The 72,089-nt window shown below is 43.0% G+C and overlaps 3 protein-coding genes, 1 long non-coding RNA gene and 1 pseudogene across 4 annotated transcripts; all 5 read left to right on the forward strand.

Moving 5' to 3' along the window:
* The first annotated feature begins 9,449 nt into the window (after positions 1-9,449).
* On the forward strand, positions 9,450-11,298 carry LOC136536577 (uncharacterized). Its single transcript, XM_066528823.1, has 5 exons — positions 9,450-9,667; positions 10,143-10,555; positions 10,656-10,736; positions 10,814-10,939; positions 11,033-11,298. Exons 1-5 carry the CDS (start codon positions 9,450-9,452, stop codon positions 11,296-11,298), a joined length of 1,104 nt encoding a protein of 367 aa, XP_066384920.1.
* Positions 11,299-13,147: 1,849 nt separating this feature from the next.
* On the forward strand, positions 13,148-15,647 carry LOC136538870 (uncharacterized). Its single transcript, XR_010779475.1, has 3 exons — positions 13,148-13,324; positions 13,401-13,586; positions 15,439-15,647. It is a non-coding gene; the product is annotated as an uncharacterized lncRNA (long non-coding RNA).
* A 5,160-nt stretch (positions 15,648-20,807) lies between these two features.
* On the forward strand, positions 20,808-24,733 carry LOC136538871 (uncharacterized). Its single transcript, XM_066530810.1, has 3 exons — positions 20,808-21,034; positions 23,950-23,987; positions 24,439-24,733. The coding sequence occupies exons 1-3, from the start codon at positions 20,959-20,961 to the stop codon at positions 24,550-24,552; spliced, it is 228 nt and encodes a 75-aa protein (XP_066386907.1). The 5' UTR covers positions 20,808-20,958; the 3' UTR covers positions 24,553-24,733.
* A 1,632-nt stretch (positions 24,734-26,365) lies between these two features.
* LOC136538872 (CDT1-like protein b) lies at positions 26,366-40,836 on the forward strand (annotated as a pseudogene).
* Positions 40,837-69,263: 28,427 nt separating this feature from the next.
* Positions 69,264-69,779, forward strand: LOC136536578 (agglutinin-2-like). Its single transcript, XM_066528824.1, has one exon. The coding sequence runs from the start codon at positions 69,264-69,266 to the stop codon at positions 69,777-69,779; it is 516 nt and encodes a 171-aa protein (XP_066384921.1).
* The last annotated feature ends 2,310 nt before the right edge of the window (positions 69,780-72,089 follow it).

A 72,089-nucleotide genomic window follows, 5' to 3' on the forward strand; every position in this document is an offset into this window, starting at 1 on the left:
GTTGCAGTAGTATTATTGTTTATTTGTTTGTTTTCTTTGTTCCGGTGACTCGAAATGTCGACAGGCTGCGCAACAACTTCCGACATAATTGTTGTTTTCTTAACGAGAAATGTAACGGATACCGCCCTTCGCTGCAGTGCATGCAAGCACGTTTTCCTCGTCACACGCTGCGACGCGTGGGGGCACTGGGGCTCGATCCACAGATGTGCCGGTGCATGACATTAGCAAAGACATCGATGGAAGAAAAAAGAAAGCGGGAGGAAGGAAAAGGAGAAAGATACATCGCACATCTATCGAACGGTGGTTGAGCGATGCTGATACAAACTGGTGCAATACACACACGCTGCTAAGTAAACAAAGCGCGAAGGAGCAGAAAACGACGTGACAGGTGTTTGGTCAAACGAGTGACGCCGAAGCTTCGCTTTGTCGAGATCGAACCAAGATTCGACAGATGATGATTGGTTAGTAGGAGTAGTTTGTTGTTTTTCATTTTTTTTTCCATAAACTTCTTTTGCTTAAACTTTTCAGGAACTTGAATAAAAAAGGTTTACTTGAATATCACGGTAAACATAGGGGCTATTCGGTTGCCGGACAAGATTCGGCTTATCTTACTAGCAAGAATCAGCCTTACCTTACCAGCTGGAGTGAGCTGAATTGGCTCTCTTGTGGCAACAAAGAATTTTCTTAGGGCACTGCAATAGTATAAGCTAGTTACTAGCACTAAGCCAATCTCTTCAATAGTGCTAACTTTTAGCATATAACTCATAACATGGATAGCTCCACACCCGCATGACACTCTCACATGATCATGGAATGTGTATAAGCCTTGCTCTTGATTAAGAGCTAGCTTTTCTCCCTCTTTTATTAAAATATGAAAAAATGTTTAGAGCTATCTCATGAGTCCATTGGTGGAGTTGCCCTTACTAGCATACATCTAAGATACTGTTTGGTTCGCTTCAATGTAACGTAATCCCTTTGCGATGGTAAGTGTTTGTGTTAAATCGTGTTTGTTTCCGCCTCCACCGCAATCAAATCCCGTGTAATCAGATACCGTGGTGTACAAAATTGATACCCCTCCCATCCCTACGTAATCGGATAGCATGGGACCACACAGCATGGCACCCATCGTCTTCGACTCCCGATCATGACTCGTTTCTTCTTAGCTCGGCGTTTCATGGCGGCTCTCCTCCATAGCGCCGCAGCCCCGCCTCCACCCCCACCCCGCCCCGCCTTCGTCGCCACCCGCGAGCGCACAGAGGAAGCGCACGCACCCGGCAAGGACAGCGACGGCGAGGCTCTACTGCCCCGTTCATCCCCAAGGATGGATCTGCGGCGGCCGGTGGGCCTAGGACGGTGGCGGCGCGAACACAGGTGCATCTCGACCCAAGGCTGGCAGCACGGTGATAGTTCTGCTGACGTTCTTACAGCGCGGTGGCAGCGTGAACACAGCTGCATGGATCTAGGAGCTCTCGCACCGGACAGCTTGCCGGCCGCCGGGCAGCTTCTTATTTTTCATTTACGTTACAGTGCAGAAACCAAACAAAGCCAGGGATTTGTTATATTGTTACCGTTAGCACTACTTTCTGATTCCATTGACATTTGCATTACAATTCCTAAATCAAATTGCCCGAAAAGGGACGCACCCTTTTAGCAGCCTGGACCGTTAAGGGAACATTGTTCCGATTGGCAGAACGGGAACATGGTGGGACGCTGTCTAAAAGGATCAAGGATTTCACCTAGAGAGGGGTGAATAGGCGTTTCTAAAAATCTACGACTTAAAATGTGGAAGCCGCTAGTATACTTGGAAATTCCAAATCAGAGATTAAAACCTAAACACAGAGTATCACAACTATCACAAAGGTAAAGAGGCCACCACCCTGCAACACAAATTAACTAATCATAGAATTGCAAAGTTGCAGCAGGACCCTGCAATACCGGAGGCTCCGGTATGCAACGGAGGGTCTGGTATTCACGTGTCAGCGAAGTTCCTCAGGGAACTTCCTTCTCCTTGGCTCCAACTTTGATCCAAAGGTGTAGGAGGTTCCCAGTAGGTGAAATGTAAGTATTCCCTGCACACCAAAGATCACAACCTGAGTAGATCGAGAGGAAAACAAGTATATCAATTCAAAATGCAAGGAGACAAAATATTTGTTTTACCTAAGTTTGGACTTCCTCGAGTCCTACTCTCCGTTGAGGAGGCAATGAGTGACCACTTTAGGATCCACTCTAGCCGTAGTCTCTTTCAACCGCTTCCCTCAATCCACTAGCTTGATCCCTTTCCTTGCGGAGGCAAGATCGAGCCTTCACAAACTTGCCGAGACACACCACAACCTTGGTTGCTCTCCGACAACTCCTAGCCGTCTAGGAGCCAAGATCCAAGAGTAAAAAATGTGAATCACAAGATCGATGAATGCCACAAGTGCTCAAGAGATGAATCTTACTCCCGAGGTTGAAATCCACGAAGAACTCACTCCAATCTCACTTACAAAGATGGGGATTTGAGCAAGAGTGAGAGAGTGTGTGGGAGTTTTTTTTTTAGAGAGAGCAAGAGCTTGTTCACAATGTTCTTTGGAGAAAAGAATGAGCGAGAGAGAGAGGGGAAGGAAGGGGGCGTGCGGCTCCCTTAACCACTCAGCTGCGGCGTGTGACCATTGGGCTAGATCTGTGCCGAACAAGAATTTCTTGGTCAGAAAAGAAAATTGCTGGTTGAGGTCAAATGAGCCAGGGAGGCACCCCCACATCAGAATTTCTCGTTGAGAGAGACAAATTGCTAGTTGAGTGTTAAATGACCGTTGGCTCAGGGAGGCGCCCCCACACCAGAATTTCTCGGTTGAGCGAGATAAATTGTTGGTTGAGGGTTCTCTGTAGAATTGATCAAAGGAAATATTCGTGGGGGTGTCTAGGAAATATATAATTGATCAATTGAGCACTTAGAGACAATCAACTATCATCATGTCGTATCCCTCTTAATAGTACGACATACCTACAAACTCAAGTTTAAATAAAGTCAGATTTAAACCGCTTGGTAACACCTTTGTCAAATCCATGCCATAGCTTTCACTACTAACTTCTGACCCTTATACCACGCTTTTTTGTCGCAACGGCATGGTTTCGTTGCAACAAGCGTTGTTATCACAACGATTTTCACTTTTGGTTGCGATAGATTGGTTTTTTGCCATGAAGATTGTTTTGTGGCCATAAGTGTGGAGATCGTTGCAAAAAGTAAGTGTTATCGCAACAAATTATTGAACGGTTGCAATGAGTGATTAATGTTGCCACGATTTGATTTGCGTTGCGGGCAAGTTTATTTTCGTTGCAATACTAAGGTGATATTGCAACTCTTTATTTTATGGTTGCAATAGCCCATCTATATCGCCACGAATATGTTCCGTTGTATATAATAGTCGCTTGCGTTGCAAAAAATTGGTACATATATCAACGAAAAAAATAGTTCGTTGCAATCACTAAGGTTGCAACGATTATGGTTTCGTTGTATGTAGCAGTTTCGTTCATTGCAAAAAGGTTATAATATAGCAACGAAAAATTACATTGTTGCAATACCTAAGCCTTTCCACTTTAATGCTTGCATTATTGCTCAGTTTTTTCTCTACATATTACTGTTAAGTTTGGTACTTGACTAAATCAAATTACTCACTGTTGTTGATAATCCAGACAAATTTTTGCAAGATTCTTATTCAGATGCATTGGCTAATCCACACATTTTTTTAATTTGTCTGGTTCAGTGCAAAAACATTCCATTCTTAGCCAATGGTACTCTATTTATGCTGAGGTCTAGCTGTTTCGTTTTTGGCTTGGTCTAGCAGTGTTGATTAGTTATTGTGACTTAATGTGTAATACTCCAATATGAGTTTCGGTTCATCACATTTATTTTAAGGAGATAATCATTTGTTTCCATTAACTACTGTTCTGAGCATGGATGGAGAAAACAGCAAAACACGCTGGGTAGCTGTTGTCACAATGGACAGTGCTAAGCTTCTGAATATTGCTCTAGTATATACTAGTATATAAAACAGCAAAACAACTCTTTACTTGATGGTTGCGAAAGCACGTCTATGTTGCACCAAATATGATTCGTTGTATGTAATAGTCTCTTGTGTTGCAAAAAGATTGTACATATAGCAACTAAAGACTAAATCGTTGCAATACCTAAGGTTCTTGAGCACAATGGTTAAGTAAAAAAATTAAATAAAAAATCACCACCAGGATTCAAACCTGGGACTTTAGAGTCCTAAAGACTTGTGCTTACCACTACACCATATATGTGTTTGTGTCATTGGTAGTCACAGGAACATATACAAAATACAAAATAACGTAGAACCCATTATGTATTGAAATAGGATCAGATCTGGTATAGTGGTATACGTATATGTGCACGATCGACTTTCCTATAGGCATCGTGGCTTTCTCTTTCCAAGGCGTCGTCGCAACTGGCTCTGTCCCCAGGCGTCGTCGTGCATGGCCTCTCCCTGCAGCCGCTTGTGTCCCTGTCGCCGGTGCCGCTGGATCGCCGTGTCCTCACCGCTCTACGCGACCTTGTCGACAGCTAGACACTTAGCCGAAAGCCACGTCTACACGAGTACGTCGACGCGAGTGATGAGTCATCGAGTTCACACATCAATCAGGTGCTCTAGTTCAATCTATGTTTGACAAATTGCTCCCAAGTTCCTTTGTTAATCTTGATCTATCATCTATGGCAATTATATATTTAATCAATATTCAATTATCTTTACCTCCAATTTTTATTCTTCAGAGTGCATACATGTAGTTGGGCATTGTGTTATGAGAGTTGAGACTATTTATTAGGGGATAATCATTATATCAAGTTCTCAACTAGGTAATTTATTGAATTTTGATTTTAATGTTGAATCTAGTACAACATATTTTTTCATGTTCCTTTTTTAAGATAATATTTGTAATTTGTTTGATAAAAATTCCCTTTCGATGCATTAAAGTTTATTTTTTATATTATATAGTAATATAGTAAAGGGCTCATTTTTTTAAGCTTCGCTCCAGGTCATCAGATTGACAGGACCGGGCCTGTATGCATTCATTATTGCAAGATCTTTCATCATTGCCTTTTCCCTATCTCTGATATAGTTTATAATGTCGTGATCCCTTCAATTAACGTGCTGCAGGAAAGCCTTGTGGCATTTGGAAGATATAATTAATGGCACATGATGATGATTGGAGTTGGATGTTGTTGTCTCGGTCAACCGATGAGTGGCAAGCAGGACTCGAGAAATTTATTGATACTATTTTTGAAGGCACCTATGCATCAAAAACTGCACCGTGTCCATGTTCAAGGTGTCGTGGAGTTGTGTACAAAACAAAATCTGAGGTTCAAATGGACTTGCTAACTAAAGGGTTTGATGAGAACTTTGTCAAAGAGAAAGGTAACGCTGGCATATTTTTGAATGATGATAGGGATCTGAATGTAGGCCCACCAGATGATGCATCATCCGCCAACAATCTGTTGTCTGCATTAATTAGGGGTGCGACCAGTGGCAATACCAATGAAGAGCCTTGTGAGAGTGCAAAGAAATTCTTTGATTTGTTGAAAGATGCGCAACAAGAGTTGTGGCCAGGCTCACAGCTTACCAAGGTATCATTCTTGGTCAAGCTCTTTTAGCTTAAGTGCATGGGTGAATGGAGTAAGGAGAACGCAGAGCAAACACTTAGCCTATGGAGAGATACGCTCCCCCTAGGACATTGTATCCCAGACACTATCAAGAAAGCACAGAAGATTATCTGCGACCTTGGCCTCACATACATTAAGATCGATGCTTGTGTGAATGACTGTGTGTTATTTCATGGGCCGTTGGCTGATATGGACACGTGTCCAACATGTGGTGAGAGTAGGTGGAAGAAAGACGACACAAATTCTGATGAGATTGGCGAGTCTAGCGAAAGTGGTGGAGCAAAGAAGCGCACTCCTTGCAAAGTTCTAAGGTATTTTCCACTTACTCCTCGATTGCAAAGATTATATATGTCAAAGGAAACATCATCATTGATGCGGTGGCACAAGGAAGAATTGGTTAGTGATGGGAAAATGCGGCATCCAGCGGACTCATTGGCGTGGAAGCACGTGAATGACAGGTATAAGTGGTTTGATTCTGATCCACGTAATGTTAGACTGGGACTTGCATCTGATGGCTTCAATCCATTTGGGATGTTGAATGTTAATTACACTTGTTGGCTCGTGATACTGATTCCTTATAACCTGCCTCCTTGGCTATGTTTGAAACAACCTTATTGGATGATGTCGATGTTGATACCTGGGCCTAAATCTCCTGGAGTGAACATTGATGTATATTTGCAACCTCTGATCGATGAGCTACATGATCTATGGGTTAATGGAGTTTTAACATGGGATGAGAAGGAGAAGAAGAATTTTACTCTACATGCAATTCTGCTGTGGATAATTAATGATTTCCCCGCATATGCGATGTTATCTGGTTGGAGCACAAAAGGTAAGTTTGCTTGTCCTTATTGTCACAAGCATACTGATTACTTGTGGTTAAAACATGGCTCAAAGCATTGCTACTTGGGACATTGCCGATTTCTGCCCATGAACCATAAGTGGCGAAGGAACAAGACGAGCTTCAATAACAAGGCTGAAACTAGGGAAGCTCCAGTGCTGCTCAGTGGTGACCAGGTGCTGCAGGACTATGAAAGTTTCCAGCAAGTAACTTTTGGAAAGGATACAAGGAAAAGGAAGCAACGTGACGAAGAAAATAGGTGGCACAACTGGAGGAAGAAGAGTATTTTCTTTTAGCTTCCTTACTAGAAATCATTGCTAGTACGACATAATTTGGATGTCATGCATATAGAGAAGAACATATGTGAGAGCTTACTGGGGACTTTGTTGGAGTTACAAGGTAAATGCAAGGACAGTGAGAAGGCTCGACTTGATATGCAACATTTGGGTATAAGGCCAGATCAACATCCAGTGCTCGAAAAGGGTAAGTACACCTTGCCACCAGCGCTGTACTCTCTAGGTAAGGATGACAAGGAAATTATGTGCAAATTTTTACATGGCATCAAGTTCCCTGATGGTTATGCCGCAAATATTCGGAGATGTGTGGACGTCAATGGTTGCAAGCTTTCTGGACTTAAAACTCATGACCTACACGTAATCTTGCAAAAACTTTTGCCTTTAGTGGTGCGCAACATATTGCCTGAAGATGTGGTGACCCCATTGATGGAGCTAAGTAGGTTCTTTAACTCACTGTGTTCAAAGGAGTTGGAGTTTTCAGAAATTGAAAAACTAAGCACTTCGATTAGGGAGACCCTTTGTCGGCTGGAGATGATTTTTCCACCGGCTTTTTTGATATTATGATGCACTTACCAGTTCATCTTGCTGACGAAGCTAGACTTGGAGGCCCGGTTTGTTATAGATGGATGTATCCAGTTGAGAGGTACCTTCGTACTCTTAAAGGCTATGTGAAGAACAAAGCGCGCCCTGAAGGTTCAATTGCAGAGGGGTATATATCTGAGGAGTGCCTCACATTTTGCTCTCATTTTTTTTGAAAATATTAGTACCAAGCTTAATCATCCAGAGCGTCATGAAAGCGCCGCTGCTAGTGAACCACCATCTAGGCTAATTATATTTGGGAGCCTTGACTACAGTAGGAAAGGAAGTACTCTCGAGAAAGTTTCTGATATTGAAATGCATAGGATGAGGCATTACATATTAACCAACTGTGACGAGGTCACTCCATGGATAAAGTAAGCTATATTTTAAATTGTTTTTTATGGTGGTCATGAATGTTTAAAATATATATGTAACTAATGAACGTATTTTCAATTGTTGTGGATAGTGAGCATATGGATGAGCTGAAGAAAATTAGCTCAAGGCATGTTGATAAAAGACACAAGGAGGAGTTTGTATCATGGTTTGAGCGTAAAGTGAGTCATCCCTAATATATTTATCCATATTTTATTTCTATAGTTTCCACATGCTTCTTGTAAATTTATTAGTCCGTAATAATAGCTAGCCACTTTGTCGGTTTATTAGTCCCTAATATATTTTTAAAATGATTAAATGCAGATCAGCACATTGCGTGCACAAGGGGAAATAGATGACATGATTTATTATCTATCTCACGGTCCAGACCCTCGGGCCCGTGTGTTCAATAGGTGTTTCACAAATGGCTTTCTTTTTCGGGTCTCTTCCATACAGAACTGCTTAACTACTCAAAATAGTGGTGTATTCGTGAAGGGCGATGCAAATACAGGAAACATGGGCTGGTATGGTGTGCTGAAGAAAATCATTTGCCTTGATTTTCATGGTGACAAGGAAGTCATGTTGTTCCACTGTGTATGGTTTGATGTCCCTGCAGCTAGTAGTAGCAGATCGAGAGGGTACAATAAGGATAAATATGGGGTCATCGATATTGATATCACACGGTTTAGGTATTCAGATGAACCTTACATCCTGAGCACACAAGCCGAGCAAGTCTTTTATGCGAGAAACATAAAGAAACTAGATTGGTGCACTGTCCTTAGAGTGCAGCCTAGAAATCTCTTTGCCATGCCTAAAGCAGAAGGCATTGACAATATGGGCGAGCTCGATCTGGACTCAGTTGTTGTAGGAATGGAAGATATGAATGTTCAACAACAAAATGAAGATGTCACAGCTTGGAATAGGTTTGGCCTTGATGGGGCTACTGTTGATGCTTCTGTTATTGAGCATGCTATTGCAATAGCCATGCCTGAACCTGAGCACGATGACCTATTTGATGAAGACGAAGACCCAGATGACACTTACATTAATGACGGAGTCATCCCTCCATTTAGTACTCTGGGAGAAGATTCTGATGATGATTTTTTTGTCTAAATTTTTCTCAAGCAATAGAGGCATTGGGCTCCTGTTTGTTCTTGCTGCTCGCTGTTTGTGTGTTCTTGCTGCTCGCTGTTTGTGTGTTTATCATTTTGCAACACCACTGGATGTGTAACAGTTGCAAATGGTTTCAGGTTTGCTGCTGCAGCGGCTTTACCTGAAGGTGTTACAGAGTTCATTTCATTCATAATGTGCAAGAGTTGCTTTGAAGCATGAGTTGTGCTTTGAAGCAATGTGACCAAGGGAACTACTGCAGAATTGTACTTGTTGAGAGTAACAAGACGAAGATACACTAGAGAAAGGATCTCTGAAATTACATAAGGATGGAGACAATGGAAGACTCGACAGTATCACATTCAACTGCAGAAAATGCAACTTCTCCCGTCTCCCGTCTCCAGACCGCGCGTATCCCTTTTTCACATTTATCGATCTCTTTTTCACATTTATCGATCTCTTTTTCACAGGGCGTGCTGAGCGGCGGCTCTGAGATCGTGATCCATCTCCCGTCTCCAGTCTCTAGACTGCGCGTATCCCTCCCCCTCCCCCAATTAGATCGCGATCCGTCTCCTAGGACTGCGTGAGGGCCATGACGCCGCCGCCTACGCCACCTCGGTCCAGGACGCCCTCGACATCGCCTCCGTTGAGGACGCCACTGGCAACGCCTTTAGGCAGGACGGCGCTTCGTTCGCAGGGCATCAGCGCCAGCACAGACTCCACCGCCTTGGGTACCCATCGCCATCGATATACTGAGGCCACCCTCGAAGTAGAAGATGATCTTGGGTTCTCTTCTCCATATGTCCCCAGGTACAATGATTACTTAATCTAGGTTTTTTTATTCATATTTAATCTCGCATCACAGCAAATTCTACAAATTGTGAGGGGTTTAGGGTTTTCAAGCATTTGCTGCTTGCATATTTTGGTCATGATAAAAAAAAGATGTTTAAGAAAAGGCAATTACTTGCTCGGTATTTGTTTTGCTTGTCTGAAATTACAGAAAGTAAACCCGTCTGTTTTGATTCAGGAATACAAAGTCTGAGATCGTTTTCTATGCTTAAATATCAATGTTTAACTACACAAAAATGTATGGATGTAGTTAACCTTTTTCTGCATCAGCCATTGAATTTCTCATGTTGCATGTGCCTGCTCTATAATGGGATTACAGAAACCATCTAAAATAGAATCCTGAATTCAATGATATTTAGTTCAATTACTTATATATATGTAATACTTTACCTTTTTTATTCTTGTTTATTTATCAACCATTGTCCTATTTATGCAGTGGCACGGGCGAAATGTGGACTCTTTATGTTCATTGCAAGAATGGACTTCCAGATCAGGATTATGTAATGTTCAAATTGGAAAGGCCTCATATAAAATTGTCAACCTTGACATCTCTTAAGGACCAGCTTGGGTATAATGCCCGGGACTTCTTGTACTACAAGAAGCGTTGTGGAAGAGATGTTGCAAGTCTTCAGCCCCTCGATTTTGTCAGACATGCAGAGATTATGCTACAAGACAATGAGAGTGAGAAGGAAATCAGATTAGTACTCTCAAAGGAACAAGAGATAGCACAACAAGTCAGCATAACACCCCTCAAGCGACCAAGGCAGCAGCTGGAAGAAGATGAGCATCCGTTTCCTTTTGATGCATACAAGGACTGGCTAAAGAAGCTACGACCGGAACAATCCAAAAGTATATCATCTATGTTTTTGCATATGTTTTCGTATTAAGCAAAATCTTAGCACCTTTATATAAACTACACCTCATCTTACATTTTTTTGGTGACTAACAGATTTGAAGGATGACACTAGGCAACAAGCAGTCAACACGTACAAGGATTTTTTAAGGATCAAAAGGGACATTCCAGAAATTAGTAATTTATTTTCCTTCTTCAACCAATGTTGTTTAGTACTAATTTTTTTAAAACCGAACCTTTAACCTTGTGTGCAGTGGCATTTGTCGAGCAACGTGACACCGATGCAATCGTAGACGAAGACGACGAAAGCAATGGAAGCAATGCGACACCACCCTCAAATAGGCCAAGCCATGCAAGGAAGGCAAGAGACGAGGGAAACGGTTTGTGATAATGCATGTACTTTTAATATTGGGTTCACATATCTTAATTGAGAACTACTACAGCTCAAGATTGTTATTGTCTTTTTTTGCAAGGACATGGCTCCAATGAACGTAAGAAAAGAGGTCGTGGCACTGTTAAAGGATTAACAGTAGGCAACAAGAGAGTTAAGGAACGCATTCACACACTCCCAATCGAATTTTCAGAAAGCCGTGGAGGACCCATTGGACCGAATACTCGTGCATTTGTCGATGAGGTCGTTTTATTTACAAGGCAATGGGCCCCACTAATTGGAGTAAACAGTTGGAAGGATATAAAGGAAGAAGTCAAACTAGAAATTGCGGAAGAGATACTGGTATGATGTGTACTATTTTTTGTTAAGGAACATTGCTGTTGCTCTTTTACTGTCAAAAAAAGTGAGTACATTACTAAGCAAATTTGCGAATAGAGAACATGTAGCTAAAAATCAGTTAGAAAATGTCATACGCCCTCAGCCCTCAGTTAGAGAAGAGGTTCTGGAAAATCTTTGGATTCACATGCCTCTCCTCTGGTTAATTTAGATGCCAAATCAGCTTAATACTCCAGAAACAGTAACATGCATGTCTTAAAAACATCTATTTTTTAGTATGGACTAGACATTAAAATTGGATTCCAGAAAGATCAATGTTAGAACCCACTCCGTTGTGGAATCAGCTTAATACTCCATTTGACAATATTTGTCCACACCGCCTAATATTTGTCCACACTCTTGATTAGGTCCAGTGAACATAGTTCTCAATATACAAAAATATAGTTGACACAGTTCTCAATACACAAAAATATGCATGTTGGAGACTAAATGCTACAGATTTTGCCTTAAATGCATAACACAGTTCTCAACGCAGTTCTTAATTTTGATTTGAAAGAATCATGACCCAATATTGTGTGCAATGAACTGTAAAGTACGCCTTGCCTTGTGTACTCAATCGTAGCACACATTCTTTCTAGTAAACCAGATGGATCAAGAATTACTCTCAGTGCCAGTGTACTCAATCGTACGATGTAACACTAATGAACAACCTAATACGTACTTGAACTCCCAAATCAACAAGCTACAAAACACAAGTTTTCATTGCTTTTTAATTGTAAACAGCTTAGGTGGAACTTCAGCAACATTAATGATGTGGATAAAAGAAAAGAGAAAATATGGAAAATTGCCAAGGAGCGGTACAGAGGATGGCGATCTTACAAGGCTTATAATAGTTATGGTGAGAGGATACGAAATAAACCTGAAGAAATACACCTTTTTGAGTGGCACTACTTGCAGTTGTATTTTGGATCTAATAAATTTAAGGTCAGTGCTAGTAAAATCTACTTTGTCAAACAAAATTGATGGACCAAAGTTGCATTGTTACATACCACTTGTTCTCATTCTGCAGAAACTTAGCAGCCAGAACTCCTCCAACCGTCAGCAGCAAAGAACCAAGCATGTGATGGGTTCAAAGAACTTCTCACAATGTAGCTTTGAGCTGGTAATCATTAGATACACTAATCTAGTCCATCCCTTCTATGATGCAATACTTGTGTGCTGAATTTTTTGGCATCCTAGAGAGACCAAGAAACTGGTGAAGAGCCAAGTGATCTTCTTCTTTGGAGGACCACTCACACAAAACAAGGCGCATGGTCAAATCATGTATCAGCTTCAGTATATGTAAGTAAATGTTTCGTCAACCTTTTTTATAGCTGCTGGTAGTGTCAAGCAACTCTTTACTGGTTCTGTTATTTAATTTAGGAAAATGCAACCATGAAAATTGGTGAGATTGGATTAGAACCTGATAGACCAGCACTTACAACTGTTGAGGAGAACATGATTTTCCAGTCATGCTACAAAGAAACGACACAAATCAAATCATCCAAATTACATGGGCATGGATATTTGGCTACGTATCGAACTCGCAGAGAACTTATGAAAGAGAACCTTGAAGTACATGCACGTGCTCAAGCTGTAGCTAGGGAGAAGAGCATTGCTTTAGAAGCGGAGGTTGACAAGCTCAAATAACAGATTGCCCAAGAAGCTGCAGAAAGGGAAAGGGAGAAAGAAGAAAATAGGAGGAGGATGCAAGAGGAGCTGGAAAATGCTAAGATAAACTTAAGAGAAGAAATGAAGCAAGAATTTCTTAATATGCTAGCGTAGCACAAAGAAGGAGCTGTGATTATGGTATTAGAATAATTTTTTATCCTTTGTACTCTTGATAATCTTATGATTGTGATGCCTAATCTTTCACCCCCAATATTTGTATGTATAGAGTACCCTGCAAAACAATGCCAGTACACAAGTTGCACCAATCATAGAAGAGGAAGATGAGACCAGTGGACATGAAAATGAAAATGAAGATGGGTTACAGGAGGTAATGACATTATTTCACTATGTTCCATGTACCTTGAACTGTAGCTAAAATAGATCAAACAACTTGATGTTTGTAGACTCAGCCTGGAAGCGTTGTCACCTTACAAAAAGGTGCACCAGCACCTACTCGCTCCACTAGAAGTACTGCACCTCCCAGCAGAGCTCTTTTCAACGAAAACCCTGCAAATGTGACTACATCGAAGACATATATCACTTCACAGCAGCTGATGAATAGGACAAGAAATAATCCCAAAAGGAGGAAGGTAACAACCAGCTAATTGGAATCTAAATTCTTGCATGATTTAATGAAATTTCATCAAATGCATGCTTTTCAATCCCAGCATAAACTCAGAGTCATTGTTCAATCATATTTAATGAAACCTTCATTGCCATTCTTGTGTTCAGTAACTTGAAGTTCTGTATTGTTCAATGCATGCTTTTCAATCCCAACATAAACTCAAAGTCATTGTTCAATCATAAGCATCTTCTTTCTGTTTCTGTTTTCTGATAACTGAATTGCACAGTAATATATTGGAACATACTTTTCATCATCTGATATCACTGATAAGGATAATGTGGCATGGCAATTAAATGGAGAGGATAAAAAGGTATTTTAAATAGTTGAAGAATAGTACGGATGAACTATAATCCTTTCATCTGTAGGAAATGATACAAGAGAAGTTTGATTAAAAGGAAGTTATCAAGGAAGGTTGTGTCCATGGTAAAATTTGACAGTTCCTAGTACCAAGCCTGATGAACTAGTTCTCAACATCTCAACTACTCAACTATAGAAAGCTTCCAATTAATCAAATTATGAAATCGAATCAGTAAGTGAGAAAACCATTTACACATTTCAGTATGATAAGGTAGGCTAATCTATAATATTTTTAACATCTTGCTTCTGTTGAAGAATAAATAAGCATACCGAAAAACAGTGAAGTTTTGTCAAAGTTTTCTTTTGATTACATACATTTTCCCTTCCAGCGGCATGGGAGGGGACAACGAGTCAATGACAATGGTGACATGCCGAGGCGACATGAGATGGAGACAAGGGGATGGAGTGGGTGGAATAGGGAAGCAGAATGGGGACGCAAGGAAGGAGAGGGAGGAGTCAGAAGTAGAGGAAAGGAGGAAGGTAAGCAGGAAACATGCAAGATTAGAACAGAGAGAGGAGGTGATATTCTGAGATCTCCAATGGTGGCTCAGAGAGATGGCAGAGGCATCAGGTAGGAGGAGAAAAGATGACGCACATCGAATGGGAGTGCAAAGTGGATGAAATCTTTCTAAAGCTAGGGCAATCAAATATCTGTCCATCTAAACTTGATCTGGTCCTGGTGGCACTCTCCTTAGCATCCCTTTCCCTCTGCTTTATGTTTAAGATATCCAGGACATATTTCTGTGCTGCTTGCCTAAAGTGGAAGGTTGAGGATTACTCTTCCTAATTGGATAACAGAGGGTTTTATCTGTAATACATCTGTCACACTAAATGCTAAGAATTACTTCATTAGTATGTATACAGAACTTTTGATAACAACCAGCTAATTGGAATACAGAACTTTTGATAATACAAAAGTTGTAGAGGGTTTAGAGATGTTTGTCGTTGTGAAAGGTCATGATTTTAGACCTAGAGAATTAGAGTTATGAATTTTGAAAGTAGCCGGTTAGGTTTTGACCTTGGTCTGGACAACAGTAGGTGTTTGTGTTTTTTGACCATGATAACTGCAGAATCTTATTTAACAAATAACTAGAAAGATGTAGAGAATTTCATGGGCTTTCCGTATTGTTAAAGAATATAATTTTTTCGTTGTCTACAACTCAAGTTATGATTTTTCTAATCAACTAAACTGCTGCTGCCTTAAAAATTCAGAGAAGGCAGCTGCTACTGTAACATGACTTCCATCTTTTTCATGGAAAAAGGAATTGCAGCAACTAGACCGACAACATTTGCTCATTTGCAGAATTGCAGTAGAACTTCAACTATGCAAAAGCTTGGTTGATGGCTTTTGTACATGAAATTAGAAATTAGAACCATTTTATATCTTCATCTCTTTACATTTGTGCAAAAATTAGTAAACTTAATATTGTTCTAATATCCCAATCATATTCTTTTGGCAGTAGGTGGACAAGGTTTCAGTGGGAGGCTCATAATCAAGCGAGGACATAGCCGAGGAGATGACATGTTGGGCTGCTAGGAATTTCTCAAGTGCTGCATAGACGTTAGGAAGTTTGTAAAAAGTTGTCAAATAATGAGTTAATTGTACACTCGTTTATGATTTTAGCTACTATTTCATGGGTTTGGCAACATATTGAATGATTAATTATAATTAATATATGTGGGTGCAATTGCTTTTGATATGGTTTATTGATTTGAAATGATGATTTATTAAACCAAAATTAAATGTTACTAGCGTTGCAATAAAAGCTATACCTACGAGCCGTGATGCGTGGCAATATGCTGTATGGCAACAGACTTATTTACATTGCAAATAATACTATTGCCACGACATGACTATTGTTGCAATAACAATTAATCTTCCGCAACGAATAAAATTGCGTGGCAAATTCTACTGTTGCAACGGCACCGAGGTCATGGCAATAATGAACGGTATATCGCAACGAATAAAATTGCGTGGCAAATGATACTGTTGCAACGGCAACGCGGCCGTGGCAATAATGAACAGTATCTCGCAACGGATAAATTTGCATGGCAAATGATACTATTGCCACGCCAAGACAAGCGTGGCAATAATGTATACTCTCTCGCAACGATTACATTTGCATGGCAAATGATTTACTTGCCACGGCACAACGGTCGTGGCAACAACACCTTAAGCAACAAAATTATAGCGTGGCAACAAAAATCTATTGCCACGCTATCGCTCGTTGTATTTACCACCTCTCGCTACGAAGACAAACGTGGCAAGTGCTCGTATTGCCACGCCAACGAATGTTGCGATAACGTCCTATTGCAATGCTTGGCAACGTTGCAAGAAAAGCTAACTCTTGCAACGTCAAACTAGCAATGGTTGCAAGTTCTTATTGCAACGTGACTTTTTGCAACCATTGCCAACGAACGCGATTTCGTGGTATGAACTACCTTTTGCAACAAAATTGGGCCTATTGCAACGTTTTCTCGTCGTTGCGCAAGGGTTAGAAGTTTGTAGTGTTTTCAATCTTCATCAATAGAGAATGCCAACATGTCCATTTTGATTGTTTGCTTGATCATAACCATCTTGAGCATGTGACTTGATCCAATTCAACCAATATGAATAAATCCAAATGCATCAAGTCACTTTCATCAAATGATCCAACAATAGTTGGTCCTCCTCACAATATAAATTCCTTTAGCTTGATTAGTGACATGATTAAATGCAAGTACTTTCTTCTTTCACCACAGCCATGGTCCTTCGGCGCCCAAGCCGTCGTTTGCCCTTCACCTACGCTTGGTCCTTCGAAGCCTTTTTCTTGCTATCTTCACCCTCACAAGCCAATCCAAGTCATACCATGATTTGAATCAACAATAAGCATACAATGAATTCCATGAAGTGAAAACATCTTCGTCAACATTGATTTCATAGCAAGCTCTTTAAAAGAGACCATTATATATGCAAGACCTCATGTCTTATATACCAATTCAAATATGCCTGCTTTCATATGAACCATAGATGTCCCATAATATATAAGCCATTACTTGAATTTCATTTCAACACAATATGGAACATCATCAACTTAGCCTTTGTGATTGAACCATTGATACACTTCACATGATATAAAAACTCATACCTCAAGTGTATGTAATATAATAACTTACCTGTTCAACACTTAACAAACTTGTTAGTATTTTAATCGTGTTGTCATTCAATCGTTCAAAACCCATTAAAGGGCTAGATGCACTTACACCGTCCCAACAGCCGATGGAACATGACTTGCCGTTGCTAAGAGCCGGACGCAGCCGCTGCTCTCATGACAATGTTATAGGGGCATGGAGGAGGGTATTGAGGGCCAGGAAGAGGATAGAGAGATGGACTCCATGGCCGGGAGGCGCACGACGGCGAGCCTAGAGATGACGAGGTAGTACCGTCGTAGCAGTGGAGGGAGTAGCGAAACGGGGTCGCGGAGGAAGGAGGGTTGAGGAAGAGGCAGAGTGCGGCGGTGGGGTCCCACGTGGCATAAGGCTGTGCGTTTGCGCGTGCAGCCATGTGGGCGGCGGCGGCCGGTAGCTTCCCAGAGCTTCCCATGATGGTCGCATGGGCCTGGAGTGGGCTTTAGGTTTCATTAACTGATGGACGGTTGCTATTCATTTGGATGGAAAATCCAACGGTCCAATAAAACGAAAAAACCAAAAAAAAAAAGATTACACACTGGGGACTCAAACTCGGCCGTTCAAAACAACTCTATCCTACATGGACCAACCACCACGTCCCGGTCACGTTCCATTTAAAGGTGGTACGCGTTCCACTAGTTAAGGAACAAGTTGAAGCTGTGTACTCCCTATGTCCCATAGTTTTTGAAAGTGTCGTACCACATACCACGTTCCATACGTTTCGGGAACTTGGCTACTAAGGACGCACCTATTTGCAAGTAGGTCATCTTCCAAAGCTATTTCAACTCCAACCTTCTAAGTTTGACATAATATATACAAAAAAACACCGAGATTTATGACATCAATTAGTAACATTATAGCACCAAGATTTATGACATCAATTAGTAACATTATATAAAGTTTATAGTGTGCTTGTCTTTTTATTCTAAAAAGGCCAGGTGACGAAATGCAAGGAAACCAAACGGCCCTATAAATGAGATAGCGGATGGTCAGTTGCAGTTTCATACCATAATATGGCCGCCTCTCTGGCTGAAGCTACCAGCCTAGGATTGAATAAGACAAGCAAACTTGGAACTGCTTGATACCTGATGCTGGTGACACCTGCAGACAAGTAGTACGATAGAGACACTGTTGAAAAAACAAGGCAAGTGAGGGAATATAAGTGAAAGCGCGACAAGGATATATTTTTGCCTTCTCTTGTGTTAACAGCTAACGTTTTCCTTTAGAGAAGAGCTGAATTGTCCGTGGACCCCGGTGATTCATCTATCTATTAGGGACCGTCGGTATCCTTTCATTTAGAAGAATTCAAATCTACTTAATAAATTAGGTTATTTGGCTTAAAATTTGACATTCCGTCACTTTTTAAAGTTCACGTATAAGGCCATCTCAAATTCATAGGATGGGAGATGAAAATTAATTCTATACATCATCATTCTATGTTTCTACCTTGCAACTAATAACACGCTCTTCAACTCGCTCCCCTACGGTAAAAATACAACACATAAGTACTCCCTCCAGGTCGGTAAAAGGAGTCGTTTTGGATAAGGTTTGGGTAAAACATTGGGAATATAAGTCATGAATAACTTTTAAGTTGTTGAATTGAGAAATGTGAAATCCATATGAATAGATTTGTCTTGAAATGTACTTTCATAAAAGTATACATATATCACTTTCCAATAAGTATTTTTATAAAAATAAGAAGTCAAAGTTATGCTTTGGAGACCATGTCGCTGTAAAAATGACTTCTTTTACCAACCTGGAGGGAGTATCTCTCTCGTATAGCCAACAATAATATATAAATATAATCCATATACAATCATATTAACTTAATTAATATATGTCTAAATTATATTATTAAAATAAATTCAATTTCAAAGATCCAAATGGAGCCATAGTATTCCATTGTTCAAAATTGTAAGTCACTTTGGTAAGTCAAAATTCTCTAATGTTGACCAAGTCTTACAACACCAAAATACTCCTAGGTTCTTTCCATGCAATATGTTTTAGAGTGCACTTAAATTGTATTGTAGATGCTAATTTTATATATATTTCTATAAATTATATATTTTCACTTACATGGTTAGAACATAGCTAAAATCTACATACAACACCTATATTTATACCTAATAATAATATTAAAGGGAAAATTTTCTCTCCATCCAACTTTTTGTCCGTTGCCTCCCGCATTTTCATCCACAAACCTTGCATAGAAAAACAACACTAACTAAAATAATTTAGGTTTGTGTAGCCTCCGCTTCTGCCTCCCGCACGTCTCCTTTCCTCATGCGAGTCTCTTTGGTAAAAAAAATAATAAAATTTTCATCCTTCCATTTTTTCCGTGTCCAACAAGGCCTCTTTTTATCGGCATATATCTTGTGTGTTCCTGCCCGTCTCTTTTAACCTCACAAATATGCACAATAATTAATTTTCAAACTCATCCTTTATAAATTTTATTAAGGTACCGGTATTAGACCTATCATTTAGAGTCTTAGAATAATTTGATTTAATTAAGTATAAAATGGGTCAATCCTAATTAAATCCAGCCCATTAAATCCCACCGCAACAAGTAATATGAAACATGCGCCTCTGTTGACTTTTTTTTTTGAGAAGAATGCGCCTCTGTTGACTGCAACAGTGCAACGTGTGCGAGGCTGCTCCAGTGTAGCCGAGCCTAATCAGGAGGCAGGAGCCCGAGGAGGCCGGCGTCGGTGCGGTGTGCACGGCACATGGGCTGGAGAGCTCACAAATTTGCACTACACATCCCTCGGCCTCCGCCGATGGGCCGGCCGGGCTGTGCGCTGCATTGGCCACTGGAGCTCTAGCGATTCTCTCACGGCCCGATGTGCAAGTTAAGTTGTTCAGTGTTCACGGTTTAAAAAAAACCTTGTTCAGTGTTCACTGAAGTTACACTTTCTATACGCTGAAGAAGCCATCAAGTCGAAATGCAGGTCCCATTTAAGCTTCCACCGGCTCCAGCTTCACTTATGCACGCACTGTTCAGGCACGGTTCACATGAGCTTTTTTCTCTCTCCTCTCGTTCTCTCAGAGAGCCGGTGAAGAAAAAAAAAACTCTACTGGCTCTGTGAGTGGAGAAGAAAGGAGAGTGAAAAAGAGCTCATGTGAACAATACATGCGTTAGAGAAGAGAAGGTGGAGCTAATCAGCTTGTTCGCTTGTTGGTTTCAGCCAGCTCAAACCAGCCAGCCAACAGTGTTTTTCTCTCACAACAAACCAGCACCAGCCAGCCCAAACCAGCTCCGAAACCAACCAGCGAACAGGCCAAATAAAAGCTCTACCAAACGGGGCCGCAGTCTCCTGGCCTGGCCCAATTCCCAGGTGGTCAACCCAGGACGTCAGTGAAATCAACTGAACAAAAGGATGCCCACCGAAGCTAGCCACAATAATCGATTGCTACGGGTAATCTTTCTGGATTCTGAAAGTTACATAAATGGAAAATGCACTACACAGTGCGTACACACGTAGTAAACTTTGACGCTTTAATAATTGCTTGGGCTACAATTAAACTGTGATGACAACTTCTAGTCCAAGAAAACCCATCCTGGCAGTTTCTCCAGTAATACTACGCTGATACGTGCTGAAGAGTACCAACCGCAACCGGACCAATTTCTTGCGGCTCCAGATTGATCCGACGCCGTCCGTTACGAAAATAGAACAGCTTGTATTAGGCCTCATTGATTCTCCGAGATTGACCATCATAAAATAAAATCATACTCCTCCTATCTGAGCAAACTGCAAACACGACGAACCCAACCCGGAAGAACCCGGCCGTCAGAGGATCAGCGCGAGGAGGTGATGACGAGGAGCAACAACTACATGGCGCAGGTGGGCGCCGGAGTCGCCGTCGGCAGCTCGATCGGCGGAGCCGTCGGTAACCTCCTCCACTTTTTAATTATATTATATATTTAAAAAAACCTTACTCACTAAACCCTACACCTCTATACATCCGTGCTATCTACTCGATCTAGTTCGGTAGTGCCCATGCATCGACGTTTGAAGTATATCAGCGTGCGATGTCAGGGATCTTCTCGAGCTATAACATGTTTAGGAAGTAGTACTAAATCGATGCTCTTGTTGGAGTTTGTTTGCCTAATCGCTTGTGCTTTAAGGGTTGTCACTGGTTTGGTATATATGCCGTGATTTGGTGAATTTGCTTGTTAGGATTTTTTTTTTCTCGAACAACACACGAGAGCTATGTGCCATTTCATTAAGAGAGAAAAGATAGTACAAAAGTCCGGTTAAAGACTAAAACCCCAGCCAAGAACACACTCCCACACTTCTAAAAAAAAGGCCTATATATGCGCCACGGACACAAACACGACCTCGACCAAATACCCCCTAGACCTAGGCTGTTGGGGCCTGCGACCTCACCAAATGCTCCAGCCATCCCCCAAATGTTGATCTCATCAGACACTGTCTGAAGCAGCAAGTAGATGTTGGGTCTAGCATTCTCAAAAAACACAAGAATTTCTGTGCTTCCATACTTCCCAGGAAACCAAAATAATTAGTGAGTTAAGTCCTTTCCTTATCCCCTTCAGGACTGCGCTCAGAGCCCTCTTCCACCATAAAGAAAAACGAGTCTCAGAAGCTGAGGGAGTCAGGTCTGACAGATGAAGAGGTTGGAGGATCAGGGACCAAATCTGTCTTGTAAAAACACAGCCAACCAATATATACTGAATGTTTTCCTCCTCCTGATTACAAAGAGGGCAGACTTCATGATGAGGCAAGCCTCTTTTGGCAAGGCGGTCCGCAGTCCAACATCTATTGTTGATGGCTAGCCAAATGAAGAATTTGCAACGGAGAGGCGCCCAACTCTTCCATATCCTCCTCTAGGGAGCAAATTTAATAGTTCCTACAAAAAATGCAGCATAGGCCGACTTGCTGCTATATACTCCATTCTGTGAGAGTTTCCATCTTATTTGATCTGGAACTTCTTGCTGCAAGATAACTCCCTCAACATGATCCCAAATCCGAAGATATTCCAATAGAACCTGAACTGAGAGAGCACCCTTGATGTCTGCAACCCAACTTCGATTGACAAGAGCTTGCGCAACTGTCCGTCTTCTAGTTATCCTTTTAGGGATGGCCTTGAACAGGTTGGGAGCCACTTCCTCTATAGTTTGTCCATCAATCCACATGTCTTTCCAAAAGAGGGTGGAAGCACCATTTCCCACAATATGGTCGACTGCCATCTTGAACAATGCCTCGGCATTATGAGGAACCTGAATTTGGAATCCAGCCCAAGGCCGAGAAAGATCCGTTTTTTGAGCCCACAACCATCTAACCCGTAGTGCCCAGCCAAGGGTTTCTAGATTAGGAATCCCCAATCCTCCATACTCTAGAGGCCGTTGTACTCTTTCCCAGGACACCAAACAATTGCCCCCATTGGCTTGTTCCTGACCCTTCCAAAGAAATCCCCTTCTCCTCTTGTCAATGGCTTTTAACACCCACTTTGGCAGATCGAGAGCCATCATGGAATAGATGGGAGTGGCCGATAGAACTGTGCTTGTTAGGAATTGGGGAATTTGCTGGTGGTTGTCAGGAATTGGGATGAAAAATGTAGCATCTACTACCTGCCTTTGCATTGAGAGTGTTCGCCTACACGGCCGTGTAGACCGATTACTCGGCGTGTAATCGCTACTCGGTAGCCGAACGTGCAGTTTATGCCATAAACGGTAGGTTACACGGGATCGCCGTGTAAACGGTAAAAAACGGCCGTGTAATCAGTCTACACGGCCGTGTAGGCGAACACTGGGTAATATTTTGAAAATAAAATATTTTCAAAATATTACCAATGTTTATGATGTGTAATAAGTACCATTAGATTAGTTGTGGAATATACTTTCATAATAAAATTATTTGAATATACAAATATTAATATTACTTTCTACATACTTAGTCAAACTTAAAAGAGTTTGACTCCTCGATAAGCGAGATGTGCACTTATTTTGGGATGGAGGGAGTATTTTATTAGGCACTTAGGCTATTAGGTCTAGCACTTAGGTTCTTAATTCTATATTATTGGACTAACCGTTGTTGTGTAATTCTATATTATCTATGTTATAGGAATATATACACAGGTTATTATAGTTATTTTTACAAATAAAGTAAAAACGAGTAATCCGTGTAAAATCGTGTACACGCCGTGTACACGGTCTAAACGCTACACGAGACCTCGCCGACTGTCTACCGTTTACCGTTTAGGAAAACATTGGTTTTAAGTGAATGACTTCTGGTGTCAAAAGTCGCTCAATGCCACTTTGGAATGTACCGCTTAGTTTGGAGTTTGGTTTAGTTTGTTGATTTGGACTAAATGACAACGTTTGAGATTGATTTTGTACTTTGCTCGTTGGGATACCAATCTTAAATCTTAACAAAGGATTGGATATGGTCACACAGTATTAGGCTACTGGTCTCTGTCATTCTTACTTGGACAGTCATTGCTTTTGGTTTTTGTTGTATGGCAGAAAAGACGCTCCTTTGGAAAGTCTTAATACTTTTATTGATATACTTTTTTGTGGTGCGTCTTAGAGGACCAGTATTTCTACGATTGGTAGCTATACATGATTGGCTTCTTTTGCTTCTTCTGTGCAATAACTCGCCTGAAATTCTTGATTGCTTATAGTTCTAGGCTGTAGCTAGTTTTCTCAAAATGCTCTTGTGCCTACCTGCTTCCTAGGATATGAATATCAGGAAAATAAGTGTCATATTTTGTTTTCCTTCTTTCTGCTGCCGTAGGATGCGAGTACCAAGTTAATAATTGGCATAATGTTTATTTCTACGCAGGTGCTTGCTATGGAACTTTTGAGGCATTCAGACACAAGGTATGCATACAGGCTGTTTGCTTTTTCTTATATTCAAAACTGCTTTCGTGGTAGTGCTCTATTTGATATTTGATTCCCCGTTTCAGTATTTGCTTTCGTAGAGTTCTGGATGAACATCATTCATAAATTATTACATATTGATGCATCGAAACAGTAGGAAGCAAATAATTTGATTGTCCTGTTCAGTGTTCAGTCATTCAAGATGCAAAGGATTTATCGGCTACTGAGCATAACACTACTTACCATGATGCTACTGATGTTTTTTTTCCCATTAAGACAGTCTTCATTGTCCATTTAACTAAACTTAGTGGAGACTTGATTTATTATCAAACCCATGGCACAATGTAGCTTTGTTACTTTAACTAACAGGACAAAAACATATCTGAAATAAAATTTAGATTTTTTTTTTTTTTTTGTGATGAGTGCTAATCAGTCTTATTCTGTTCCACAGATCCCTGGGTTGCTAAAGATCAGATACATTGGACGAGCCACTGTCAGCACTGCTGCCCTTTTCGGGCTTTTCATGGGAGCTGGTAGCTTGATTCACTCTGGGAGATCCTACTAGTCTGTGTCGTCCGTTTCTGAACACGACTCGGTCGATAGGCTTCAGAAGAGGATTCTAGTTTTTGTGAGCACTGCCCTGTGTGGCCTCAGAGGACCGTCTGTGAAACCATTTATTCGATGTTTATGTACAGGCTCAGGGTTGGAGAGAAACAGTCTATTATTTGATATGCGTGCTGGTCCTAGTTTTTGCGTGGAAATAAAACAAAATCCATCTCACTGTCTTTCTCGCTGGATGAACCAAAAGCAGCTCAAAACGTCATATACGATAAATGAATACACCATTTTCAATCCAATAAACTCCAGTGGATGGTCAGCAAAGTGTAACAGCCCATACGAACCCCATGTTAGCAGTCAATGTGGGAGCGCGCCAATGGTCACATGCACCCAAAGCACTTCTGTTCTGCAGGCCCCAAAAAGCATTGGCAAGTATTCTGTAAGATACTGATTGTGTGGTTGGGGTGAAAAAATGAATTCAAGGCCATTAGTAAGCAGTAAGCACCAAAAACACCGGGTATGATAAATTGTGATGAACCAAAAATAAAATACTACAGTTCCTAGTCTAGCATGGGCCCACTACCTTTGTGATATAATCCCTATTCTGTATGAACAGGAAAATGTTAGTGAGTTGAATTGGAGAACATTTTTTTTTTGAGAAACGAGCAAAATATTTGTGCAGACAATGAAGAGGGCAGGGGAAACCAGCTAGTTTTTTTTTTTTTGAGAAAACCGGGTTGCATTTTATTGATTCATATAAAATATTACACATACATCCTTACAAAGACACCCCTGAATAAAATAAAAATTACATCCTGGTCCTTGCAAAGATCTCCCGGTCGTCTTCGTCGCCAGAGAACGGAGCCACCACTCGACGTAGAAACGAACGCCGAGCTTGCAGCTTGAAGCCGAATCCCACCTCAACGAAGAAGCTTCCAAAGAAGCAACATACGGTTTTGAAGCTACATCAATCGTCACATAACAAGATGTGCACCTTAAACGCTGAACGCCCGAGCAAATGATGGCCAGTGGCCATATCCTCGCCAAGAGTACGGGATCGGACGCCACAAGCACCGCCGGTGACCCCGAAACACCCAGCGACAAAGCAACCCTAGGGAAAGCAACCAACCTGATTTCTCGAGCAGGGAAAAAACAAATCCCACAGAACCATCTCCGGAGAAGGCTTCGACACCTCCACTGTCGCCGGAAACCTCCTGTAGGGACAAAAGAACCGGACGGCAATAGAAAGCCACCGGGACCAACACCACGTCCCTCATCTTGTCCGTACGAGGAACCATGCCGGAGGTCGTCAGAGACCAAGCCGAAGCCGCCGCTGAAGAAGGGTACGGGGTAAATCTTACCTAGATATAAGCTAATAAGGGAGAGTATGTACACCGGCCATCGATCCCGCGACTCCTCTCCACCTCCGGTGCCGGAGCGGCCACCTGAGGCGAGGAGGAGCCGGGGAAATCGACGCCGGGATCCAAATCACCTCGCTTTCGCCTGTGGCAGAGGGGAAAGAAAGGTCGAGAAGCAGCGACAGGGGAAACCAGCTAGCTAGAGGTTCATGGGTCGGAACGGGAAGCAACCGAACGAACAAGTGGGCTGAAAGCGTGAAGCAAGGAACGGCCCATGTGATTCGTTAGCGCTGACGTATAAAAAGGGCCCAAAATATAGCCGTTGGGCTCGTGTTGGGGAACGTTTGCTTTGCTCCACCTTTTTTTGAAGCGCACCGTTCTTTCTTTATTTCGGCTTCGCATTCCCCCCCCCCCCCCCCCCCCCCCCCCCCCCCTCTCCCTTCCGCAACGGCGCATGCTCGCCGCTGCCGGCCGACTCCCGCCGCGAAATCCTGCGTCTGAAGCGCCCATTCTCGGACCTCCTCCGGATCTGAGACGCCGAGCGCACCACGAGCTCTAGCTGTGGGTAAACTTTGAAGATCTGGTCTTCTGTTTACTTGTGCTTTAGGAATTTTATTACGATGCTTTCCTTTCTTCTGCCACTCTCCCACGTGCCCTCCGGCGGAGTGTTCGTTTTGCCTCTGCATTCGCAAGGCGTTGGTTCGAGTTGCGGTGGTTTGTGTGGTCAGCTGTTGTGTTGTGCTATGTGGTGGCCTGGTGGGTTAATGTCTAGGGTTTGGCGTAATTTGTGTGCAGTTCACTCAATTTTTTTAGTTACTACGCTAGTTGTTTCCACCCGATTTCTGTATTAACTTTTACGGAGTGATAGCTAGAATTTCACATTATTTTAGCGAACTCCATATTAGATTGTAGGTATCTCTGTTCACCGTTTTATTTTTTTGAGGCTCCCACCGAATTTTACATACCTCACATTCTTGCCACCAAATTCTGGTGGATGTAAAACCCCTTGATTTTTCTTGCACGGATTGGTCCTAATTCATGTATATTTCCACGAGTAGAGAATTTGTTATTTTTTTGGTAAATATTTTTTATTGGAGTGATTGTGATTAGATGGTTGTGAAATACCTTGGTGGTGTTACTAGAGGATAGAGGTATGAGACCGTATGACTGTGAAGTTGATGTTTGCTAAGTTCACCCATGTTCTTCTATGAATGTTGGATTTGTGTTTGATTTAGTTCGTAGCATATTACTTATAATCCCATTATTGTAGTGTAGGGACCTGAAAATGAGTGAGGGGGATGCTACTCAGCTTGACCTTGAGAAAGGATTACCGCAAATGTCTAATGATGATGATTCGAGTAGCCCTGCAACTATGCACAAGATGAAAGTTGACACAGAAGATGCTGGAAGCAAAATTGAATCACCCACTCCAGAGAAGCTTGAATCTAGAAGCAAAGGGGTTGTTGTGAGTTCGCTGGCAAGGAATTTACTTGCAGAGAGGTACAAAGACAGATTTGCAAATCAGTTCGTGGAAGATGAGGGTGACACAGATGATGAAGACTATAATGACAGTATTTCGCCTGGTGTGAGCCGGTCTCATATTTCAAGAAGCATTGAACTTCTTGAGAGGTGAGCCGCTTTTAATTTCATCTCAATATCTCATGCATATTTGTGCTTCCTAGCCATGATTATTCACCTTGTCTTTCTTGTTCACAATGGCAGACACAAGGATTTACTGAATCTTTTTAATAGAATGGAGAGTTCTATAAGGTTGCTACGCCTGCGGAAGAGGATGGCTACATTTAATAATATTGCCACCCAGGTGGAAATACTCACAAAAAGGTAATAACTAAAACAAAAGTATATGTGTAGAATATTTTTTATTCGTTTGTTTGTTACAGTTGGGTGATAACCTTTCTGCATTGCAGGAAGTCATCGTACAGTCATTTGGCTCAAATGAAGCATTTGTTTCCAGAAGCAATCCAGATTAAGAGGATACTTCTACATGATGAGAAAAGCCTATGCATGTATGCTGATATGGAAATCATACTTGTAATGGATGTTGTGGAATGCACAAGTCCTGATCAGTCTCCATCCATGGGCAATTTGCATTTTTGGATACTCATCATAAGGTACTAAACTTAATTTAAATCGGCCCTCCTTAGGTAGTTGTTCATTAGTAGATCTTCACTGTTTATTATTTCCCCTAGTTTGCTTGGAGCACTTCAACTGAAGTAGGCCTTCAGCATGTCTTTTTTTAGGAGGTGACTCATGCACTTTCGATTTTATTAGTCTCTAGGCCAGGATAATTCACTCAGCATTCTAGTCGGAATTGTTATTTATGCAGGGCACAGACATTCCGGAGGCAATCTTACCAGAACCCTTTAACTCGAGGTCCAGGGGCCAGTTATATCTTGAGGCATCACAGAATGGGCATGCTGCTGAGCCACATCTGCAGGGCACAACTGAATTCTCAAATGCTTCCCACTTTCCACAATCTTTTCCAAGGCTAATGTCCCAGAAAGTCATTACTGATGGAGCTGAAAAGACTCAATTGCTACCTGATCCAACAAAACTGAGCTCTGTGAGTGCTTATGATACAGAAGGAACAAACAGAAGCCCTAAAAAGCAAGACAAACATGCTTCAGTTACAGTGAACTCTGAAATTTCTGTTACTCCAAGTCGTCATTCGATCTCTTGTTGTCAAAAGGGTACGCCAAAACAAGAGACCTCAGAGTCACCATTGTTGGCTCAAACACCAGCAATGCAGTGTTGGTCCCTCGGCTGCCCTGCACAGGTAAGCAGTAAGCTTACCAGCACACTCACTCACTATGGCTAGAGGTAGAAGAAGATATTGAGAACAGCTCACACACACACAGCACAAGCCCAGTGCTGGTGAAAGCTCTGCTTCTGGATGTGGCAAACTGAACCGCCTTTACTGAGTTGCAGTGGGAAGCTATATATACAACTCTACTCATCTTATCCTAGATTCCTAGTACACAGATATGCCAGACTGTCATGCTGCTACAATGACTAGATGTGACAGCAGGACTGACTTTGACGCCTGCCCCTGCTGTGGCTACAGTGTGGCATGGGAGCCTTTCGGCGCCTGCCCCTGCCGCGACTACAGTGCAGCAGTAGGGGAGCCCTTTCGGCGCCTGCCCCTGCAGCGCGTATAGAGGGAGAGCAGCAGATTACTTTACATGCAGACACCCAAAAGGCCATTGCCAACTTCACTTGAGAAACTCGAGGCCACATGTGGACACATTTCTGAACCACGTTCAGCCAGTTCTGCCCGCAGATCACTAAATACATCTTTAAAATTTGAAGGAGGAAGCCCTTCTTATCATGATAGAATGGAACATGAGGCTACATCTAAAAAGGGAATTTTCTCAGAAGACTCATCTAGTTTCAACAAGTCATTAGAGGTATCTTGATTTCCATCCATCACATAGAATTGTATTTATCTTTTTGTGTATAGATCAGCACATAATTACATGCTACAAGATCAGAGATGCCATTGTGAATATCATAAACTAGAAACAAATGCTTGTGCCTGGATTGCTGTGAAAAACCTAGCACGCAACACGGCAACAGAATAACTGTGGATAGCTATTTCTGCATTTAATTGTGCAATTAAGGGAACATGAATACACAACGGTTCAATAATACCTAGAATGTTAGCAGTGCAGTTGTTCATGCTGTAGAAACAAGCCAGCCATCGGACTACTAATAATCCACGATATCTTATTCTTACATAACTTGAAATTTTATGCGCTAAGGCACAGTGGTACCAGGATGACAGTTTCTCTTTTTGCCTGTAGAAATTCACTATAGAAAAAAGTACTCTTAATTTTCTAGGTATGGCATGGTGTATGACTAATAGATTTCTTGCTTCCTGCCCTTTTTTTCTTTTATTGTAAAAGTTGGAAGACTTGAACAATTCTACAATGTTCATTTGTCTATCGGTTATTTCCTGACCATATGACCTTTTTCCTTGAAGGAGAATGATCATGTCTTCTTTAGTGATAAAGACAAAATCAATCTGGCAGACCCAGTGGGTACCCAGGAAAAGATGGCTTCATTACGTTCCACATTTGACATTGTCTGCGATATTTCTCATTCTACCAAAAATTCGCTAATTACAAAACATGAACTTTTCCACAATATTCTTGCTAACAACTTGGAGGTAGAACAGATGGGTAATGATGATCAGTATAACAACTCCAACTTACACTTGTTATTTTGTGAGCAATGCTGATTATATCATCTTCTTTACTTATAGGAGAGGTAGAAGAGCATCTGCATATTTTAGAGGATCTAGCTCCTGATTGGATATCTAAGAAGGTGATAAATGGAGGAGAAATACTTTACAGGCAAGTTTCATTTGGTAATACTAGCAAGCATCTGTTATAGATGCCTTTGTAGGGCGTCAGTATAGGCGTCGGCCCAGGCCCAACCGTGGCTAAGGGGCTGGCTGATTAAGTTAGGAGAGGAAAGGGAGGATATTTAGGAAATCTATTTTGGTTTGTTAGGAGTGCACCTATTATATAAAGGGCACTTAGAGATTGTAATAGGACTTATCGAAGAAGGAATAAACCTCCCAAGGTGGGTGGGTTACCTTCGACGGTGGCTGCGAGCGCTTCTGCCGCTGCCGCCGGCGAACCTCCCGCTGCACCACTTCCTCGCTATCCCTTGCGCTCCAATTCTCAATCCAGCCTTCTACTCCACTCTCCCCTGCGATCTTCCCATCGTACCCGTCCACGCCGTAACAATTTGGTATCAGAGACCTTCATGGGTGCATCGATCACTATGTCCGCCACCCAAGATCCTGCGGCCATGGATGCCAAATTGGATCGTATCTTGGGTCAGCTCACCACCATCACCAATCGCCTCAACTCCCATGACTAGCGGCTGGCGCGCATCGAGTCCGGCAAGGCCGATGCCGGCAAGGGCGCTGCCACGGATGACGTTGCGGGTAGCGGGGATGACATTCGCGCCGGCAGAGACAACAACCGCGACGGCGGTGATGCTCATGACGACGACGTGGATCCGAACCGCGCCTGGGAGGAGTTCCGTGCGCGGACTCTGTGTGACCGCGAGCGGTTCCTGGACCCGCGCGATCGTTTCGGTCGTCGCGAGACGGGTCGCATCGATCGCGACTCTGTGGCCAGATACGGACGCGATTACAGGGGCGACAGGGACTTCGAGCGCGGCCCCTACGCGCGTGACTGGGGCGGCTACGACCGTGATCACGGTCGTGAATTCGTCCGTGATTTCTATGGCTTCGACCGGGACAGGGCCGGCCGGGAGTTCGATCGCGGCTTCGACTGGGACAGGGGGCGGCCGGGAGTTCGATCGCGGAGGCCGCGACTACCGTCTCTTCGATCGCGGCGACCGTCATCCAGGCGACGTCGAAGGCCGCCGGGAGCCTCATCCACTACACCACAACACTAATATAGCGTCACATGTGTGTCGTTATAAATATACTAATACCATTGAACCGTCGGTCGGTATAGCTAGTCTACAGACTAAGTGTCGGCAAATGTACCTTTTACATCGAACGATCGGTCGGTATAGATATTTGTGTGTACTGTCAAACAATCAATCGGGACATATCAATAAAGAGGACGAACCTTTGGTCGCTATAGCTCTCAAAAAATAAAGGAGGCCCAGAAAACGTCAAAAAGGCCCATTCGTGGAGAAATCCTAAGGTCCAAATACCACGCTCTCCAAACCCTACCTCTTCGTTGCTCAGTCTCCAGCTTCCCAACTCCGCCGCCTCTGTCACCTACTCCTGCGCCCTCCACCAAATCGCCGCCGCCCAAATCCGCCGTCGCTGCCGCCGCCCAACTCTCACCCGTGCTCTTGATGTCCTGCCCTCTGCCCCTCTCAGATCCCGCTCGCGGCTAGCAGCGCAGCGTGGCTCGACCCGGCGGCAGCTCCCGGTGGTTCACACAGCCGGCGGCGCTCCGTGGGTAGCTTCCTCTCCCGGTATCGGTTCCCGTCCTCCTCCCCCTCCCGGATCCTGCACCATACCTAGATCCATCGCAGGCAGCCCTCATCGTTGCCCACCCTCCATTCTGTGGATCTCGTGCTGCGTCCTCGACCTCGCCAAGACCTGGTCCTCCGCTGGTGCTCGGTCCCCTCCAATCTGCCGCCGTTCGCAGGTTTCTGTGCCGACTGCTCCCTCTCCAGGCTGTGACCGTGATGCACGTCTTCCTATCCCTCCCCTCTCAAATCTGTAGGCCTTGTCTACATCCTCTATCTGGTGAATGCATTTTGGTTTGATTGAATAGCTTCTACAAGTAGATAGGCCAATCACTGATGTGTTTAACAGAAAGATTTTGGTCTGTCTAGAGATTGCTTTTCTTCCTTTCATAGTTCATACTACTACGATATCTACTGAAAGCCATGAGAACTATTGAGCAAGTCTGTCCATTTGGGAAAAATGATAATGTCTTTGTTTTACTTTGTTTCTTGCAGCAAGTGTCACGTTACAAGTACTAACTGAGTCATCGATACATACCTTGTATTAGATTTATTTTTGTGAACTTAAGTTATCATCAGTGCATATGAATTGATATCATTGCAACCTTATGATATGAACATATAGTATGATATTCACTATGCCAAAACTGCAAAAAGAGGACACCTAATTCGGTGTATCTAACTGACGCTTGTTGTTCCATGCAGGCATGAGTTACTAGGTTTGTTTCAGAGAACCAATTTGTCAGTTCTTAAATTAGATGGCTGCAGCAGGCTTTGATTTTGTCAGTATTAGCTCTTCAAGCCTTTCAACGCTTTGGATACCAGGTCTTTGTTCTTTTACCAAAGTTGTATGTTAAGATGTTCCTGCAATTTATTTGCTATGCAATTCTCTAATCTGTTATGAGGACCATATCTATTTCGAATTGAGTTATTATCAATAAAAAGTCTTGTTCAGTGATGGTCCAACAACTATTTAAACTGTTGGTGTACAAATTGAACTTCTGATGTATCATTGAAGTGTTTAACAGAATGTTGAATAGGGAACATATCTGCGCATGTGTTGTTCTTATATAATCTACAAATATGAGGATAACACCCGTTTATTGCATTAGAAAATATCAATTCTCATGTACCAACTACAAGCTAACCTCACAGATCGGAATACAGTCCACCTTAAGTGAAAAAACTAAGTTTGAGAGGCTTGCCTTTGGTATTTATTGATTATGATATACTAGCTGTAAATGTGTAGGAATTAGGAATCAAGAAATATTTCAAAAAAAATTACAAAAAACAAAATTATAACGTTGTCTCAGCCTTGGTCAAGTTAAACTTGTATGCCTGACTATTTGGTTCAGGTAATATCTCTTCTCATTACTCTTGAGTCTTGACTGCTGAGCTCAAAGTCCCATGTTTTTCCTAAACAAATTGCTCTCTTGTGTCAGTGTTCTTGGGTCTTGGCTCTAAGTTTCTGTTGAGCTAACCTCACAGATCGGAATACAGTCCACCTTAAGTGAAAAAACTAAGTTTGAGAGGCTTGCCTTTGGTATTTATTGATTATGATATACTAGCTGTAAATGTGTAGGAATTAGGAATCAAGAAATATTTCAAAAAAAATTTTACAAAAAACAAAATTATAGCGCTGTCTCAGCCTTGGTCAAGTTAAACTTGTATGCCTGGCTATTTGGTTCAGGTAATATCTCTTCTCATTACTCTTGACTGCTGAGCTCAAAGTCCCATGTTTTTCCTAAACAAATTGCTCTCTTGTGTCAGTGTTCTTGGGTCTTGGCTCTAAGTTTATGTTGAGCTAACCTCACAGATCGGAATACAGTCCACCTTAAGTGAAAAAACTAAGTTTGAGAGGTTTGCCTTTGGTATTTATTGATTATGATATATTAGCTGTAAATGTGTAGGAATTAGGAATCAAGAAATATTTCAAAAAAAAATTACAAAAAAAAATTATAGCGCTGTCTCAGCCTTGGTCAAGTTAAACTTGTATGCCTGACTATTTGGTTCAGGTAATATCTCTTCTCATTACTCTTGACTGCTAAGCTCAAAGTCCCATGTTTTTCCTAAACAAATTGATCTCTTGTGTCAGTGTTCTTGGGTCTTGGCTCTAAGTTTCTGTTGATATTAACGATGTCATTTGCCTTCCGTTATTCTTTTGTCGGTGTGCTTTCAGAAATTTACTTAGCCAAGAACAACGAAAAACTTTTGATTCTATGATGCAAATACAACATCCAGTGGGAAGTTAACTGCAGCAATTTACTTAGCTTGGGCTCTATAAGATATATTTTAGAAAGCATATTTTAGTAACGACTTGCCTCAAATAACTTTAAACTCCCTGCATGTGTAACTTATTAACCCTTGGTCTTTGGCTATTTGCTTATATTCATTTTTTGTTTGTTTGTTTGTCTATGGGAAGTTAACTGCAAATAATACCTGACATAGCTTTCAAATACACTTTATTATCTGCATCCAATTAACTTATTTTCCTTTAAACTTTACAGCTATTTCATTTGTTCATAACTTTTTGTTTATTTTTCTATGAAAAGTGTGCCTGGTTGGATTTGTTTGACCTCTTGGTGTTTATATACAGGTTAGTAAAGCTAGCCTGTAAAGGCATCAAGTAAAGAGCAGATCACTTCAGGTAATCCAGCATTGGCCAACAACGAGGTGCTGACCAAAGAAACACATTAGGAGATTACTTAGACGAAGATCAGCAATGGCCAGGGTAGACTCCCTCTCACTTGCCATGCCAAAGCCCACATTGCTTATTCTATAAAAATCATTTTAGCTCATGTTTGGTAGTTCTTGCATTATAGTACGAAGGTACACTCAAGAAGGACATGTTGCTAGCACAAAGGTGAATATCCCCTTTTTTCTCTCTGAATCCTACATTACTTTGGTAATGACATGCTCTATTTGTTCTCCTCTTTCCCTCTTTCTGTACAAAACCTTCTTTACCTGATCTGATCCACTGCGGGTGGGGGTGGGATTTGCTGTTGCAGCTGCTGCTTACTTGGGGATAGGAGTTAGATGATGGATGTTGCCTAATTCATAATAGCAGTAGATAGATTATGAAATCTGTGCAAATCTGCTGTTCATAACAGAAAATGGATAGTTATGAAAATATTATCTTGATGATGTACTGAAAGGAAACTATAAATTGAATCTAGAATAGATTTGTGTTCTTAGTTACTGGACTTGTCTTTTTTTATACTGGTTATGGTCATGAACTTATATACTCTTCTGACCTTACTAATATGTGCTATGTTGGTCTTGTAGCAGGGGAGGAGAGGCGTGCACCCAAAACTCATTGAAGCGGCTGGAACTGGGGTTAGTGTACACATCTTTGAGATGTTAAGTTGCTTGTTCAATTGCATATGTGCATATAAGTATATGTGGTGTATGGCCAGCTTTGTGTTGAATTTCAGATAATACATGAGCTGAAAATAAGGCAGCACACACTAGTAGTTGGAGCTGAAAAAAAGTTTTGATTTTTTTTTCAGTTGGAAGGGCGGGCCTGGTGCAAGCGGTAGAGTCTTACTGCCTATGACCGGAAGGTCCTGGGTTCGAGTCGCGGTCTCCTCGCATTGCACAGGCGAGGGTAAGGCTTGCCACTAACACCCTTCCTTAGACCCCGCACAGAGCGGGAGCTCTCTACACTGGGTACGCCCTTTTTTAAAGGCGCTAGATGTAACGTGATTATTTTGTGTCAGCAAGCAGATCAAACATTTTGTGAGATGGAGATGAAACATCGATGGATGCTAGTTGCTTTGGATGATATAGCATTTTGTAAAGAACTGCTTGGGGATGGATGCTAGTTGCTTTGGATGATGTAACATTTTGTAAAGAACTCCTTGGGCATGTTAGCTGTGAGGTGTGCAAGCTAGACTTATGTGTTGTGAAGAATATTGAAATTTGGTGTCTCATGTTACTGTGAGGTGTGCAACCCAGCATAACTATTACATGTACCAATTGGCATGAATGAAATCTAAGCTATGTCATTGTGACTCGATTTTGTGTCTCATGTTGAATGTGACCTTGTATGTTTCATGTCTAAAAGAATACTGTAATTTGGTTAATGTGAGATTAATAATGTATTTTTGCGTCATGTGATCTATGCGTTGGATTGTTGGTTGGTATAAATCCCTTTAGCCTTAAACTGTTGGATGGTAAAACTACTATATGCCATCAGCCTATTGGTCGGTATTGCTTCAGCATTTTGTCAGACTATCGGTCGCTAAAAGTATGTCGGTCGCTATAACCCTATCCCTATGCCACTTTCAGCGGCAGTAGTTAAGTGTCGGCAAAGATCTATACCGATCGATAGTGCGTCGCTGTATCCACCTATAGCGACCAATGGTGCATCGCCATTCTGGGGCTGTGGTGTAGTGATTGCCCACCCAAAATTCCATTTCCTAGCTTCAATGGCGAGGCGGATCCCTTGAATTGGCTCAATAAGTGTGACAACTACTTCCGCGGGCATCGTGTGCCAGAGGATGAGAAGGTGTGGATGGCGTCATTGCATCTGGATGGCATTGTAGCCGAGTGGTACTATCAGATGGAGCGCGACTTTGGGATGGTTTCTTGGCCACGCTTCGTCGAGTTCGTCAACCTTCGCTTCGGGCCACCCATCCGCACCAACTCTGTTGGTGAGATCAAGGCCCTAGTCCGCACGGGCACTGTGGAGGAGTACTCGTGCCGCTTCCTCGCCCTGCTTTCGCGTTGCGACAACCTCGCCACGCGGACGACCATTGATCTTTACACCGGTGGCTTGGGACAGCCGCTCGCTGCTGATGTGGAGATGCAGCACCCTGTCAATCTACAGCAGGCCATGGGCTTAGCACGGGCCTATGAACAACGGCAAGAGCAGGCCTCCACCGTTAACAGCTCGGCACCACCGAAGTCATCCACTCGCCGCGCCTTGGCTTCGACCAGCGCTACAGGCTCTGCTGCTAGTCTGCAGGACGGCAAGTCAGAAGGGATACGTTCTCGCTTTCGTCGTCTAACACCGGCCGAGATGCAAGAGAAGAGGCAGAACGGGCAGTGCTATTTCTGCCCGGAACCATACTCCAAGGATCACAAGTGTGCGGCGAAGGGCGTCTTCCTCATGGAGCTTGAGGAAGGCGAGGACCCGCTCGGCGATGACATCTCTAACTTGGAGATCTCCCTACATGCATTGACTGGCCTCGGCCATGCTATCTCTATGATGTTACAGGTGACGATCGCGGGTGTTCCACTCAAAGCGTTGGTTGATACCGGCAGCACGCACACCTTCATCCATATGGAGGTGGCCGCTCACCTGGGCTTGCCAGTCTCGTCACGTGATGGGCTGTCCGTGTTGGTCGCGAATGGTGATCGTGTCTGTAGCCCCGGCATGTGCCTTGCCATGGAGGTTCTCATCTATGAGGAACCCTTCTCCATCGACTGTGTCGCCCTCGACTTGGGCGGCTTTGACTTGGTTCTCGGCGTTCAGTGGCTGCGCTCTTTGGGGCCTATCGTTTGGGACTTCGACGCCCTCTCGATGGCCTTTTGGTACCGAGGGCGTGCTCATAGGTGGACTGGTCTGGGCAACAAGGCGTTGGCTGCCCATGCTATCGCTGATCCCCGAACTATATTGGAGGAGCTGCTGCTGTCCTATGTAGACATCTTCGAGGAGTCGCGCGGGCTGCCTCCAAGCCGATGCCATGACCACCGTATTCACCTCGTTCCTGGTTCCCCACCGGTGGCTGTGTGGCCCTACCGCTACCCACAGCTCCTCAAGGATGAGATTGAACGGCAGTGCGATGATATGTTGCAGCAAGGGATCATCCGGGAGTCGACTTCGTCGTTCTCCTCCTCGGTGCTCCTCGTTCGCAAGCAAGATGGCAGTTGGCGCTTCTACGTCGACTTTCGTGCTCTTAATGACAGCACCATCAAAGACAAGTTTCCTATTCCGGTGGTTGATGAACTCCTTGACGAGTTGAAGGGGGCTCGTTTCTTCACCAAGATCGATCTTCGTATCGGATATCACCAGGTGCGCATGCACCCGGACAACATTGCCAAGACCGCGTTCCGGACGCATCGCGGTCATTTCGAGTTCCTCGTCATGCCCTTCGGTCTCACCAACGCGCCTGCCACCTTCCAAGTACTTATGAATGACATTTTGAAGTCATATATCCGTTGTTTCGTGCTTGTATTTTTTGATGACATTTTGATCTTCAGTTCGACATGGGCCGAGCACTTGCAGCATGTGCGGACTGTGCTGCAGCAGATGCGCGTGCACCATCTCTTCGCCAAGTGCTCCAAATGTTTCTTTGGCGAACTCTCAGTCGGCTACCTTGGACACATCATTTCGGCCGCTGGAGTTGCTATGGATCTAGCGAAGGTCGAGGCGGTGGAAGCTTGGCCGCGGTCGACGATAGCTCGCGCCCTCCGCGGGTTTCTCGGCCTCACATGATATTATCGGAAGTTCATTCGCAGGCTATGGTGGTGTGGCTGCGCCCCTCACGATGCTTCTCAAGCGTGAGGCGTTTTCCTGGACACCGGCAGCAGAAGAGGCCTTCCTAGCGCTCAAGAGGGCGTTGACGTCCGCCCCTCTACTTCAACTGCCTGACTTCGACAAGCGCTTCATCGTTGACTGTGACGCGTCAGGGGCTAGTTTTGGTGCAGTCCTCCACCAAGGAGATGGTGCGGTGGCCTTCTTCAGCCGCGCTGTGGCGCCCCACCATGGCAAGCTTCCAGCCTATGAGCGGGAGTTGATTGGTCTCGTCAAGGCACTTCGTCATTGGCGGCCTTATCTCTGGGGACGTGCCTTTACTGTGAGGACGGATCATTGGAGCCTGAAGTTTATTCTCGACCAGCGCCTAACGACGATACCGCAGCACACTTGGGTCACCAAGTTATTCGGATATGATCTCTCAGTTGAGTACAGACCAGGGAAGCTAAACACAGTGGCGGACGCATTATCACGCCGTGATATGGACTCCGGTACTGTGGCTGCATGTGCACTCTCCGGGCCTTCGTTCGCCATATATGATGTCCTGCGCGCTGAGATTCAGCGCGACTCTTAGGCCCAGGAACTCCAGGCGCAAATCATTGCTGGCACTGCGCCTGATGGCTGGGCGATGGTGGACGGTCTACTGTTGTACCAAGGACGTCCCTTCGTTCTTGATGAATCGCCACTCTGGCCGTAGCTATTGCGTGAGGCTCACACTGCCGGTCATGAAGGCTCGCAGAAGACACTCCACAGGCTGCGTGCATCCTTCTACAATCGACGCACGCATAGGCTGGTTCGAGACTTTGTCAAAGGCCGCGCTGTTTGTCAGCGTAATAAAACCGAACACCTGCATCCCGCTGGTCTTCTTCAGCCACTTCCTGTTCCTGAACATGTGTGGAGCGACATCGCCATGGACTTTGTTGAGGGCTTTCCGCGTGTGGGCGGCAAGTCCGTGATTCTTACTGTGGTTGATCGCTTCTCCAAGATGGCGCATTTCATCGCCCTGAGTCACCCCTACTCAGCTAGCTCCGTCGCTCGTGCCTTCTTCGACAACATTGTGCGGCTGCATGGATTTCCATGTTCTATTGTGAGTGATCGAGATGCTGTTTTCACTAGCAATTTTTGGGAGGAGCTTTTCAAGCTGGCTGGTGTGACCTTACTACGCAGTTCCGCATTTCATCCACAGACAGATGGGCAATCTAAGGTCACTAATTGTATCATAGTTATGTACCTGCATTGTTTAGGCGGGGATCGGCCTCGTTCTTGGTTGCAGTGGCTTCCTTGGGCGGAATTCTACTATAATACTTCCTACCAGTCTGCCTTGCATGCTACACCGTTTGAGGTGTTGTATGGCCGGTCTCCACCATCGATGGTTTCCTATCTTCCTGGGTCGGCTCAGGTGGCTGCAGTTGATTGCCAGCTTCGTGACCGTGATGAGTTCCTGCTGGACATTCGTGATCGTTTGGTATTGGCTCAGGACACTATGCGGGAGATCCATGACAAGAAGCGCCGGTTTGTGCAGTTTGCTGTAGGTGACTGGGTGCTGCTCCGCCTTCATCACCGCACAGCTGTTGGTATTACTCTGGCGGCCTCCTCCAAGCTAGGGCCGCGGTTCTTTGGACCCTATCAAATTGTTGAGCGCTTGGGCGCCGTGGCTTATCGTCTGCGTCTTCCGCCGAAGGCTCGTATTCATGATGTCTTTCATGTGGCGCTGCTGAAGAAGTATGATGGGGATCCTCCAGACGCCATTGTTCCTCTTCCATCCACGCTTCATGGCCGTGTCATTCCTACTCCAGCTGCAGTGGTGCGTGCTCGCTTGAACCGGGGTTGCTGGCAACTTCTTGTTCATTGGGAAGGGCGGACTGCGGCTGATTCTACTTGGGAAGATATTGATGACTTCAAGGAGCGCTATCCAGCATTCCAGCTCACGGACGAGCTGTTTGTTGGGGAGGAGGGAAGTGTTATAGATGCCTTTGTAGGGCGTCAGAATAGGCGCCGGCCCAGGCCCAGCCGTGGCTAAGGGGCTGGCTGATTAAGTTAGGAGAGGAAAGGGAGGATATTTAGGAAATCTATATTTAGGAAATCTATTTTGGTTTGTTAGGAGTGCACCTATTATATAAAGGGCACTTAGAGATTGTAATAGGACTTATCGAAGAAGGAATAAACCTCCCAAGGTGGGCGGGTTACCTTCGACGGTGGCTGTGAGCGCTTCTGCCGCCGCTGCCGGCGAACCTCCCGCTGCACCACTTCCTCGCTATCCTTTGCGCTCGAATTCTCAATCCAGCCTTCTACTCCACTCTCCGCCGTGATCTTCCCATCGTACCCGTCCACGCCGTAACAGCATCCTTTTTTTGTTTTTAGATTTTCACGAAATACTGAGATATATTTTCTTTTCATTTGCAGCATTGAACCTATAACAGATCAGAATTCAGTTCGGGAAAAGCTTGTAGAAGCGGTGTGAGGTATGGGATAGCTGGGATTGGTTCAAAGCTGAAGAATCAGCCTCATACTACTATGTATGTAACACTAACGGAACCCATCAAGCAGCCACATTAGCTAATTATCATCATGGAACCCTCTGTATTGCTCATGTCTTATTCGATTTCAAATCTATTATTCTGTTGAAACTGCTAATGTGCTAATTACATGCTTAATACTGAAATTGCTACAAGACTTAAATTCGCCTGAGTGTAATTCTGCTTAATATTTCACAGTTCTGAACTGCTCAGTGAGCTTTCTGTGGAATATTTCAGTCCCAAGAACTCAACGTTAGAATGTGTGGAATTGAACTGCGCTTTGGCATATATGCTCACAGTTCTGAACTGCTCAGTGAGCTTTCTGTGGAATATTTCAGTCCCAAGAACTCAACGTTAGAATGTGTGGAATTGAACTGCCCTTTGGCATATATGCGATATTTATACTATATATAAGTTATACTGGCACATGCTTAGTACGTTACGATTCGCACCAGCCGTGATGTTAAGCTCTGTAATACTGGTGTGACGCGCATTGCTAGCTTCATATGCTCTATTTATTCCATATGCTCCGTAATACTGGGTCATTGCTCTTCTCACAGTGCTGGATCGGCCCGGGAGGTACCCGCTGCGGTTGCACATGCCGGGGCGGAGAGCGGACGCCATGTGGGAGACGAGAGCGCGACCAGGAGGAACATCGCATAGTAGGCTGAGTGGCCGCTGGAGCTCCGGTAGTGATCATCTTTGCTTGCCTGAAGCACCCTCTTCACTCTGTTTTTTTTTTCTTATCTGCTAATCTGCTTGATGGTTTGAGCAGTTCGTCGTCGTGCATGGGAATATGGGATTATATAGTGGTCTTTCCGTTCTCTTGTACATGAGAATCCATATCACGTGTAGTATCCGCCCGCTCCCAGCGTTCCAACGCATTGTTTGCATACGGCGCGCCATTCCCTTCCTGACTTCCTGCCGTGTAGCTGTACGCAGTGGTGCGTGTTGACACGCTCCAAAGTGTGGTCTTCATTGTGCCACGCAAACGTCTCGTGCGTGTCCATCTCTATTTTTTCTTTTCTGGTTATCCTTTCTCTTTTCCCTCAGTGGCTCTACTCCATGACCCTTCACTCCTGACATCTTGCCGTCTTCGTTCAGCGCCGCTTCCTCCGCTCCAATGATCGCCGCCTCGCCTTGATTTGGTCCACTTGCCGTATTAATTTCGGTTAACATCGTCTCTATCACGATCCTCTCTTGACGCTTGCTTGCTAATATGTCCAAGTGCTAGCCCTCCACGGTTCCTCAGCCTATGTCTTCGTGTCCATCATTCACCGCTTCTGGTCCATTGCATATGAACTTCGTGCTTAACCTTCTCCATTGACGTCCGCTGCTATGACACGCTCAACACCTGCGCACCCACAAGACAAGAGACATGTTGCACACACTAACTCACGCCTTGGTTAATCCGGCACAAACTGAACCAAAGCTCGACCATCTCTTTGACATCATCACTCAACATATGGACACATATCAACCATTTGTTCTCATATATATATCACAACATTGAAATTATTAGTGCATGGCTCTGTTCGCTTGAACTTATCAGCCATGGTATAATATTTTTCTCTCACAACAAATCAGCTTCAGCTGGCTTATTAGCCGCAGAAACCATCAACCGAATACATACGGGAGTGGTTTAGCTGTCTTAAGTCAAGTGTCATATTGAAAAGTTTCTCGATGCATTAGGGAGTGGTTTAGCTGTCTATTTCCTCGTAATAACTACATGTGTTGATTGGCGGTGACCCATTCAACTCTGAAATTGAAGAAAATGTTTGAAATTTTCTGATTCTTTGAAACATTCAACAAAGATCATCAATGGCCAACGAGTTGTGGTGGGGTCCTGTACTGCTTTACTCCAAAATATAGAAAATGAGAAATCTTTGTGTCGGGGACCAATACTAGGGTACCCGAAGAGGAGCTAATGATCATCAACATTGATTCATCCGAGCATTCAAGAGCGCGACTACAGCTCCAACCGACCCCAGGTGCGCGGGTTCTGCCTCGCCCGACCCCCTAGGTGCGCGGGCTCCGCCCCGCCCGACCTCTGGGGGCAGGCTCCGCCTTGCCTGACCTCTGGGTCGGGGGCCCCGGCTCGCCCAACCTCTGGGCCGTGGGCTCCGCCTCGCCCGGCCTCTGGGTCGGGGGCTCCGTCTCGCCCGACCCCTCAGGCGCGGCTCCTGACGGAAGCCCATACCGCCGTCAATCACTACGGGCGCTGGGTGTCCAGTTTATTTTAAACTAGTGAAAGGCGCGCGCCATTGCGCGCGTTCGTAGGGATAGGTAAGTTCACAGTCGAAAATATAAATTGAAACATTCGATGTACAACCGAGTTAACAGTCAAGTAGACAGGTATGTAGTTGGTAACATTACACAGCCAAATATAGATTAAGAACAGCTGTAGATAGAGTAAATAGTTTGTGAACCTATCTGAAATTTTAACAGCTGATAAAACTCAATGTAAGGAAACTGGAGATACACAACCAATTTTCTGAACCAAACTGTTATTTCGCAATCCAAGCCCTGATGCTAACATGCAAGTATTTGATATGGAGAAAAAAATTGGTTAATCTGCAGTTTCATTTGATCCTCCTGGTATCAGTTGGGAAACAATGAATCATACGGTCCGATCCTTTGATGGTCTCCTTTCGGGAAGTATGCACATGGAACACATCCTCTGTCCTGCCAGATTATCTTTCTCAGAACCTAGTTAAGGCTATTGGAACCCATGTACCTAATGATCTGCTATTAAAATCGTGTGCACTCAAATCAAGACATCTCAAAAATAACCTTCCGATCAATTGTGTGCATGTATGCTTGCAAGAGAAGGTTGAGCGAAATTGGAATTTGGATAGAAATAAACGGAGGGAGGCAAATTGAGGGGTACCTGTTACTCTTTGGTGTTCAGGAACGATGGTTGCCTTGTCCAGGAGGGATTTACATATGATTCATGAACCGCACTTGACCCCAGCCAGATCTGAACACCTAGCAATGGGAGAAGCCTGTAGTGATTCCTTCAGTAAAAACCTGGATTGTCAGTGGCAACACAGAAAGGAAAATGGACGCCAACCTCTTAGAGAATCTACTGGAAAGGGAACTTTCACTCTTCTCACACTTTTCATGATCAGACACCGCTGGTTCAATGGCACGATTCTTGTCCGCAGATAAAGATGTTGAACTTGGTTGGCTTGGGTACATTTTATCCAACGATATAGGATTCTTTCTTTGCAGCATGCCCTTGGCTTTTGCGTTTATTCAAAAATAACTGCATTCATAATTCCCTCATAATAGTTTGAAGAGAAAGATGCGTATAGATTAAGAAGCCACAAAAAAGGGGAGAAAGGAAGAAAAAAAGCGTCATACCTGGCCATAATTATTACTGGACATAGCTGGAACAGTACGTGGGCAATTATTACTGGAAGCAACTTGGAACGCTATCTGTTGTCCACGTATTCTGCCAGCTCATCTTCCAGACCAGTTTGTATCAGTGGAAAACAGTTACAGATTCTACGACTGTTTTATTCTAATTGATATTCCACACGGATAGCACACATTTCCCAATATAAAGCCACTAACCCATGACATTTGCCTAAAGTCTTCCAATGCACCTTTTGGCACTGTCAAACATGCAAGGTTAAGAACGTTAATGATATCAAGAGTGGAAAAAGAAACCTAGAACATGGTATGTCATGATTTTCTTTGGTCTCTAAATGAACATCAATGACATGGAGAACAATGTAGTAATTGACCCACATCTGGTGACAACTAAAATCGATTTTTTAGAGTTGGGCTATGTTACGACATCCGCATTTCATGTAACATATGAGGGGCATGAAGGCACTGTACCTTGTAAACTACCACACTATGCTTAAGCTCAGTGCAAATTTGGTGGGGCATGCGTGTGGGCTGCTGTTTCCAATTCAAAACATGAGCAAAGATGTAACATTAGCTGAACGCATATGAATAAGATAAATATAGACGACATGAATATAGCAGGATCTATCTGGTCCGAAAAAAGCATGGATGGCTATGGCAGTACCTACCTAGTCCGAAAAAGCAAGGGACAAAAGCAAAGAAGGTGACATTAGCTGAAGACATCTGAGGGGAGTAAAAATTTCACAGCACTGATCTCAGCAAGCAGCAGGCGTAAATAGATGGGAAAATAGAAAAGGTCGACATAAATGAGAGGAAGCCTAAATGACCCACAAGGTAGCAACAGGCGACATGCATATGAAGGAATCCAACATAGAGTGGAGACACAAATACTGTTAATAATGCAAGTACGCAACAAAATGAAGAAATACCAACCTGTGCAGGAAGGAACCAAAAAATATTCAGAAAAAAATATAAGCAGTATGAGTACAAATTAACCATAGATTGGAATCAGATATCATAGTGGAGGAAAACAATCTCAGTTCAATGCAACGTAGGTGAACGTATGCCCACCAAAAGATGACTGAAACCGGGGAGCAATCAAATAACCCTTAAATTTAAATTCAGTATGTACTTCTCTGAAACCTAAAGAACAAAGGATTTTTTATTCTACTCCCAGGGCTCGTAAATAATTAGTGTTCCTAGAAACAACCCTCAGCATGCATTTGTATTGGCTGAAGAACTATCTTTTTCTTTTCTCTTAATTAGTACGAACCACAAGATGAATTGAAACTGAATGCAAAGAATAAATATCACAGTCAGTTTGTCAGATCGTTTTGTGAAGTCATATGTTTGTTCTTCCAATTGGAAGCTGGACAGTAGCAATCTAAAACTGCAGCAGAAATGGCATTGTCCTATCTGACAAACGTAGCACCTTACCGTATGTGCTGACCCTTGGTGTCTACCTCTGAACCTACAATATCACCCGACATGGCCTACTCCTATATACGTATATAAGAAGAATACATTGACATTCAGTCTACATATATCGACAAAGGGAAACTACACAAGAAAATCAACGTTGACTATGAAAAGGCATAACAACTGTTATAAGTACCTGAATTTGAATCATGCTGGAAGCCAAAAAAAAAGTCACTATAGAAAAAATGAAGCAACATTTTTGTAACCATAAAGCTACACCTTGTAGGGCTAGTAGTCATGTGGACCAAGATCATCAAAACCGAGAAAAAGATAATTTGCCATGTCAATAGCAAAACCAGTCTTATTTTAAAAACATAATTCAAAGGAAAAAAGGCTGCTGCAGGCAAGTATTACTAGCCATGATAGGCTCTCTCCATGAGATAACTATACATATAATCAAATATATGAAGTGGCACACACCTGCAATCAGAATAAAGTGTTAGCCTAGGAACCCATCAGCTACTTTGTACCTAAAAATAAAATGTGAATGGATAATCTTATTTATGCAATGGCTATCATATGGGAACATCGGTCAAGAAGAAGCTAAGTAGGAAAGCGCGCATCGCACCCAAGCAGCATATTTCTATGGAGAAACAACATATAGAAGTTGATGGCTGTACTCACCTGGATATCCACTAAGTTTGGTCTTGTGATGTTGTCGACAAGGTCCTTAGCAGGCAATATTATCGCAGTACCCAAACCCAATTAGCGATTAGCAGGAATTCGCAGGCAGTGATCATAAGCAAGTAAGCAGGCAACTGTCATTGGTGCCTCAAAAATACACACAACATAGTGGTAGAAAGAGATGCCAAAAAAACAGGAATAACCAATTGACCAAAGTAGAAAGAAATGAAAAAATGGAGTGGAAAGCGCTATAGAAATAGGATATACAACTGCAGCGCCTATATAGATCAGAGAAAACTGCGACATAAATAATAGTAATTCCTAGTGACATTTCTGTTTGCAAACCACCACGTTGTTTTAAAGGTTTGTAAAATTTCTGCTGCGGCAACGAAGAAGGTAACATTTTTTTCAAAGAAGGCAGGATTTTTAGAGGCCTCAGAAACATACCAATCACCATCTGTTTATCAACTTGGAGCTTCAAGGCATGCCGACAACTGGGTTACTCTGAGGAATTGCATAATATCCGTAGCAGGTCATGCCCAGTACCTCACAAGCGAATGAACATCAGATCATATCCTTGAGCAATGGTATGGAATTTTCATCACAGGCTGAAGAAGGGAAAAATGGCAAATGGCAGATGCTGAGAACATCCAATCATAACCAAATCCAAGTAGAAGGGGTGGTGGGCACGAGAAGCTGCTTCCGGAGAAATTTTCCTGGTGGTGGAGCTGACGGATATTGTAGGGGACAATATTGGATGGAATAATCATACAATTGAAGAATGGCTAAGGAACCTGTAGATCCACAGCAACAGTGAATTCATAAGATCAAATCCAAAGCAAAATGAGAGGGTAATTCAAATATCTGTCCAAAAGATGTTGAATCAGCATTCTTGAATGTTGTCACAAAATCAAACATGATCATTTATGCGACACAGCCTGATGGCACATACTGTAGAAAATATCATGTTAGCCAATCTAACCTACACTGTCAATTAACCGGCAAGAACCAGCATCATGCAAAGTTACGGATGGTTAAGTAAGATGTGAATTGTCGATGCATCTACACAGTCCTCTCTTCTTTAGAGGAGGTCCAGTTCTGTTGCATATTGAAATTGGTTTATCAACTAACAATTTGTAGAGAGGAGGAAGGGGGAGCCGGCATCATCACTAAGACACGTAGGCACATTAGTTGGCACACAAAAAATAAATAGACAGCACATCCCCATTAGATCCTTGGAAACAAAAATCAATAGTGAAAACAAAAATTGAATCAATACAAAAAATAAATAGACAGCACATCCCCATGAGCATGTTTCAAATTGATGGGTTCTATAGGCTTCTGTTCTGCCATTTCCATAAAGTAAACAAATACATGATTTGAAGCTTATCATCATCTTTTATATTTCGAGAAAGGTCAATACAAAAGAAATAGATCTAACCATGTAAGGTACCTAATGGTACCTAAGATAATATATTCAGTCAAATTGACTCTAGAGAAAGTTCTACAAAGTATATGAATACTCTTTGCTGACATGCTGTTAAAAAAATAGTGTCTTATGAAAATAGTTGAAACAATTATGTGTACGGATATTAATTTGTGGATGCATACTGTCTTATCTCTTAATGTCGATTTATATGGATCATTACTTCTAATACTCGAGTAAGAAAAGAATGAATGGTACGTTTCGGATAATATTCATGGACCTAAAGTAAGGAGAGAAGACCTTTTCAATCACGTACACACAGAAATGACCCCAACTTAGCCGCAGATAAGATACAGTTAAATTGTTGAGAGCATAAAAGAACTTAAATAGGGTGAGCATGTTAACTCTATCCCTTTCTTGCAATCAAACTTAGATAGCGGCTGACATATGAATAGTTATCGACCTAAGTTCGAATGGACAGTCATAGGCACACCGGAGAATTTGAAATCAAATACATCGTATGAAAACAAATTGGGAGGGCTAAATGTCAAACAATGGACAAAGTTTTGGATAAAAATGACAGCAACATGAACCTGACATGGGAGAAAAAAAATTAGTTGATAACCATGATGTGGCTGTACACATGGAGGGTGACCTGTTTTTTATCATAGATACACAAATCTAGGGAAGCACACCTAAATTGATGGCATAAAATTCTAGAAACAACAGTTAAGTGGAACAGATATCTATCATTTAACTGCTCTCTTCACATGGCAAGAAGCTAAATTGGGGGGGCTAGATGTACAACAATGGACAAACTTTTGGATAAAAATGACAGCAACATGAACCTGACATGGGAGAAAAAAAATTTAGTTGACAGCCATGATGTGGCTGTACACATGGAGGGTGACCTGTTTTTTATCATAGATACACAAATCTAGGGAAGCACACCTAAATTGATGGCATAAAATTCTAGAAACAACAGTTCAGTGGAACAAATATTTATCATTTAACTGCTCTCTTCATATGGCAAGAAGCAAGATCCATAGTAATGTGTATAGTATAAAAAACTCCAAAAGGAGTGCAATAGATATCTAAGAATCAACAATAACTGAACATACTTTAGCAAGGCTACACACACCTATATATATTGCCGGTAGCTCCATTGGTTTCCAAAGGAATGAGATTTACCACAACCTGTCCACATAAAAAACATGTATAAAAAACAGCACCGGGAATTAGCACTACTTCAAATATTCTCTTCAAATATTCTATTTACTAATAACGCTCATTGTATTGAAAATAACTAAGGAATTTGTTATTGACACATCCATGATAAATAAATTATACATAAGCACCGTCTCAAACGTTCTATTTATTAATGAATATCATTGTGTTGAAGATATAATTATGAAATTTATGCTTGACATATCATGCTAAATAAATAGATTATACATATAAAAACGGGCACTATATATCATGAAAACAACTATTAGGGGCAAAGCAAGCACGCACATACACATATAATTTGAAAAGAAACTTCAGTTTCATACATAGGAGCATCAAAATTATGCTACAGCACCAATAATCACTCGGTCATGCTGTAGATTGAAGAACACTTGGTAACTAAAGGTAAATCATATAATACTGAACGCATTTAGAAACACTTATCTATGAAACTGGAAGAAGTCCATGCTGCAGATAGAAGAATACTTACAAATTATGACGAGGACTATATATTTCCTCCCCAAAGAAAAAAGAAGGTACAGACAAATCTGTCATCTGAAACCACCATAACCCCTATCCCAACAATCTTGGGCGTGCAACCAGGACACCCGCAATCGCGACCAACCTCCACGAGCATGGAAAGTGAAAGGGTCAGAGAGAGATAGAGGATGTCGTACCTCCATACGAGGATATCGATGGCGCAGCTAGGGTTTGGTCGGTCACGCCATCAAAAGGAAAGGAGAGAGAGAAAGGGGAGGGGAAAACGGAGGTGAGAGGCAGCCGAGGTTGGACGGAGGAGGAGGAGGCGAAGGAGGGCGGCGTCCACCGCCGCACAGCAGTCGCATCCGGCGGTGCCGTTGTCGCCCCTCCGTGCATCGGGACAGAGAGAGACCGATGGGGAGAGAGGAGGAAGCCAGGAGAAGAATCTGGAATGAGGGAATGAGAAGCGGGAGCCAGGTATATATTTAGTGGTTGGGGTCCTGACGAGAAGCTGCAGAAGCTAGCCAGAGCAACTGCGACGACGAGGAGTTATAAGAAGTTGATTCTAACGGAAGCGGCTATAAGCAATCTTGGCCATACGATGACAGATCGGACGGTGGTGGGAATTTCGGGCGACGTGGACGGCGCTCCTGGCGGAGGAGCATAGCGGCCGTGTTTACATACGATGACAGATCAGACGGTGGTGGGAATTTCGGGCGACGTGGACGGCGCTCCTGGGGGAGGAGCATGGCGGCCTTGTTTAGGTAAATTTTCAAGTTCTGCTCAATTAGAACACGTGCGCTGGGTATGTGGTGTTTGGTAGCTAGACCGTTTGGTCATTGGGATGGTCGCTGCTTCGTTCGCTCGTGAACTGCCTATCAATTACCAGCGTAGTACTAGTACAGCAGTACAGGTAATAGGGATGAAAACGGTCGGAAACGGTATTACAATATAGAAAACGAAAGCGGTCGGTTCAGGATATTTCTATATTTTAGTAACTAAAGAGTACAAAAAAATGGTTGCGAAACCAATTGAAAATGACAAATTTTTATGTTTGGCAAAATTCAAAAACGATATCATAATATAGAAAACGGTATCATAATATAGAAAACGAAAGCGGTCGATTCAGAATATTTTCGTACCGTTTTCATCCCTAACAGGTAATTAGGCGTGACCGATCCTTGCCAATCGTTCCAACTTCCAAGCATGAAACCGTCCAAAGACAAAACTTGAACTGCTTACTAGACTACTCCCTCTGTCTCAAAAAATAGAGTCATTTTCGCTTCCTAAAAAGTTTGCAACTTTTAACTTTGACCAAATATATTTAACAAGATATTAATATTTATGGTATATAATTAGTATCATTAGGTAGATCGTTGAATATATTTTCATAATAAACTTATTTGAAAATATAAATATTGCACATATTTTCTACAAAACTAGCCAAGATAGAGAAAGTTTGATCAGCACGATTCCCATAGCGACTCTATTTTTGAGACCAAGGGAGTAGTGATCAGTGATTGATGTGATGCATTAAAGCCACGGTGGAGGAAGCATTCTTGGCTTCTTTTCTTTCACTGGTAGAGAACCGAGCTTTACTCCTGGTGGGGAACCCCCTCTAGTCCCGGTTCCTCACCCGGGAGCAAGCATCCGGGACTAAAGGGGGGGTCCTTTAGTCCCAGGTCAGGAACCGGGACTAAAGGAGGACCTTTAGTCCCGGTGGGTAACACCAACCGGGACTAAAGGTGCCTCCTGACATGCCACAATGGCCGGCACCTTTAGTACCGGTTGGTAATACGAACCGGGACTAAAGGTTTTTTCCTTTTTTCTTTTCTTTTCATTTTTTTGTTTTCTTTTCAAAATAGGTTTTCGAAGTCGTATTGTACGCTGCTAATTATACATTTATACGCGCATATAGTATGTTTCGGTTCAAGCACAATGAACGTATTAAATCACACAATTCAAGCATAGAAATATATATATATATATATGTATATATATATATGCATGCATGCATCATATATATATTTACATGCATGCATGCATATGTGTATTTTACATTATATTATTTCATGTGCATATATTACAAAAGATTGCATTACAGTTGTTGTGACATAACAAGTTTCTTCTCATCCTCTAGCTTGGCTTCAATGACAGTATTGGGTCGAAGTAGAACTCGCCCTTGGAATCGATGACCTGTTCATTAAAAAATCCGGCTATAGACTCTTGAATTGCTTTGATTTGGTCTTGCCGTATGACCTTTTCCTCCAACCATCGAGTCTACAGGTTTGAATTAAAGGAAAATAAATTAATATATGTACATATATATATATAAAGACATAGTAACACAATCAATAATAATAATTAAATGAATATATAGTGTATTTTTAACGTACTTTGAGTCTCTCTGTAGGAGTTCTTTGGGAGAGCACCTTGATAAACTTGCAAACATAGTAACCACAGTAGTTGTTCCCCTGTTCCTGCCTCAGACACCACTTTACGAGAAAAAGATTTGTCATCCAATCTGGTGATCCGGTGAAAGCTATATGTTTAATTAATAAAGATGATGCGATTCAGGGGACTTACTTTCAAAGGGATTACATTCAGTGGCGCTTTGCATTTTTCCATGTGTTGCTTCTCAATAAAGGTTTTCCAAACACTGCCCAATAAAAAATTTGCCACGTCATCAGATATAGTTAATCATCATGTTTGTGTGTATATATAGTTGCTAGAGATCCCGAAATTACCTCTGGATAATATCTATCATATCTTGGTAGTCTTGTTGTGGTTTTCTCATCGAGTCATAGATTATCAAGTGACTTTTCACCAGATCGATGTCCATTAATATCCAGTGATTGCTGCATGTGTTTATAGGATATAACGCATAACACTCATTAATTAACTAGAATCAACATATGAGCCATTAAGGATATGATCGACATGATTAACACTCACTTGAAGTTATAGGGAAAGAGTATATCCTTCTTGTGGCGTTGGTTCACTAAGAAGTTCATGAGGTTACTCTCTGACTCAGACTTCCAATTAGTCTTTGGAGTAATTGGGTCTTTGAATACTATATGGGGATCAACAAAACTAATTTCATTGCAGCCTTCCTTTCTGAGCTCTGTCATTGTAAATCTGCATATATATAGTACTTGTTAGGATAATTTATATGCATATACACACATATGATGAGTTTAATAATAGATCAAAAGAATTATTACTTACAGGCAATAGCAGCTAATGATAACTTTGTCCAGAGAGGTCAGGTGGCATAGTTGATGAAATTCTGCAAAGTCAACATACATAACATCATCGCCACGGAACCAATGTTCGTCTCTAATTCTGACACCAACGCAGAAGTCTCCACTGGTAGACGCCTGCATGTACCACTTGTTTAGCAGGTACATTTGCGTCCCCAGATCAGATAAGGCTTGAGGGTTGTATAGACTCTGGCCTAGTACAAATTTTTTCTTCCAAATATCAACCTCCGCCGCACTCTCAATGTTTCCATCACCAAACATCTGGTAAAGGTCGAGATCAGTCTCATCAAGAAATTCACCAAGGTGATCCAAATCGACATCCGGAGGTATGTTTGCCTGATGCATTAATCCTAAATTCGAACCATATTCATTACCAACAACTAGCGGGGGGATTGATTGGTGCGCTTGTTGTCCGAGTTGGGCAACTCCTTTCCCTGCCCGCTTCTTTTTCTGTGCCGCCTCAATTGACTTGGTGAGAGTGCGGTCATAGTCTGATAACGTTGATTTGGACGGCTTACGAGATTCCCGCTGTTGTTGCTGGTAAGAAGTCACCTTTTTTCTTAGAATATCTGGAGCTACGAAGAAGTACGGTTTCTCCGGGTTTCTCCTTGCTTCTTGATTCATTTTAAGTTTGTCATAGAATCTAGACATGTCTTTTTTATATGCATCAGTTCCTTCTTCCTTCTCTTCAGATATTATTTTGGGAATAGCCCTTGGTTTCACAGTGGCTTTCTTTGCAGGCGGGGACTGGTTCTTCGTTTGAGGGGCTGGCCTCTTGCTAGGCTTCTTGGTAGGCGGGGGCGGGGGAGGCGTTGGAGACCTCCTTGGAGGTGTTGGCAGTGGCGTTGGAGACCTCCTTGGAGGTGGCGGCTGCGGCGTTGGAGACCTCCTTGGAGATGGTGTGGATGCAGCCTCGTCTTCCAACATAATGTCATCGTACAGAGCACTATGATGATCTGGCGATTGAACAATTGGATTTAGGTTGGGGGAGGATCTGCTACAAAAAAAGGAATGACATATTATTATGAGCAGATTGTTAATTATTTAAGCCAATACAAATTAATGATGTAGTGTTTTCATCCACACGTACCTATGGTGAGGTAGTTCAGGAGGAGGTGGAGCCGACATCCCTGGAATGATGATGTAGCGCTTGCGCCATAGAATGAATGTCTTCTCCGCTTCTCCTAGAGTCTTCTCGCCATCACCTCCAGGAATGTCAAGAGGCAAATCACTAAAACCTTTTTCAGCTTTATCTACCGAGATGGTAGCATATCCTTCTTGGATTATATTCCCATGAATCCTTGGTGTCTTGGTTCGGTCGATAGGATTAACAAGACCGATAGCCACCTTGATTGTGGAATTCTCCTTCGGAATGTGTAGCTCACACGTTGTACAAGGTTCAGTGACGTCATCTACAGGGAAGCGTAGTCCTGTGTCCCCTTGATTTGGTATCTCTGTGGAAGCGCAACTGCTTTTCAACTGAACAGATTGGCTAATGTTGATTCCTGGCTCTGATGCCTGCTTACTTGCACTCACTGCTATTTGTACTTGCCTTCTGATTTCCTCCTGCATTCTCGCTTCAAGGTTTTTTTCCCGCTCCTGTGCTTCACGCACCGCTTCCTCCAATCTCTGGAGCCACTGTGCCTCTTCTTCCTTCTTTCTCTGGCGACTTCTGTAGGAAGGTCTGTCCTGAGGGAATCCATGCTCCCACGAGACACTTCCTTTGCCTCTAGTTCGGCCACCATGTTCAATAGTCCCGATGGCGTATGTCAGCTCATCCTTCTCTCTGTTGGGCCTGAACGCACCACTAGCAGTAGCTCTCTGAGCATAAAACAATCTTTCTGCTGCTTCTTGCAGTCTTGCGCCATAAACGCACTTCCCTATCTCCTGGTCTAGTGTTCCCCCATGATCGAAAAACCAATTCTTTGCACGTTCTCCCCACTCGAGTGATTCTGGTCTGATACCCTTGGCAAGAAGGTCTGCTTCCATTTTGTTCCACTTCTTAATGGTAGTCGGGTAGCCACCTGATCCCAAGGTATGGTGGTATGTCTTCTGTTGGGCATTACGTTGGTTCTTTATCACCCGACTCACACCCTCTTCCGAAGTCTTGTACTGTACAAACTCATCCCAATAGGGCCTCTGCTTTGAGATCGGGCCTGGGACAGTAAAATCTGGTGCTATGTTCTTCTTGACATACGTCGTGTATAGGTGTTTCTTCCAAGTCTGAAACTGGGTGGCCATCTTCTTCATTGCCTAATCCCTAACTCGCTCCTTCAATTCACCACCATCTATTATATCATCATAACCATCTGTTTGGAGCGTGAAATGTACCCAGACATCATTCCAAATTAACGCCTTGTCACGATCGGAGACAAAACTGATATGAGGAGCATTGGTCTTCTTCTTCCATTCACAGGTACTAATCGGGAGCCGGTCCCGTACAAGGTAACCACAGTGGTGCACAAATTTCATTTTATTCGGCCCCCCCGGTTCTCCTGTATCCACATTGAACTCCGAGATGATGAAGCGGCCCTCCAATGGCTTTTTGGGACCTCGAACATTTTTACTCTTCGTTGTAGTTGTTGATGTCGATCCAGAGGGCTACAAAACATAAACATTATTTTTAATGTCATGAGCACACATAAGACATATGATAATATATATAGCTAATAATAAAAAATATATACTTGGCCAATCTGTTGTTGCTCATTTTGTTCAAGAGCTAAGTACTGACTCCCGTCATCTGCATCCTCTTGCACGTTATTTTTAGCACCATCATCGCCGGCAACTTGAGTGCCAGTGTTGATCAAATTCATCATCAACTCCTCCTCATCCATGTTTCTCGGGTCGGCCATCTAGCTTCAAAAAACAAAACCAATATATAGTACATCAACAGCGCGGTTCGCCCTGGTGTGATTGTTTAGCATTAACGATAACGATAATACGAATGTTGATCAACTAGGCCACGAGAAAGGGCGGTGTGACAAGAGTGGCGGTGCTCCACTCCACCGTATATATGTCTGTACACATGGGTGAACGAGGGCGGCGGTGCTCCGCCGTATACATAGAAATGCATGGACGAACGAGGGCGGCGGTGCTCCGCGACGTATATATACATGCATATGAATACAAATGACGTATATATACGTGTCGGCGCGGTGGCCGGTGTGCTGACAACGACGACGTGAGGCGGGCCGGCGTGCTGACGACGACGACGACGTGAGGCGGGCCGGGGCGGTGTCGGTGCGTGATGTTGTGATCCTATGTACCATGTGAACCATGTAGTCATTCATCATATGAGAAAATTCTATGTTGATAATGTAATAAGTCATTATGAAATGTAAGTATATGTGTCATTCATCATATTACTTTAGCAACATTAATATATTATATCTGTATATTCAAAGTTCACAAATGAAGAAACGTTGAAGTTTTCCTTCATTTGTCTGTAGCCATACATGCAAGTCCAACCAAAACTGCTTACATCATCACATGTGATATTTTTTATAAACTAAAAAATGCTTAGTTTACAAACTGGGTATCAAAATTGAGTTCCTATTTGACCATTATATATCCTACAACAAATCCTTCAAAAAAAAGACCCTACATGAATATATTTGGATAAAATTTCGTTAACAAACATTGATCTATGAAGATAGAAAAAATTCTTCTATTGAAACTGCATCTTGGAATAATGGCATATCATATAGTGATGAATATATGGCGGTTGATGGGCTGGATCATTTTCAGCTTTAGTGACAACGATAATGGTTTCCAAATAATATATAGCATGTTTATTATACAAGCCATGGATTTACATCGATCTAATTAATTTCTAAAGTAATTTCATTGGTGGTCCTTAATTAAACTTGTCATGAGTTCAGGTCCCAGTGATCTTAAAATGTATTTTAGTACCATAAAATGCAGTTTTTGACACTCTAAACTTGCTAATTTATCCATATAATATCCAAATATTCAAAACTTGTGTTAAGATATGGTTTTGAGATGTGAGCTTGACAACTCCATCTTTCTCTCTTTGGCCTCGCTCGCTGCATATATAGAGTTCCAAATATTCATTTTCAGTTCCTAGATTTTGTGATTCAAAATTTGGAATTTTCAATCGACCTCGAGCGTTGACATGGCTTCCACCAAAGTTGTAGTTTTCGACGTGATCTATAACTCGGCAGTGGAGGGCTCGGGCGAATGTACAAAGAGATCGACGAACATATCACCTCGAGCTCGGCAGTGGAGGGCCTCGGGCGCGGTGGGGCCACGGGCGCGGTGGAGGGGCCTTGGGCGCGGAGGAGGGCGCGGTGGAGGGCCACGGGCACGCGCGGAGGAGGGGCACGGGCGCACGCGGTGGAGGCCGCACGAGGAAGAAGAGGGCGTCGCCGGTGTCACAAGGTGAACGGATGCGATGGAGGCGGCGCGAGGAAGAAGAGGGCGGCAGTGTTCGACGAGGAAGAAGATGAGCGGATCGATCTGCGCCAGGCGCTGGAGGTTATATATGAGAGAGAATTACTCCCGGTGCTAGCCACCAACCGGGAGTAAAAACCCTTTACTCCCGGTGCGTATTACCAACCGGGAGTAAACTTTACTCCCGGTGCGTGTTACCAACCGGGAGTAAAGGTATACCTTTACTCCCGGTTGGTAACACGCACCGGGAGTAAAGGATTTTTTTGGCGGGCCACGAAACTGCAGCCCACCTTTACTCCCGGGTGGACTTCCCACCCAGGAGTAAAGGTGGCCTGCAGTTTCGTTTCCCGCCTGTTTTAAGCAATAGTCTTGTTAAATACAATAGAAATGCAATATTTTTTGTTAAATACATAGTAAATTAAATAAAAGGCATAAAATTATTTTGTTAAAAATATGAATTTTCTTTTTGTTTATTGCACATAGGAAAAATCTATAACCTAACTTTTTTTATTTTTTGTTAGAATTATAAAACATAATGTAACTAATATTTATTATTTCGTTAATGTAAAAATATAGTGTTTAATTAAAATTATTAAAACTATTGGTTTTGGACAGGAAATTTGTTTTCACATCATTTTAACGTTAATATTTTAATTTTTCATCACTCAGTATCCTAATTTACCTTTTTGAGAGAGAAATCCCACCAAATCAAACATTGATTTAATTTGAAACATGACATAATAAACATCTGAATTCACAATTATTACATAATATCTCAAACACACACTATATTAAATCACTATATCATCAAGTGGGCACAGCAGTGAACTTCTTCTTTACGTATGTCCCTTGGTTATGATCGCTTCGTAACCATGGAGTGTCCTCATCATTTACCAAGATGCTAGGGTCTTTGTTCACTTTGAAGGGCGGAATTCGGTCATCCTTTTCATATTCTTCTGACATGTCCGACTTGTCCTCAATTCCCACGATGACTCTTTTCCCTGAAAGAACTATGTGGCGCTTTGGCTCTTTGGTTGAGTCATTATCGTTTTTCCCTCTTTTTGGTTTGGTAGACATATCATTGACATAGAACACCTGATTCACATCCTTGGCAAGGACGAATGGTTCGTCTTTGTACCCAATATTACTAAGGTCTACTGTTGTCATTCCATACTCGTTGTCTACTGTTACCCCGCCTCCGGTCACCTTGACCCATTGGCACTTAAACAATGGGATCTTCAAAGTAGGTGCATATTCTAGTTCCCATATTTCATCTATGCATCCATAATATGTCTGCTTATTCCCATTTGGGTCTGTGGCATCTATGCGGACACCACTGTTTTGGTTGGTACTCCTTTTATCTTGGGCTACTATGTAGAATATGTTCCCATTTATCTCGTACCCTTTGTATGTGACGATATGCCATGATGGTTGCATAGCCAATAAATACAGTTGCTCATGGATGCTCTCATCACCTTGACATTTTTTTCGCAACCAACCGCCGAAAGTTTCCATGTGCTTATGCGTAATCCAAGCTTCAGTCTTCCCTAGAAACTCGGATCGTAAGAGATCCTTGTGTGTCTCAATATACGGATCTACCAAAGAGGAGTTCTGTAGAACTGTGTAGTGCGCTTTATTGAAATAATCATCATCCGTACCAATATATGTTTGCCTCCCTAGTGTCCCCTTTCCGCTTAGTCTCCCCTCATGTCTCGATTCAGGAACACCAATCAAGTCAAGGTCGGGAATAAAGTCAACACAGAACTCAATGACCTCTTCTGTTCCATAGCCCTTGGCGATGCTTCCTTCTGGGCGAGCACGGTTGTGAACATATTTCTTCAGGACTCCCATGAATCTCTCTAAGGGGAACATGTTGTGTAGGAACATAGGACCGAGAGTGAAAATCTCCTTGACTAGGTGAACTAGGAGGTGTGTCATAATATCAAAGAAGGAAGGAGGGAACACCAACTCAAAGCTGACGAGACATTGAACCACATCATTCTATAGTTTAGCTAGATCAGTTGGATCAATTGCCTTCTGAGAAATTGCATTGAGGAATGCACATAGCTTCACGGTGGCTAGACGTACATTTGGAGGTAGAATTCCTCTTAATGCAACTAGAAGTAATTGCGTCATGAGAACGTGACAGTCATGGGACTTTAAGTTATAGAATTTCTTCTCTGGCACATTTATAATACCCTTTATATTCGAGGAGAATCCAGATGGTACCTTGATGTTGTTTAAGCATTCAAACATGATTTCCTTCTCCTCTTTGCTTAGAGTGTAGCTAGCAGGACGTAAGTAATGGCGTCCATCATCTGTCTTCTCTGGATGCAGGTTGTCTCTTTCTCTCAAACAACGCATGTCCTGTCGTGCTTCAAATGTGTCCTTAGGCTTTCCATACACACCCATAAAGCCTAGCAGGTTCACACAAAGATTCTTCGTCAGGTGCATCACGTCGATCGAGCTACGGACCTCCAGGACTTGCCAATAGGGTAGGTCCCAAAATATGGACTTCTTCTTCCACATGGGTGCGTGACCGTTAGCGTCTTTCGAAATAGGTTGGCTTCCATGTCCTTTTCCAAAGGCGACTTTCACATCATTGACCATATCGAGTACATCCTCACCGGTTCGGTTGCGAGGCTTGGTCAGGTGGTCTGCCTTCCCTTTAAAATGCTTGCCTTTCTTTCTTACGGGGTGATTTGCAGGAAGAAATCGACGATGGCCAAGGTACACGACCTTTCGACATTTTTTCAAGAATACACCTCTAATATCACCGAAGCAGTGTGTGCATGCATTATATCCCTTGTTTGACTGTCCTGAAAGATTACTTAGAGCAGGCCAATCATTGATTGTTACGAACAACAATGCTCGCAGATCAAAGTGTTCCTGTTTGTACTCATCCCACACACGTACACCTTCTTTATTCCACAAAATGAGAAGTTCATCAATAAGTGGTCTCAGGTACACATCGATGTCATTGCCAGGTTGCTTCGGGCCTTGGATGAGCACAGACATCATAATGAACTTCCGCTTCATGCATAACCAAGGAGGAATATTGTAGATACTTAGAGTAACAGGCCAAGTGCTATGACTACTGTTCTGCTCTCCAAAAGGATTGATACCATCTGTACTTAAAGCAAACCTTAAGTTTCTTGCGTCATTTGCAAACTCCGGGAATTCTCTGTCGATTGCTCTCCACTGGGACCCATCAGCAAGGTGTCTCAACATATTGTCTACCTTACGGTCTTCTTTGTGCCATCGTAACAATTTTGCATGTTCTTTGTTTCTGAACAGATGTTTCAAGCGTGGTATTATAGGAGCATACCACATAACCTTGGCAGGGATTTTCTTACGCGGACGTTTGCCCTCAACATCACCAGGGTCATCTCGCCTGATCTTATACCGCGACGCATGGCATAACGGTCATGCATCCAATTTCTCATACTCTTTGCCACGGTACAGGATGCAGTCATTAGGACATGCATGTATCTTCTCTATTTCTAGCCCCATAGGATAGGCAACTTGTTTTGCTTCGTAGGTAGTGGCGGGCAATTCATTGTACTTCGGAAGCATCTTCTTTTGGATTTTTAGTAACTCTACAAATCCCTTGTCAGATACACCATTCTTTGCCTTCCATTGCAACAATTCTAGTGTGGTTCCCAACTTTTTCTGCCCTGCATCACAAGTTGGGTACAACAATTTCTTGTGATCTTCTAGCATCCGCTCGAACTTGATCTTCTCCTTTTCACTTTCACATTCTCTTTGTGCGTCACGAATGACCTGACAAAGATCATCAGCCGGCTCATCTTCTGCGGCTACCTCTTCTTCAGCTTCTCCCATTGCAGTATCATTGAAGCACGCACCATCAAGAATAATATCATTGTCGTCCCATTGTTCTTCTTCACCTTCTTCCATTACAACACCGGTTTCTCCGTGCTTTGTCCAACAAATATAGTTTGGCATGAAACCCGACTTGAACAAGTGTGAATGAAGAGTCCTTGAGTAAGGATATTCCACCGTATTCTTACATATGGCACATGGGCAGCACATGAAACCGTCGCGTTTGTTTGCCTCGGCCGCACGTAACAAAGAATGCACGCCGTCAATGAACTCTTGGGAGCGGCGATCAGCATTATACATCTAATGACGGCTCATCTGCATTACATGACATAAATATTATATTAAAACCTAGATCATAATTAATTATTTATACAACATGCGTGCCACCACAAAAGATACAAATTTATGAAAGCATCGCTATAATGTAGACAATCCCAACTACCACTAAAAGAACTAAAGCTAAAATACATTTCAGGAGCACAAGAATTTCGCGACCAATCTCAACTAAAACAGACAGATCCCCCGATTGTGCAACATCTTTGGGCTTCTTCGGCTGGATCACTGCCTCATTAGCCGCCGTATCTGTCTGTTGTGCAAGATATTTTTGCACGAGATCAACATACTCTTCCTCCCAGTAGAAGCCTGAACATCGTCCACTGCCATCCCACTGAAATTAAAACAAAAAATTAGAACTTTAATCACAAGTTCACAACCATCATGAAAATAGGTATAAACTAACCATAATCATTAAATACGATAAAATAACTCACATTGCGATCCGGACACTTGTAGAAGATACGATCCTTATTGGGACCCTCCTTCTTCACTCGGTACTCCATCACAATCTTCGTCTCATCACGACACTTGCCGCATGGAATGAGAGGAAGGCCCGGCCTAAGTCGCTTTGGAAACCCATGAGAGGCCGAGGACCCGGAAGCAGTTGCCATCTACTCTCTATACTCATTTTTAATACACTATAAATTTCTCCTTTTATAAACAAATAAAATTAACAAACTATAAAATTATCTAGATCTCTAAACAATGATATTTTTAATGGTCATTGTGTTCTAGTCTTTTACTGCGGCAGGTAAGTAATTCACATGATATTTCCGTAAATTAACAGAAGAATGGGAGTGTACACACATAACAGACTACTGCGATGATATCGGGACGTGTGAATAAATAACCATCTGTACTAGTTGACCTTGCTTACGTGATCATCTCGGCGAGCATTTCTCCACCGGACGGCACCGTACTTGGTCAAGGAAGAGCTCTGATTCTACGAGGAAGGAAACACGGTCTTCCACGACCGTTGCCGCTCTCCCTCGTAGAATCAAAGCTCCTCCTTGACGTCCGTTACCGCTCGGCAAAGAACATGCTCGCCGAGATGAACACGGTCCGCAAGTTCAACTAGTACGGATTTTCTATAATTTTCTAAGTTTTTCATTTCATAAAAAGTTAAAATAAAAAGTACGGTGATTGACAAACTACTGCGACGATATCGGGATATGTGAATAAATAACCATCCGTACTAGTTGAACTTGCTTACGTGATCATCTCGGTGAGCATTTCTCCACCGGACGGCACCGTACTTGGTCAAGGAAGAGCTCCGATTCTACAAGGAAGGGAACACGGTCTTCCACGACCGTTGCCGCTCTCCCTCGTAGAATCAAAGCTCCTCCTTGACGTCCGTTACCGCTCGGCAGAGAACATGGTCGCCGAGATGAACACGGTCCGCAAGTTCAACTAGCTACTTTAACCTTATTTCATGTAAATATGCAAGCTTGAAGTGATTTTGAGCTCAAATTGCTTACAAATGAAAAAAACCACAATAAAGAACCATATATATATAGTGAACAAAATGAGATAAGACAATGGTGAAAAATGAGAGTATGAGATTGATAACCTTTACAACTGAAGAATCGACGGAGAAATCAAAGAAATCGATGGAGGAATCGAAGAATGGATGGAGGAACAATGGAGGGAGGGAGGAAGCAAGAACACTACTGCAGTGAGCTTCAAAATACGCTGAGCTTGGGCTCGGGGAGGAAGAAGGAGACGGCCGATATATAAAGGGGGGACCTTTAGTCCCGGTTGGTGGATCCAACCGGGACTAAAGGTAACTTTCCAACCTCGGGCGCAGCCATGGCCCGGGAGTAGACCTTTACTCCCGGTTGGATCCACCAACCGGGAGTAAAAGTATACCTTTAGTCCCGGTTGGAGGCTTCAACCGGGACTAAAGGTCCCTGCCACCTCTGTCTGGCGCAGAAGCCGTTGGGCAGGGACCTTTAGTCCCGGTTGGAGCCTCCAACCGGGACTAAAGGTATTTCTAGTCCCGGGGGCAAAAAATTCCGGGACTACAGCCCATTTTGGCCGAGGATCAAAGGTCTGTTCTCTACTAGTGTTTGTTTTCTAAGCAAAGTCAAAACTAGAACTGTTTACTAAATTTGATATGATTGCTTCATTCAAGACCCTTAATTTTTATGTATTTGTAATTATAGAATGATTATGTTCTTCCTATTATATGATTTTGAAAACTTGATATGTTTAGTCAATTCAAGACCTTATAACTTTGTGTATTTACAATTCATAGAATAATTTCTGATTTTTTTGTTATTTGTAAGTTTCCTTTTTATGTTTGTTATTTTCCTATTTTTACATGTTTGTTCAATTGAAGGCCCAAGTAATTCTGTCATTTTCAAGACATAAAATAAATTTGGATTTTTCACTTTGATTAATTTTCATCTACATATGCTTTGTTCCAATATATAGAATTTATTCCGTTTTGCTATATGCTTCGGTGAAAATCTTCTTTCTCACATCTATTTTTTTGCTCTAATTTTCTTTCCCTTTCTCTTTTCCTAAATGGAATGCATGAAAGGAACTAGGATTCCAGTAAAATTCTTCTCTCCCACACCTCAATTTTAGTTACTATCAATTTAATAATACTACTAATATTATACTGTATTTGTACTAAAGTTACAATGATTATTTTGGTGCAACTTCTGAGTAAAGTTGGTGTAACTAAAGATTCGTGTGAAAATCTTTACCCTATGCCTATCTTGGTTTCTAATTCGTGTGGCGGAGGCCTTAAAATCATACGATTTGTTCCTACTTTTGAATCCATGCGATTTTGGTCACCAAATCACACGAGTGACCGAACTCCTCAAAATTACCTAAGTTGTGTATACATGGACTAAATTTTGTATGACAAACAGGTTGGCTCCGCTAAAAACAGAATACACAAATTTTAAATATTAAAATTCGACACTCACATTTCAGAAAAGAAGCAGAGGAAAAAATATACTATACGTAGTGTAAACTTCAGTATAGTTACACATGGATCGTAAAGTACAATAAGAAAATTCAACCACACGAACCTTTCAAGGAAAAAGAGACTTGCTAAAAGTTTCCTTTCAAGGAAAAAATATACTATCCATGTTTGGTAAAATTCAAAAACGATATCATAATATAGAAAATAGTATCATAATATAGAAAACGAAAGCGGTCGGTTTAAAATATTTCTGTACCATTTTCATCCCTAACAGGTAATTAGGCGTGACCGATCCTTGCCAATCGTTCCAACTTCCAAGCATGAAACCGTCCAAAGACAAAACTTGAACTACTTACTAGACTACTCCCTCTGTCTCAAAAAATAGAGTCATTTTCGCTTCCTAAAAAGTTAGCAACTTTTAACTTTGACCAAATATATTTAACAAAATATTAATATTTATGGTATATAATTAGTATCATTAGGTAGGTCGTTGAATATACTTTCATAATAAACTTATTTGAAAATATAAATATTGCACATATTTTCTACGAAACTAGTCAAAATTGAGAAAGTTTGATCAGCACGATTCCCATAGGGACTCTATTTTTTAGACCAAGGGAGTAGTGATCAGTGATTGATGTGATGCATTATAGCCACGGTGGAGGGAGCATTCTTGGCTTCTTTTCTTTGTTTTCTAAGCAAAGTCAAAACTAGAACTGTTTACTAAATTTGATATGATTGCTTCATTCAAGACCCTTAATTTTTATGTATTTGTAATTATAGAATGATTATGTTCTTCCTATTTATGATTTTGAAAACTTGATATGTTTAGTCAATTCAAGACCTTATAACTTTGTGTATTTACAATTCATAGAATAATTTCTGATTTTTTTGTTATTTGTAATTTTCCTTTTTATGTTTGTTATTTTCCTATTTTTACATGTTTGTTCAATTGAAGGCCCAAGTAATTCTGTTATTTTCAAGACATAAAATAAATTTGGATTTTTCACTTTGATTAATTTTCATCTACATATGCTTTGTTCCAATATATAGAATTTATTCCGTTTTGCTATATGCTTCGGTGAAAATCTTCTTTCTCACATCTATTTTTTTGCTCTAATTTTCTTTCTTCCCTTTCTCTTTTCCTAAATGGAATGCATGAAAGGAACTAGGATTCCAGTAAAATTCTTCTCTCCCACACCTCAATTTTAGTTACTATCAATTTAATAATACTACTAATATTATACTGTATTTGTACTAAAGTTACAATGATTATTTTGGTGCAACTTCTGAGTAAAGTTGGTGTAACTAAAGATTCGTGTGAAAATCTTTGCCCTATGCCTATCTTGGTTTCTAATTCGTGTGGCGGAGGCCTTAAAATCATACGATTTGTTCCTACTTTTGAATCCATGCGATTTTGGTCACCAAATCACACGAGTGACTGAACTCCTCAAAATTACCTAAGTTGTGTATAGATGGACTAAATTTTGTATGACGAACAGGTTGGCTCCGCTAAAAACAGAATACACAAATTTTAAATATTAAAATTCGACACTCACATTTCATAAAAGAAGCAGAGGTAGAAGAGCAGCTGCATATTTTAGAGGATCTAGCTCCTGATTGGATATCTAAGAAGGTGATAAATGGAGGAGAAATACTTTACAGGCAAGTTTCATTTGGTAATACTAGCAAGCATCCTTTTTTTGTTTTTAGATTTTCACGAAATACTGAGATATATTTTCTTTTCATTTGCAGCATTGAACCTATAACAGATCAGAATTCAGTTCGGGAAAGGCTTGTAGAAGCGGTGTGAGGTATGGGATAGCTGGGATTGGTTCAAAGCTGAAGAATCAGCCTCATACTACTATGTATGTAACACTAACGGAACCCATCAAGCAGCCACATTAGCTAATTATCATCATGGAACCCTCTGTATTGCTCATGTCTTATTCGATTTCAAATCTATTATTCTGTTGAAACTACTAATGTGCTAATTACATGCTTAATACTGAAATTGCCACAAGACTTAAATTCGCCTGAGTGTAATTCTGCTTAATATTTCACAGTTCTGAACTGCTCAGTGAGCTTTCTGTGGAATATTTCAGTCCCAAGAACTCAACGTAGAATGTGTGGAATTGAACTGCCCTTTGGCATATATGCTCACAGTTCTGAACTGCTCAGTGAGCTTTCTGGGGAATATTTCAGTCCCAAGAACTCAACGTTAGAATGTGCGGAATTGAACTGCCCTTTGGCATATATGCTCTGTGATACGATATTTATACTATATATAAGTTATACTGGCACATGCTTAGTACGTTACGATTCGCACCAGCCGTGATGTTAAGCTCTGTAATACTGGTGTGACGCGCATTGCTAGCTTCATATGCTCTATTTATTCCATATGCTCCGTAATACTGGGTCATTGCTCTTCTCACAGTGCTGGATCGGCCCGGGAGGTACCCGCTGCGGTTGCACATGCCGGGGCGGAGAGCGGACGCCATGTGGGAGACGAGAGCGCGACCAGGAGGAACATCGCATAGTGATCATCTTTGCTTGCCTGAAGCACCCTCTTCACTCTGTTTTTTTTCTTATCTGCTAATCTGCTTGATGGTTTGAGCAGTTCGTCGTCGTGCATGGGAATATGGGATTATATAGTGGTCTTTCCGTTCTCTTGTACATGAGAATCCATATCACGTGTAGTATCCGCCCGCTCCCAGCGTTCCAACGCATTGTTTGCATACGGCGCGCCATTCCCTTCCTGACTTCCTGCCGTGTAGCTGTACGCAGTGGTGCGTGTTGACACGCTCCAAAGTGTGGTCTTCATTGTGCCACGCAAACGTCTCGTGCGTGTCCATCTCTATTTTTTCTTTTCTGGTTATCCTTTCTCTTTTCCCTCAGTGGCTCTACTCCATGACCCTTCACTCCTGACATCTTGCCGTCTTCGTTCAGCGCCGCTTCCTCCGCTCCAATGATCGCCGCCTCGCCTTGATTTGGTCCACTTGCCGTATTAATTTCGGTTAACATCGTCTCTATCACCATCCTCTCTTGACGCTTGCTTGCTAATATGTCCAAGTGCTAGCCCTCCACGGTGCCTCCGCCTATGTCTTCGTGTCCATCATTCACCGCTTCTGGTCCATTGCATATGAACTTCGTGCTTAACCTTCTCCATTGACGTCCGCTGCTATGACACGCTCAACACCTGCGCACCCACAAGACAAGAGACATGTTGCACACACTAACTCACGCCTTGGTTAGTCCGGCACAAACTGAACCAAAGCTCGACCATCTCTTTGACATCATCACTCAACATATGGACACATATCAACCATTTGTTCTCATATATATATCACAACATTGAAATTATTAGTGCATCGCTCTGTTCGCTTGAACTTATCAGCCATGGTATATTATTTTTCTCTCACAACAAATCAGCTTCAGCTGGCTTATTAGCCGCAGAAACCATCAACCGAATGCATACGGGAGTGGTTTAGCTGTCTTAAGTCAGGTGTCATAGGCATTAGGGAGTGGTTTAGATGTCTATTTCCTCGTAATAACTACATGTGTTGATTGGCGGTGACCCATTCAACTCTGAAATTGAAGAAAATGTTTGAAATTTTCTGATTCTTTGAAACATTCAACAAAGATCATCAATGGCCAACGAGTTGTGGTGGGGTACTGTACTGCTTTACTCCAAAATATAGAAAATGAGAAATCTTTGTGTCGGGGACCAATACTAGGGTATCCGAAGAGGAGCTAATGATCATCAACATTGATTCATCCGAGCAGTCAAGAGTGCGACTATAGCTCCAACCGACCCAGGTGCGCGGGCTGGATCCGCCTCGCCCGGCCCCCTAGGTGCGCGGGCTCCGCCCCGCCCGACCTCTAGGGACAGGCTCCGCCTCGCTCGGCCTCTGGGTCGGGGGCCCCGGCTCGCCCAACCTCTTGGTCGGGGGCTCCGCCTCGCCCCCCAATTGAAAATGACCGAACTCCTCAAAATTACCTAAGTTGTGTATAGATGGACTAAATTTTGTATGACGCACAGGTTGGCTCCGCTAAAAACAGAATACACAAATTTTAAATATTAAAATTCGACACTCACATTTCATAAAAGAAGCAGAGGAAAAAATATACTATACGTAGTGTAAACTTCAGTGTAGTTACACATGGATCGTAAAGTACAATAAGAAAATTCAACCACACGAACCTTTCAAGGAAAAAGAGACTTGCTAAAAGTTTCCTTTCAGGCGATGGTTATTATATATTTTCATACTAAAATTACAGTTTTAGCTAGTTGTAATTTATGTAAACGTAATCTGCAGTTATTGGTTCTGAGAATAAAATACTTGTTAGACAAAACCCTAATCCGATAAAATCTGATTTGTGTTGGCACAAAGATAATTAACAATTATTTCTATAGTTAGACAAGGACAAAAAATTAATATTTTAGTAATGTTATGATACAGAGACAAATAACAAATCATAAAAGTAACAATTTATTTGTGCTAGTTGGTTTACAAGAGTATTGCCTAAAATTATCATAAAATTTAGGCACATGAAATATAGGAGAAGTGAGAAAAAAAAAACTATACGTTGTGTAAATTTAATGTTACACATGGATCTTAAAGTAAAATAAGAAAATTCAACCACAGACCTTTCATGGAAAAAAAGAGGCTACATAAGAATGGGGGTTGGTCTCTTCTAACAGACAACTGGTGACCGAGAAGCTAGTACGACAGCCATCTCCCAGAATCCCAGTGTGCTCCCCCGTTCTCTCCAGAGTCCAAATAAACAAAAACAATGGCGGCAGCGAGCTCTCGCAAGTTTTCCTTCAGGTCCATTGGTCTTTTCTCTCTGCTGCTCCTGATCCATGCACCTCGTTCTAGCTCACTGTCCTTTAGCTTCAACTTCTCTAATTCCGGTGACCCATGCGATGCGGAGCTAAGGTGCGAGCATGACACCCGTATGGGCCCTGGCGTTCTTGAGCTAACAAAGAACGAGATCTTAGGGGACCCCTTCAGCGTCGGGCGTGCATCATATGCGCGCCCGGTGGCCCTGTGGGATAGCAGCACCGGCGAGGTGGCGAGCTTCATCTCCAATTTCACGTTCCAAATCAAGCCCAAAGACGAGACCACCTACCAAAGATGCAACGTGAGTGGCGACGGAATGGCTTTCTTCCTCGCCCACTACCCGTCCATGATCCCCCCCAACAGCTATGGTCGGAACCTCGCCCTCTTCAATGACAGCAACAATGTCTACGCCACCGGTGACGACCGGGTCGTCGCTGTGGAGTTTGATACTTTATTCACTAACGAGTGGGACAAAACCCAAAACCATGTTGGTATCGACGTCAATTCCATCTCCTCCAAGGCCTACGTGAATGTGACCAAGGGCCTGGTCTCTGAAGATGCCATTATGACCGCCAAGATCAGCTACAACAACCTAACAGGTGTTCTAGAAGCCCTTCTCCAGATCAGCTAGTACGACAGCCATCTCCCAGAATCCCAGTGTGCTCCCCCGTTCTCTCCAGGGTCCAAATAAACAAAAACAATGGCGGCAGCGAGCTCACGCAAGTTTTCCTTCAGGTCCATTGGTCTTTTCTCTCTGCTGCTCCTGATCCATGCACCTCGTTCTAGCTCACTGTCCTTTAGCTTCAACTTCTCTAATTCCGGTGACCCATGCGATCGGAGCTAAGGTGTGAGCATGACAGCCGCAAAAACCATCAACCGAATGCATAGGGGAGTGGTTTAGCTATCTTAAGTCAAGTGTCATATTGAAAAGTTTCTCTCGATGCATACGGGGGTGATTTAGCTGTCTATTTCCTCGTAATAACTTCATGTGTTGATTGGCGGTGACCCATTCAACTCTGAAATTGAAGAAAATGTTTGAAATTTTCTGATTCTTTGAAACATTCAACAAAGATCATCAATGGCCAACGAGTTGTTGGAGCTAGGGGTGGGGTACTGTACTGCTTTACTCCAAAATACAGAAAATGAGAAATCTTTGTGTCGGGGACCAATACTAGGGTACCTGAAGAGGAGCTAATGGTCATCAACATTGATTCATTCGAGCAGTCAAGAGCGCGACTACAGCTCCAACCGACCCCCAGGTGCGCGGGCTCCGCCTCGCCCAACCTCTGGGTCGGGGCCCCCGGCTCGCCCAACCTCTAGGTCGGGGGCTCTGTCTTGCCCGACCCCCCAGGTGCGTGGGCTCCGCTCCGCCCGACCTCTGGGGCGGGCTCCGCCTCGCCCGACCTCTGGGACCGGTCAAACAGACCCGAGAACTATATGGATTGACCGCTCAGAATCTGGAGTTGGTCACCAGCTGACCCAAGCTGCCCCCCCCCCCCGCGAACGGGATGCTGGGGCCCCACTCGGACATGCCCGTTAGCGAGCTCACCGAGCGCAACACTCGAGCCATCGCGGCAAGTGACGTTATCTCAACCCCTCCGGTTGCGGAAACCGCGGAAGGGGGGATGATCACAAAGACGAGCCAACCCTTGACTAGACCCCCGCTATGGGCAGGGGCTCGAGGAAAGTTGGACTCGCATGGAGACCAAACTCGTGGTCGCAGAACAACAGACCCCCGTAGGGGTCGGAATCAGGAAAGACCTTTTCCGACCCACCAAATCTCACGGCAATACCCCTGAGGGGTCCGATCATGACGAAAGGGAATCGCTGTCCCCAGGACACGCCGTGGGCGACAAAAGAAGGCCACAGCCCTCAGAATCCTCCCGTTCAGAAAAGCCTCCGAAGGAGTATTCTGCTCCTCCGCAGGCTCGGGGGCTACTGTCGGGGACCAATACTAGGGTACCCGAAGAGGAGGAGCTAATGGTCATGAACATTGATTCATCCGAGCAATCAAGAGCACGACTACAGCTCCAACCGACCCCCAGGTGCACGGGCTCCGCCTCACCCGACCTCTGGGTAGGGCCCCCCCGGCATGCCCGACCTCTAGGTCGGAGGCTCCGCCTCGCCCAACCTCTGGGTTAGGGCCCTTGGCACGCTCGACCTCTGGGTCGGGGGCTCCGCCTCGCCTGGCCTCTGGGTCGGGGGCTCTGTCTCGCCCGACCCCCAGGTGCGTGGGCTCCGCCTCGCCCGACCTCTGGAGGCGGGCTTCGCCTCGCCCGACCTCTAGGTCGAGGGCTCCGCCTCGCCCGACATCTGGGTAGGGGGCTCCGTCTCGCCCGACCCCTCAGGCGCGGCTCCTGATGGAAGCCCGTACCACCACCAACCACTACGGGCCAGAAAGTACAACCCAAGGTCAAACTTCTGGCATCGTGCAGGGAGCGGGCACATCTCAACATGACACGTGCCCGCGACATGTCATTCCAAGGAACTCACATCACCAACAGTGACGGACGCGTGGTCACTATGTTGTCTACTCCTTGTACGACCGCTGACTAGCACGCTGGTTGGCCGCATCACCCGTCGAGGCATGGCATCAGTGGCGAGTAGGCACATGGCGTGGAGCCGTCCCTGTCACCATCTGCAGTGTCAGCGAGACCCGTATAAAGGAGAAGAAAGGCCCGATGGTCCTAGGAGCCTTCCTCTCCTTGGCTCTTCTCCCTCTTTCTCTCTGTGTTACCTGCTCTTCCCGTTCGTCTATAAAAGGGAAAGCAGGATGCCCCAGGAGGGGGGATGGCGGTTCACCACTCCACACGGCTGTAGACATCAAAACACATGCCCTAACATGCCTTAGGAGCACACGCACATCAGAGACTTGAGACCTATTCCTCTCTCGCTCGTTTGTAACCCCTACTACAAACTTTTAGTGCTAGTAACACGAGCA

Source organism: Miscanthus floridulus, chromosome 2 (assembly GCF_019320115.1).
Source record: "Miscanthus floridulus cultivar M001 chromosome 2, ASM1932011v1, whole genome shotgun sequence".
NCBI classification, from domain to species: domain Eukaryota; kingdom Viridiplantae; phylum Streptophyta; class Magnoliopsida; order Poales; family Poaceae; genus Miscanthus; species Miscanthus floridulus.

Coding starts and splice junctions, on each gene's coding strand:
- LOC136536577 (XM_066528823.1), top strand. CDS start 9,450: ATGACGCCGCCGCCTACGCCACCTCGGTCCAGGACGCCCTCGACATCG. Junction 9,668..10,142: donor TCTTCTCCATATGTCCCCAG/GTACAATGATTA, acceptor CTATTTATGCAG/TGGCACGGGCGAAATGTGGA. Junction 10,940..11,032: donor GGCAAGAGACGAGGGAAACG/GTTTGTGATAAT, acceptor TTTTTTTGCAAG/GACATGGCTCCAATGAACGT.
- LOC136538871 (XM_066530810.1), top strand. CDS start 20,959: ATGACGAGGAGCAACAACTACATGGCGCAGGTGGGCGCCGGAGTCGCC. Junction 21,035..23,949: donor CTCGATCGGCGGAGCCGTCG/GTAACCTCCTCC, acceptor ATTTCTACGCAG/GTGCTTGCTATGGAACTTTT. Junction 23,988..24,438: donor TTGAGGCATTCAGACACAAG/GTATGCATACAG, acceptor TCTGTTCCACAG/ATCCCTGGGTTGCTAAAGAT.
- LOC136536578 (XM_066528824.1), top strand. CDS start 69,264: ATGGGCCCTGGCGTTCTTGAGCTAACAAAGAACGAGATCTTAGGGGAC.